We start from the raw sequence: 72,089 nt of genomic DNA, 5'->3' as shown, positions 1-72,089 counted from the left end.
TGTCGGGTCACACCATGAGATAAGTCACCAAGCCTGCACACTGGATTCTACAGCTCACCCCACTAACCTCCATCTTCTGCTTCTCCTCAGGAAGAAAGGCCCACAGGAACCACAGAGGACCTGCTCCCCGTCCTATAGATCTGTGAGACACATAGGGAGGACGATGGTGACAATGAAAAAGCGCTGCTCAGATCTCCTGCTGCAGGAAGCATAACTGATTGATCTCCTCAGCCGCTGCCCTTGTGGATCTGCTGTTGCATTTGCACTAATACGACACTATCCACAAGCTGCTTCTACCAAAGAATGAGCACACCTAAGGTTCCGATGCAAGCCCAGTCCTGTGCTATTCAGGACTTCTTTAAAGTGTGTCTTTTGCTCAAGAACTCCCCTCCTTTGGCCTGGCCACAGCTTTCTTAGAACTGTGCAGCCATCTGAGACTGCTTCCCTGGCCATGTTTCCTTCCCTTTCCCCATCACAGGGTTCAGACGACCTCACTGTCTGAAGAAGCCCCTACCTTGTGTGGCTCCCTCACTTTTGCTCACAAGTGTTTTCCCAACAAATCTCTTGCATGTCTATTCCTGCCCTGGCATCTGCCTCTCAGAGGGCCCAAACTAAAAGCCCTTCAAATTCAATGAAAAAAGAACAATCTCGGAATAATAAAGAGATATCAACATTAAAACAATCTGTGAAAAAAATTCAAGTTGATTTTTTAATCTTAGAAAGAATATTAGTGCTGAAAAATATGAATCTAATTATAGGAAAGGAAATATAATAGACATAGATTGATCCAGAAAGACCAATATCAGATAAATAAAATCTAGAAAGTGAACAGAGCAGAGAAAAAAATTAAAGAGAATTTCTAAGCACTGATAAGAAACCCAAAATCTACACTGAAAACTGTCCTACTGGATTAATGAAAAATGACCCACTTATAGTCAGGCATTTTGAAGTTTGAATATAAAGACAAGAGTTAAAGCTTTCACGTGACAGAACATGTCTACCATGTAAACGTAAATCACAAGGGCAACGAACTTCTCACAGCCGTCGCAGATCCTAAAAGACTAGAAAGGAATGAATTCAAAATCCTTTTTTTTTTTAAAGATTGGCACCTGGGCTAACAACTGTTGCCAATCTTTTTTTTTTTTTTTCTGCTTTATCTCCCCAAACCCCTCCCCGTACACAGTTGTATATCTTAGTTGCACATCCTTCTAGTTGTGGGATGTGGGACGCCGCCTCAACGTGGCCTGATGAGCGGTGCCATGTCCGCGCCCAGGATCCGAACCCTGGGCCGCCGCAGCGGAGCGCGCGAACTTAACCACTTGGCCACGGAGCCAGCCCCTGAATTCACAATTCTGACAGACAATAATGTCCCACCTGAAATTGTAAGCCTAGCCAACTTACTAATCAAGTGTGAAGATGCTAATAATTTGTTAAGTGGCAGGAACTATATGAATGATTCATTTAGTCTTTAACAATCCTATGAATAGATGCTATTAATATACCCATTTTGCAGATGAAGAAACTGAAGCAAAGAGAGGTTTATTAACTTGCTCAAAGGCACAGAACTAGAAAGTAGCACAGTTAGAATCCAAACCCAATAAAATTGAAGCTGAAGTCAATACTTTGAACTATGTTGCATCTCAATACACACAGTGTAGGTTGTAGACATTTGCAATCACACAGTCAGAAAATTTGTGGTCTATGCACATTTGCTTAAAAAGTTTTTCAAGATGTTCAGAAAAAGAATGGAAGGAAACATAAAACAAAACGTAACTGTGATAGACAGAGCAATCTTCCCCCACCCCTGCAAAGATATCCATGCCTTTATTCCAGGAACTTCTAAATGCGTTATTTTCTATGGCCTGGCCAGAGGGTTTTTGCAGGCAGGATTAAGTTAAGGGTCTTGTGATGGGGAGATTGTCCAGGTGGGCTCAGTGTAATCACAAGCTTGCAGGAAGGAGGCAAGAGAGAAGAAGAGTTTCGAAGATGCTATGCTGCTGGATTTGAAGATGAAAGAAGAGGCCACTGCAAGCTGGAAAAGGCAAGGAAATAGACTCCCATAGAACCTCCAGAAGGAATGCAGTCCTGATGACCCACTTCGGAATTCTAACTTCCCAAACTATAAGATAACAAATTGTGGTAAGTCCCTTATTGTGTGGTGATTTGTCACAGTAGCAACAGGAAACTAATAATAAAATGAAGAGTGGCAGAGTATGGGGTCCAAGAAGGAAGACAACTTAGCTCAGAAGGTGGTTGAAGCCCAAGATGACAGCTTTGAAGAAAGCCTGGAAGCAACGATCTTAGGTTGGAGGAGTTGGACACAGGGCTTTGTAAAGGAGTGATTCTGGAAAAAAAAGATAGTATGGTCCTATCAGAAAAAAAATAACAGAATTAATATAAGAAAGACTTAGCATGAAGAAACAAAAAGTGATTAGAAACTTCTGAAAAGCATATCAAGTAAAGGAAATGTACTCATATATATAAAACTCGTCTTGGCATAAAACTACACCCACATCATCGTAATGTAAATATTCTTTATTGATTTTACTAAAAATAGCAATATAATTGCATTGGAAAGATGAGGCAATGGAAGGTAAGGTTTATTCAAATATAAATCTTTATTTGTCATTAGATAGTTAATGGATAATATCTAAAATTAGTAAATCAATAAAGAAGAGCAAACGTATTTGGAGACATAGAAGTTATCACTTGAGAAAAAAGAGCTAAAAGGAGCTGCTATTGGGCCGGTGAGATGAGGAGGAAATGGAGGAGAGGATATGATGTTGTTGTTGCTATGTCGGTATTATTTTATTTTTAACAACATGAAAATTAATTTAATATAACTTTAATTTATAAAAAGAAAGATGAATAAAAATGTAAAATTAACTAATACAGTTAAATGAATGATTCATGATTTGTGATAAATAAAGGATTAAACGAACATTTAACTGAGATTTTACACACAAAAACAGACATCACAAAAATGAGATTAGTATTGTGATTCTCTAAAATTTTTGCGTTTTTTCAAAAGACAAAAAAAATATAAAATTAAAAACAAATGGCAGTGGGAAAAATATATTTGCAAAAAATATGACAAAGAATGTATAAAGAATGTTTTGCAAATAATAAGAAAAGTTCAAACATTCCTATGAAAACACTGGCAAAGTACATGGATAAGTCAGAAAAACTATGAATGATCAATAAACATAAAAATAAGTTTAACCTCTGTAATAGCAAAATTTATGCATATTAAAACAAAAAGTAGGTACTTGCTTTTTACTTATAAAAATTATAATGATAAAACTGATGAATGGTAGTTTAGTGATGTGAAAACTCTTATAAAAGACATGAGAAGGAAAAATTAATGCTGCTTTTCTGAAAGCAATTTAGCAATATATATAGTCTTGAAAGGGTTCTACCCTTTGAACTAGTAATTCCCCTTCTGGAAATCTCTTCTGAGAGAGTAATAGGCAATGGAGACAGAAATTTATGTGCTTGAACACAGTGTTGCTTATAACAGTGAAAATTGTAAATAATTTAAATGTGCAACATTAAGAGACCGTTTTAAGAGATTACAGCATACATATTGTGCAGCCATTAAATTTCTTGTTTATGAGATTATTTGACACTGAAAAAACTTATAAGATACGCTGTTCAGTTAAAAAAAATCTAGAACAGACACACGCACATGCTATACATTCCCAGTGTATTCATATACATGAAAGACTGAAAATATTCCAAGTATTACATTTTGTTACATGTGATGTTAGCATTTTTAATTTTAACTGCATGCTTTTTCTCATTTTTCTACATATACTTATATAAAATAATGAAAAACCAACGAATGAACAGAATTACAATACAAAGAGTGTTTTATTTCCTGGGGCTTATGATTTTTGCTTTAGAATTCTTCGAGGACAGTAATTTCTCTACCAAAATAATTGGTGACCTAAAGCAAAGAAATTGCCTCTTACTCGAGCACAAACTTCAGAAGAGTGTACTTCTTTACTACTTGATTTTCCGGTGATGTCATTATCTACCAGCCCCTGCCTTCACTTCCCTCCCCATCTAAACTTGTCCCCAAGGTCACTAACCTCAAATTCCTTACTAATATGTTCACTTCGCTCTTTCTCTTTCAACCACACCCATCAAGGCACTTGCTAAGCCCAGATAAACAAAACTATTTACTCCACCTCTTTTCTGCTCTTGGGATACTGAAAATATTCAAAGAAACACATGAAAAATGATTGATTACTTTTCAAATTTACATTTATGCTCATCCTTCTCCTTGACCTCCTCTCTTTCTCTTTCTCTCCCAAACCCTCATTCCTCCTTTCCCAAATCTTCTCTCTTTCCAGTAGCAAATCATTCCTTTCCAGCTAGAAGGAGGACAAGTCTTGCCCAGGTTGCATCCTATAAGATCTCAACTGTGAAGCATGCAGAATATGGTGAGAGGCAAAGGTTCACCAGGAATGGCAAGGCTGGGCTTGGGCCTGCTAAGGGGCTGTGAATTGCTTCTTGGGGGAAAATCTAGCAATGTGCAAACAGGTTTGGATGGCTAATATTCCACCAACCTGGATGCAGTGTACCAGCATGAACTAAGTCAAGAGGAAGACTCTCTAGGTTTGAATCAAGGTTCTACCACTTCTTAGCTCTGTGACTTTGTAACAGTTATGTACTTCTAGGGCCTCCGTTTCCTCCTGTGTGAATTGGGGTTTCACATGACTCATATTACTGTTACCACAGAAAGTTTGTATAACGATTCAGAGTAAAATCTAAATAGTGTAATGCCTCCACAGTAAATACTCAATATTAGTTGTTATTATTAACTCTATCATTATCTGACTGATCTGATAGAGTTTCTATAACCGGATTCATATAGTCAGACAAAAAGTAATTGTGTCATCCTTGTTTTCTCTGTGATTTAAAGCCAGAATTCAGTGACTCAGCCAGGGTACACTAGAGGAAAGACACAGCTCCTGGAGCCTGAGTACAGCACTAGCTTGACTAAGATGAGCTCTGGGTGAGCCTGCTGATTGAGGTGAGCTTGTGAGAGTTGTAATGAGGCAACCAGCACAGCCTACACAATCACAGAAAGCTTCCCTGAAGAGGAAACATTTAAGATTTGAGAGGAAGCTGGCAGATAAAAATGGAGCAAGGAAAGAAAAAGCAGTTGCGAAGGCACTGTGTAGAAAGGAATCAGCACAAACAGAAATAAAAGTCCAATGGAGTTAGTATATGGTGAGCAAGAGAGTAAATGGGTCCTGATGAGGCTGAAAAGACTGACAAAACCCAAATCATTCAGCCTCCGTAAGCCATACTAAGGTGGTCAAAACAAGACCTGGGGAGTGTGGACGGAAAGGGAAAAAGATTCTTCTAGGATGACTTCTGTATTCCCTTTACCTCAAATTCCTATTGATTTTTAAAGATAGTCATTCCCCGTGACCAAGCCAATCCTAACCAGTAGTGGAAATGGAGCTGAAATACACACACACACACGTACACACAAGAATAAATCATCTGAAGAGATTAGGAATAGGCAAATTAGAAGAGACGAACAGGTTCCTGGACATCCTTTGTTGAAAGTCATTCCCCTGTGGTCCTCAGTGGCACAGAGGGTAACTAAACTCGTGTTTATAATACCAGGGGAGCTGAGGAATGTGACTGAGGCCCAAAGGAGCCGCCAGTCTAATGGGATATAAAAATGTTAAAGAGATCGGGAAAGGTGGAGTTGTTCGGATGCCTCTCATGGCTCCAGGAAACACCATGAGTAAATAAGACAAACTTGCCTCCCCAGTTGCTAGAGTACAGACAAAAACAAGATAAAACATAGCCATGGTTACCAGATGGCCTTTTCATAGGAATCATACATACCCTGAGAGTCCTGAGGAATTGGCTACTGATTGCCAGAAGCATGAATTTGCCAGTTGCATTGGGAACAAATGAGAAGACTCGGTGGCGTCTAAAAGGTTTAGGGACACCTCACAACCAAACCCCTGAATCACTTCTCGTTGTCCTACGTTTCCCCCTGGCTTGTTGACCAGGCCTAATATGAAGGTATATACACAAGGAGAATCTTCATTTGATTCAGATTGATTGTGACTGAAGCAAAGTGACTAATAGAAACAGACTGAAAGGAACCCGGAGCAGCAGACTCAGAATTCCTTTGGCAATGATCATATGTATGCATTTAATTCATATTTATTGAGTAACCACTATGTGTCAGACTTATTCTAAAGCATTAGGTAAAAGGACAGTGAACAAAACAAAAATCGGTTTTTTTTTTTTTTTGAGGAAGATTAGCCCTGAGCTAACTGCTGCCAGTCCTCCTCTTTTTGCTGAGGAAGACTGTCCCTGAGCTAACATCCGTGCCCATCTTCCTCTACTTTATACATGGGATGCCTACCACAGCATGGCTTGCTCAGCGGGGCCATGTCCACACCTGTGATCCCACTGGCGAACCCTGGGCCTCCAAGAAGCAGAACGTGTGAACTTGACCACTGCACCACCTGGCCGCCCCCAAATCTTTATCCACATTTATCTTTTAATCTAGTTGGAAATGGTAATGCAGATTTATGGTGTAGCTTTCATGTTGGATTGTGGCTTTTATCATAAGCAGCCAAGTACATTTTTGCTTAGTAATCTGTTTGGTCTGAGGGCCCTCAAGGTTCTATTTCGTCTTGTGTCATCTGCATGCCATTGTGTCACATGCAGTGAGATGAACCCTGCTCTGATGAATGCATTAAATGGGCCTGATCAATCAGCAGGCACTTTGGTCTACGCTGTTTTTCTCACCCTCCAGAATAAACCTCATCATGTGACTATACCAGTGGAGAGAAAATTCTCCACATTTTCCGAGTTTATCATACATGGGCTCTTCTTTAAAATAGCAAGTTGTGAAAGTAAAATGATAACTGAATTTTGGCTTGGTTTGTGTTTGCCTTAAAATAAGTATAATGAAATCTCCAAATTTCCCTAATTATTTTGCCATCTATTGAATATATAATTGGAATAGATAGACTTGACAGCTCAAAGAATTACTACAGAATCCTGGAGATTGTTGCCTATTCCATTTGGACAGAACAAGCGGAAGTTATCGGAACCCCCTTGCCTAGTAATTTTTTTAAAAGAAGGGTTGTTGTTATATCTCAGGATGAGTTTCTCTGTTCATTAAGCATTTGTTAGAAATCACTGAGGTTTTGTTAAATTATACAGTTTCACAAATTCAAAAGACGGATGAGTCATAGGCAATGACTGTTAATTAATAAATAGTTAATAAATCATTGAATGGCCTTCCTATTTATACTATTTATTCAGCAAATCTTTATTGACAGTCTACTGCATTCTAGGCTCTTGACCTCAGAGAATTTATAACCCAGACTAGAGTCAAAAAATAATCACCTAAATACGTATATAATTACAAATTATATTAAATGTTACGAATAAAAGTTCAGAATACTTTGAAAATATGTAAAAGGAATAAAAAGTGCCATTTATAGGGATGGATAAGTCTAGAAAAGTGGCAGATTTGGGGAGGTCATGAGTTCTGTTTTAGACAAGTTAAGGGCAAGATGCCTATGAAATTTCCAATACAGATGTTGCATCAAAAATTCTACAGCCACTTTTTTTTTCCGCAAAGAAAAGATTGATATATTACAGTAACTAGAAAGCAATTATTTATCTAATAAAAGAATTTTTAAATAATTGGTAAAACAGTTATTGGATATGTGCTAGTTTGGGGCTGGAAGCAGTGAATTATAAACAATAGGTGGTCATAACTCTGCTCTATGCATTTCAATTTGGCAAAATGCAGTACAAAGATACTGTTTCTTCAAAGTTGTTTTGATTGTACAGATCAACATAATGTGCTTGGCACACAAAATGTATTTACTCCTTGTCAGGGAAAAAACACAAAGACAAATACCAAAGGATCTTTATTTGACACTGCTTGATGACCACAAGTCTGCTGTCCTATAAATAAAGTATTACCCCCAAGGTCACAGATTTCTCTCAGGGAAATTATCCAGATGTCTTGGCACAAACAGATCAACTTTTGAATGGTGAGAGAACAGCATGTCATTCTGGGGAAGTCAACACTGAGCATTCTGATCTCAGTTAAGTTGCCTGAACTAAGACTGGAGGCTAAGCAGTAAGAAGTAAAACACATTGGCTGAAAAGGCAGAAATCAGAGTGTTTTCTGAATTTCCACCAAATTGGTGGAAAGCCAACTTCTAAAATAGGAGCTCTTCAGTAGGCAGGTTCTGTACCAGCTCTGTAATAGGAAGCTTAAAAGATCATCTACTAATCTGAATTTCTATGAGGAAAAGCACAGCTACACTTGCAGGCAAGTGCTTCCTAGACTGTGAAAGATCTTAAAGGTAACTGCTCACACTTTCAACTGTGATGAGGTGGTGAAAACTGACGTCAAACCCTCAGCACGGGTGCTGTAAAGATGTTTGACAGCCCTGGAGTTCAAAGACTGATGTGCTTTCTTCCACTGGCTATACATATTGAAACTAAATAAAAATCTTGAAAGAGAAATATTCTGAGAACAGGATCATTCAATTTATAAGCTTATTTTGACTTCTTGAAAAAGAAAAGAGGTAAAAAGAAAAAAGAAAAGAAAAAGAGATTCAACCATTACTTTTTCTGCTGATCTTGAGGGCAATTATATTACTTTTGAGTATAATTTAATTTGTTTAAAAATAAGAAAGGGAAGAAGGAAAAAGAATGGAAGAAAGAAGGGAGGGAGTGAAGGAGAGTGGGAGGAAAGAAAGAAGGGGGAAAGAGGGGACAGACGAAGGGAAGGATGAAGCAAGGGAGGGAGAGACGGAAAAAGAAAACATTGAAATCTTAAAAGTGTAAGGAACCTTAGAAGCGTTCCATCTCAATTTGGTCTCAAATTTGGTAATCCTTTCTTCCCCGCTAACTACCGTTCACCCATCTTCTTGATCAATCACAGTGAAAGAGAATCCGATCCATTCCCTTGTTAGACATGTCTAATTTATTATTGAGTTTTTCTTTAGGTTGAATTTTAGTTTGACTTCTAATAACTTTACTCATTGCTCCTAGTTCTACCCTCTAGACTTACCAAGCTATGTCCACTTTCTTTTTCTCATGAAGGCCGTTCAGGACATGAAGCCCTGTAGTCTCAGACACTCAGGACCCTGATCCATGAGGATGCCCAGTCTTAGCAGAAGCACAGCAGGCAGAAGCAGAGCATCTCACAAAGGGAATGCAGCTTTGGGAGCAGGCTACGACATCATTCCGACTAGAGAAAATATTATAGCTGGACCCCTGTGTTGTCGAGCATTTGTTAAACATTAAACAGTGAGGCCCATCTCCACAGGGAAACTAGAAACAACTGCAAATGGGGTCAGACTTGCTCAAGGGAGCCTGAGGCAGAAGCATTCTGACAGGAACAGAAAGGATTGATGTTTCTGATGCAGTTAGCAAGGCAGCTCTTACATTTGCAGTTTGGTTCGGTAACACTGGAATGGTTTGATTCTACTGAAGCTGAAGCAGAAAGTCTGTTCACAAGGGCATTGTTTTGTGCCATGCAGGGAGACAAGGAACTAAAGAATTCATGAAGGAGACGAGAAGATGGTGAACGCAGGGGAGCCTCCAGCTCCGGGCAGAGTAACAGGAAGTTCCACAGCAGCTCATGTGCAGGCCCTCAAGATGATGGATGAGCCCTGGGTAGGGACTGCAAACCCGGGAAGCTTAGTGAACTCAAAGCTCAGTCACGGGAAGGAAACCAAGATTGAAGATAGCATGTTTCTTACAGAAAAAGGATCATTTTTTCCTCCAGAATTTCAATAACAGATTTTCTACTGCCACAGTTGAAATTTTGACACAGGAAACAGGACACTGAGAGCAAAGGTTTCAAATGTAACAACTAAAAATTTCAGAATAATTTCTTTGCTTCTATGATTAGAAAAGTTCTCTACATCCAAACCCACTGGATAAAGCAGAGGGAACAAAATGCCTGAGAAATCAACTCCAGATAAAAAGCAAATATAACCAGAGAACCAGTCAAATAGGACTAAATGCACATGGATTATGATGATGTCAAGAGGCAAGTTACATCTAATGGAAATAAGCCACCAGCTTGCAGGCTCTCTGACAATTAAGACAGATTCTGATGGACATGTTCACAACCCTAGTGAGAGGAATGGATAGGAAATGCTTGGGTCCACACATCAGATCTGAGACAGCCTCACTAATGTTAGTCCAGCGCTAAGAGGAGGAAAAGCTAATGCCATTTTCTACAGTTCTATGATTACAAATGAAATGTTATTAGAATCAGGATAGAGAATTTTGCAAGTGAAGCCAAACGAGAAAAAAATATTATTTGCATTCACAATACTAGTCTTGGTGAAAAAGGTGGTAGGTGGTTTTTATGTTACTAAATTAGGTAACATTATTTTTAGAAATTACATCTTTTGGGTGGGTTCCTCAACTCACAATGAACTCTCAATGATTCCTTTACCTTCTGAAGCAAGCCCCTGATAACCTTGTTTGTATTTGTCCCCAATTTAGAACAATCATATTTCCCATAGAAATTGAGTTCAACCTGGACTGTGTTTTGAGTGGGGTGATATAAAGTTGGGCATCTGCCACGTGGTCTGAGAAGTGAGGAAAAGCCTGCAGAGGGAGAAGTCTGCAACAGAAATGCAAAGAGAAGCAAATATGAGATGCACAGAATCCTTTCTAGTTTATGGTTCCAATTTACTTTGTAGTTCCAAATTTCTTCCAGACTAAAGGACAACAGATACCTTCCAATATTTTTAATGAGCTATCTCTATATTCTTTTAATAAACATCTGTCTTTTGCTTTAACTAATTTTGGTATTTTTTATTGTTGTTATTGATACTTAGAGTCCTACGTACTTTAGATAGAGCAGTACTCCTGGTTTTGAGCAAGATTTTCCACCTAACTGCAGGTGTGAAATCGTGTTTTTTTTTTTTTTTTTTTAAAGATTTTATTATTTCTTTTTTCTCCCCAAAGCCCCCGGTACATAGCTGTACATTCTTCGCTGTGGGTTCCTCTAGTTGTGGCATGTGGGACGCCGCCCCAGCGCGGTCCGATGAGCAGTGCCATGTCCGCGCCCAGGATTCGAACCAACGAAACACTGGGCTGCCTGCAGCGGAGAGCGCGAACCCAACCACTCGGCCACGGGGCCAGCCCCCTGAAATCGTGTTTTTTACCAATGCTTCCTGCAGTCAATGTGAACAGCCTAGCATAACCCTGGGCAGGGCAAGCCCCTCAGAGAAGGCCCCTGGCAGAATCAAGCCTGTTGATTCAATATACCCAAATTGAATATACCCATAGATGAAGAACTGTTTATGTGTTTGGACACTAATCTGGGCGCCAGGGTTTTGTTGGTGGACAAGACACAGTCCTAATTCGCAAGGAGACTGTGAAGTCTATGGAGAAAACCAAAGAGGAAATTTCAGTGCAGTGTGGTGAGTCTTAGAATTAAACCTGGAGGATATGAGACCACAGAGAAGGGACATCTATGCCAGCCTTTAGAGATTCAGAAAGGTTTCCAGGGGAAATGAGGCATAAAGCAATATCCAAAAGATAAGAAGGAGTTAAGCCAGATTAAAACCTAGGGTAAGCGGAGCAGATTCCTAGGCCAAAAGCATGTTCCAAGATTTATAGGCAAGAGTTAGCATGAGTAACTTTCCCTGTGGCTGACACCTAAAATTCGACCGGTGGAGGAATAAAGGAACTGGTGAGAAATAAAGCTAAAAAGAGCAAAGTCCAGATCCAATGTGAGGACGTTGAATTTGATGCTAAAGGCAATGGAAAATCTTTGATGGATTTCAAGCAGATGAGTTACACAATCAAAAGTGTGTTTTGGGAAGATCATCCTCTCCTAAACGGGTGAGGGAATGGCAAGGCTGCTTTCAAAAAGATCTGGAGAAATAAGCTAGTTCACTAACCCATACCAAACATGATGATACCCAGGAAGAATAGAGTAAGCCTGAGGATTGAGAAAATGAAAAAACACAGTGAGCTAATGCTTAAAGCATTCTGCTCAAGAGATTGTACCAAAAAATCTGAGATAAAGGGTCAGGTCACTTCTTGCCATGATCCAAAAACAAAAGGCTTTGATGCCAAATATAACCATATCAGAATATCTCAAGAGTTGCTTTCTGTTCCAGAAGAAAACCGACAGTCTTGGTAATTTTTAGTTATCTGAGCCTGAAAAGGCTCCAAGACTGGATTGAAAACTTTACTTAACCACTTTACTGCCACATAAGTTATGAAGCCTGGGGCCGGCCATAAAGATGTTAATTTAATGAATATTCATAATCAATAAATATTCATTAAACAACATTTCCGTTCCAGGCATGCTGTTGCTCCTGGCAGGTCCCGCCTGCATGGCAGAGTGCACTTGTTAAATGAGTGTTGCTCATCGCAGAAACACCTTATGGGATTTCATGAAAGAAGCTGCATTCATCTACAATACATACAGATGTGTAGAGACAAGTTTGAACAAATTCTGTTCAAAAGAAAAAAAAAGCTTTCCTCTTTAATACAATGCTTGTGTTTCACACGTCAAATGTGTGGCCAAATATGTGAAACTCTGTGGGGGAAATCAAGTAGACTTCAAAGGGTTTTATTTCTATCTCTATATGCTGGGTAAGTAAAACACAGTGGTCGCTACCCAGCTCCATGGCTGCCTGGTAGAAGCCAGTTTTTAAATGCAAATGGAGAGTTGTGAGCATAAATGCTCGAAAAATATTTTTGTCATTGTACGATGGCTTTTGAGAAAGTCATCCTTTTACTGTTAGATGAAGTAGCTATGATGCTGTATGCAGTTCACTTGGAGTATGTGTGTTCTATAAGGTAAATTATTTTTCTAAAAAATGAAAACCAGTACTCACAAGTGTTTCTCATCGAGAACCCAGAAGAATTCTACATGACCACCACCCAAAGAATCTTGATATGTTCTTACATACTGATAATAATTTACAAAACCTGCTGGATATTGTCAGTAAACAAAGAAATACTATGATACAATGTTATCTGCTTCAGAATTTCCTGCTTAAATAATACTGTGTAAAGAAACAAATATTCAACACTTTTCTACATTTTTAAGATGCTGCAAGACCCTTGCTTTCAGTTGATTCCATAGGTGGCTTCAGGGAAACAATTCTGCTCTGTTGTGTTCTCCAAGCATGATGAGCTTCCAGTTAGTACATAGTAATATCATCCTTCTTTCAGATACCCAGCTTCTTCCCCTAACCTGGATATCCACAGGCGTCCCTCTAATTGGTGGGCAGTTAAGCAGATAGGAAAACTCCAGTTGTTCTGCCACTATGCTACCAGTTCAGTGAAAACAGAAGGATCCCTGACAAAGAGCATCTTTAGCCCTGGGCTTCAGGCTTTATAAAGGAGTGAGCCAAGAAGCTTTGGAAGACTCATAGAAACTTAATGGGAAATTCAGTGAGTTTTGTTTGTTGTTGTTATTGCCATTGTTGTTCTTGTTGATTTTCATTATTGTGCAGGTTCTTTCATAAAACCTCCCTCCACATACTCTCAGCAGCCTTCATTCCGAGAAAAATGAGAGTTTGCCTGTCCATAGCGCAGGTTTCTCCAGTTCTCATGATTTGACCCCTTATTGTTTTTCTTCAAATCCTGGAACTTTGATTAATACTTGAGTATTTGGGGTAAAATGCTAAGGTTCTTAATTCAATAGAGATGACATTTACTGCCATGCACCTTGACAGTCTTTGAAAAGAAAATGTGAGAGGTGACTAGTTGGTGGAAAGGGCTTATTGCCTCAAGCGTGCAGACGGAATAACAGCCTGAGCTAGGGCACGCTCTCAAAGGAAGAATGATACCCCTATACTTTTCCACTTTGCTTTCTGAGTGAACCTTCTCTAAATAGTCCTTATATCACATTATTTTTCTTTTAAGAAGAAACATATAGAAACCACAGAACTCTCATGACCAAGGTAACTGCCAGTCAAGTCTAGGTCACTAATTAGCCAAATTAAATTTTTCATATACTCAACAACCAGTCTCACTATTGGGGACACGCTATTCCTTGAAAGGAGGTTCTAATGTCCATCCTATTACCTAGCAATTTTAATTGCATCATGTGGCATAACATTAGTTCTATAAGTGAGTTGCTTAAGCTTTCTCATGAATAATAATTGTAAAATATAATAAAGTTTTAAATACAAATTATAAGAAAAGAAAAGTGAATTCAAACACTTTTCTTGGAGACATTTCAATCCAGCTTTGTCTATAAATTTCATTTTCTTCTGTCAGAGAATGGAAAACTACAGTGGGAAACTTCCATCTAAATTGGCTCCATGTGACACTGTATTTTACACAAGTGTCTTTTAGGGAAGTGTAATGAAATGATTTGAAAACTATGTGTTGCTAATAGTGTCTTTGTTACTACGATGAGTTTGTCTCATTACAAAGTTCCTTTGATCCTAGATCTTGACCATCTGTGTAACTTAGCAATACACAGGTTATTTCTTGCTCCTAATCCATAGGAAGATAACATTTCCAAGGATATTTCAAGATAAAAAAATGAGTTAAAAAACCAAAAGTATGAATATCAGTTCTGTCTTGTAGGACAACTCCCTAGTCACTATAAGTATTGCATTCTATGTAACAAAGCCCATTCTTCTGGAATGCCACATAAAAACTGTCTTCTGGAGCAATGCAACAAGGTGGTAAAGATGAAGGGATTGTGTTTTCAGACTCAAATCCTGAGCCGCTTACCGGAAATTTTACCCAATTCGAAATGGTAGTAGAGAATTAAATATTGTAATATTTTCATTGGGGTAGACAGTCTTTCCGTTGATAAAACATTCTAAGAAACTCTTTTTCAAATATGCTTCATAAACTCCTTTAACTAAAAACTCCTATCCAACATAACTGCTCTTCTCCAGTTTTTTTTTCTCAAGTAAGACACAGATATTCTTGCCACCTTGACTTTGCTGCAGATGTGTCTCTCCCCACTACTTGCTCTCCATTTTTCTAAGCCAGGAGTTGCAAACCCAACACTGTGAAATAGCAGCTTGTAAGCAACTAAGGTGTCACTGAAGCTGGAGAAACGGAGTCAGATTTTTTGAGCATTTGCGCTCACAACTCAAAACAAAACCCAGCAAAACAGCGACAGCAGCAAACCTTCTTACCAACAACAGGTTGTCTTTTAGCTTGTTTTAACCCATGAGAAGCCAGTCAGTTACCCTTGGTCTAAATCCTGCTGTTCAAAGCTGTTAACTCTTGAGATGCTGCAGTAGGTGGAGCCAAAGAGCTGGAGCAGGGCTCAAAAGGAAGAGGATGTCTTCCACTCTCATGATTCTGCTATATATGGCTTGGAGAACCAAAGATGTGAAAAAGAGTGATGTCAGAGCTTGTATCCTGAGGGACGTTGTCTCTAATTCTCTCAAGATCTTTGAACAAATCATATCCTGTCATCTCAGGATCTTTGCTGGGCTTGTTTGGAAACATCTCCTTCAAAACCAAATAACTTTTAATTGCTCTCATTACCAGGTTACTGATACAACATAAAACAGCTATCAGCCAATCATGTCTATCACATATTTAATGGGAAGGCTTATCAGCCGCAGAGGAGCCTTAATTAATTAGGTATTCTCCATTGTAAAGTAATACACAAACATTCAGATCACACTTACATGAGATAAGCAGCATGAGTCATACTACAATAATAGACTGGGTATGTGACGGGAGAAACTGAGACTAAGTTAAAAATGATTCATTCAAAGACACAGGAATGATCAAGGACACAACTCAGAAGGAAACTTGAATTTTCCAGCCTCCCGTTTTGGTTTTCAGAAAGATCTTCCGTTACCACCAGGGGCAGCAATAGCAACCAAAGGCCCTTTGGAAATTAAGAGTTTTGCGTACAGATTTTAAGTTCACAGAAATGAAATTTAAAAAGCAGCTGCAGAACATAATAGAGATAGCTGAGTCTGCAAACTGGAAAGTGAAAATCTAGTTGGTTTTGTGATCTCCATTCCCCTAACTAAAGGGAGAGTGGCATCCATAGCACCCTCAAGCCAGCTATATTTTGGAAAGATGAAGCGTGTATGTCAGTCTGCAAAACAGCACGGCTCTGTTAGCCTCTGCTCGCTTTATCCTGAGCCAAAAAATGTAGATCTGATAGCATCTGTTTCCACTACCCATGCTATCCCAATCATCAAGAAAGCATAAGGGTTGGGAAGGAAGTTCTGAAATCTTTCACATGCCTGTTCCTTACCAGGAAAGCCACTTTCTTCCATGCATTCATTCTGTTTCCCTTACTTGTGTCTGACTCACATGTTCAAGTGGCAGATAACTTAGGAGGAAGTGACGGGAAAAAGGGTAAGGGTTAAGGATTGTATTTGGTTCTGTAATTATAAAAAAAAAGATGTCAAACATTTTCAAATGGAAACTAAACAGAATGGTCTTTAAAAAGAGACAGAGAGAAAGAAAAAGGAATATCATCATCAGATTCTGTGAAAATTGTATTAGAATATATTAGACCAGGCATAAGAAATTTAACTTTGTTGGAAACTTTCAGGAGTCAGATGAAAATGTCTTAAAATAGAGAGTAATGAAAAAGAGAAGGAAAAAAATACATTTACTACATTAGTTTCCTTGTGGAAAATGGAAATGGAGAACTGAGGATTTCTGAAAGCAAATGCATACAGTGTCATTCTCTTTCTTGCTGTTAGTTTTTATTTTATTTTTCTTTAAGCAAAGGCAAGAATAATTCTCCAATAAAGGCTGGGAAGATGTGAATTAATTGAGAGAAAATAAAAATTTGTATAACATAGTCAAACCAATGTGCTCATTCTTTCATCTCAAATAACTCAATATATGTGGCAAGAAGATGGGCAGAGGATCAAAGAGGGGCATTTAAAGGGGAAAAAATGCTTTTTTTGTTTTGTTGTGCGTGACCTTGAAGAATCGGTTGACATTCTTAACCAGTTAGAACATTAAAGGATATATAGGGATATTTTGAGCATTAGGTTGTTATGGAAAGCTCTTTGCAAAGCTTATTAATAGGAAAATCCCAGTGATATAAAGACATTTTTATGACATATTTTACTTACATTTTGGAAATAAGTATACAGAAGTGAATATACATCGATATAATTTCAGCAACTATTTATTTCATTTACAAATCTTAATAAATTCATATAAAATAAAAACTACTTTAAACCTAAAAAGGTGTTCATATCACTAGGATTATTTTATTATCAATAAGCTTGGAAAACACTTTCCACCATAATTCAATGCTCAAAATATTCTCCTATATCATTTAACATGGGCAGTGGGTTAAGGCCAGCGGCTTTCTCAAGGTTATGCACAACAGGCACTGTGTCTCACTCCCTTTATACACTGAGATTAGGTTTATTCATACATATTCAGATCTCATTCCCCTACCCTTACAAATCTTTCACTTGAAACTTTCAGTGCCACATTTTTAATATTGGAGAATAGCCTGATCTAATATACATGATTTTGCTTTATATTTATTATTCACAGCTCTTTCTCTTTCCATCTGAAACTTAGTAATAAAAATCTAGTTATATGAGCCAATAACTTTGTGACATTAAACCATCTGTCTAGCCTTATATGTTTTGCCTCAGTAACAGGCGATCAATGACTTCCCAGAACAATTAACAAAGGTTTTTACAAGGGATGGAAGGAAACTTTTGCTTAATTATAGTCTTTGGAGAAGTTAACACACATTAACCTCCCAAATGATATACATTCTTATTATTAAAATCTCACAAACTGTACATACATCTATCATTAGCCTCTGTTTACATGGTCATAATTCCTAAGCATTTACCCAAATATTTTAGTGCAGTATCAAACTAAAGAGTAACTTAGGTAGAAAGTTTTCTTAGGTCAACTATCTAAAGTATATATGCATGCAGGGCATTGAGCACATTATGTTGCAGTTTTTAGCATATTTGCTAAGATTTAGTAAAATAGATGTTTCCTAGATGTGCCAGTTTGCTAAGTCACTGTTTACTTCAACTGCTCACTCAGATAAAAATAAATTCAAGCATACAGAAGGCCACACATAAATGGAACATTGTATTTGGATATATCGCTAAGTACCAGCCCCACAAACACTTTCCAAAGATGTACTAATGCCATTGGAAGAAAAAAGACCCGTCTTACCCAGGTGCTCAAAGAAATCATACTGGTTCTGACCATGCATATGCACTTATGTGCTCCAAACACAGATCACTTAAACGCATCATAGTCTAAATACGCAAGCTGAACTATGCTTCTTTAAGAAGTTTCATAGTTAGTTTTTAAAGTAAAATTTTGGTTGTCTATGCTTGCAGAGGAATGTGGAAGCAATCATTTAAATAATTTATAACAAAAGAAAATATTCTTCTGGAAAAGATGGCTGCTAAAAAATAAATTTATTTTATTTTTTACTAAAATTATTAGAATAATTATTCCAGTTCATTCCAGAAGTATAGAAGAGATGGAAAAGTTGCCTCAGGATGTGACCAAGACAAAATTTATATACATCTGTAAGTCACTTAATGATTCCTGAAAGATCAACGTTTTGGAAATAAATAGATTCATTTATAATTATTTAACTGATTTTTAAAAGTATTTGGAAGTTGCATATTCCATGATATTCCATGAATATCTGCATACAGATATACATGATGTAAGACTTTTATTGTTTTTTCAAAGCATAAAATTTTAAAAAGAAAGAAGCAAACAAATAAAAAACCAAACAAACGTGGCCAGAATGGTATCATTTTTAAAAATAGTCCCTGCCAAAAGAGAAGGAACATTGGAATTTCTAGTGCTTGATTTTGGTTCCAACTAGGTTGTCTTACTTAGCTATGTTGTGACCAAATCTTACTTAGTTGGGTACAAATGTACTAACCTCTCTGGGCCTGTCTTAGTGAGTAAGATTATTATGAGAAATAGGAATAATTTATGTGACAGGTATAGTAGAGTATTCCACACCTAGGAGAAACTCAAAAAATGGTAATTACTTAAAAATTATTTTTCATTGTTTAGGTAATTTAAGTAATATTTAACTTAGGCTGGTCTGTCAACAAAGGTTTCAAATAAGAAATTAAAATAATTTAATTAGTGGATTTTTAAGGTCGCAGATGTACATGAACAAAAAAGAATTTAAAGTCCATGGAGTGCTATCTTCACGTTGCACATCATTTTCAGCTCCTAAGTTTCACTGGTCTACCTGGGTGACAGGGTGCTTACACCCTGTGGATGTGACCTAGTGAATCTCAACCTTCTCATGTCCTAATTTCCTTAGATCTGAATGTGTAATCAAGTGACATTAGCAGAGTTTACAATAGCAATTTATAGAAGATAACATATGATAGCAGATGTTCCACTGTGAGAGATTATGAGTTCCAGTTTTACTGTGTTTCAAACCAAAATGTCATCTCACACTTGCAGTCCTCTGAGCTCTGATGAGCTAATAAAGGGGATCCTGAGGTCTTCTTATGTTAACTTGGCTGATCTCATTTCTCCCTCATGTCAGAAATTTTACTGTTTGTGGGGCTGGCTCCGTGGCTCAGTGGTTAAGTTCGTGCGCTCCGCTGCAGCGGCCCAGGGTTCGGATCCTGGGCGCGGACATGGCACTGCCTGTCAGGCCGCATTGAGGCAGCGTCCCACATCCCACAGCTAGAAGGACCTGCAACTAAGATATACAGTTGTGTACGGGGGGGGGGGTTGGGGAGATAAAGCAGAAAAAAAAAAAAAAAGATTGGCAACAGTTGTTAGCCCAGGTGCCAATCTTTAAAAAGAAAAAAAAAAAGAAATTTTACCGTTTGAGTGATAGTAGGAAAATCCAAGACCACCTGACAACTATACTAAGATTTCGCATGATTCTATTATCGTGATAATTTTGTTAATTTTGTAGAGAATTAAAGAATATTAGAATGATAAGGGAGTATATGGACTCGAATCAGGCATGTTATCTGATTGGAGTACAGTTTATATAATAAGTACTTAATTTTGTCATTTCGTTCTTGTGATTTTGGAGGATTTTTCTCTCAAAAATGTCCGAATTTTTAAAACAAATCAACAAGTTATTATTAAAATGTTAGACAAATAAGATCTCCTTTTTTTTTTTCAAAAAGTTTTACCAGCCTGTCTAGTGAGGAACTCAATACAGCTCTTTACAGAAGTAAAGAGCTTTGCTTTGGGGCGAGCGGTGTCAATAGGAGACAGACCTGCCACTTGCTAGGTATCAAATATTGGGGAAATTATTCAACCTTGTGAACCTCAGTTTCACCATCCAGAACATACCATAATAGTACTATCAACTTCATTAAAGCAGTTGAAGATTAAAGTAAGTAATGAATAAAATACTAGCTCAGTGCTTGGCATACATAAGACACTCAATAAATATCAGCTATTTTTATTAATAGAATTTTCCACTATTAGCTGTAAATATGGTTCATTTGACCAAAATAGAATTTTATAGGCAACACATTTCTACTATATTTTTTCAGATAAAGATATATCTTATCAGTGGGACTTGATGACAATTGTTCCAAAATTAGGATGAAGCAGAAGGCGTGACGTGCATGTCTAAATTCTGTATTGAAGAATGAAAACACACATGTTCAACAGCACATCGTGGCTCAGTGAGATGTCACTGCTGTGACAGGATATGAATTTCTCATTGTAAAAACAAATAGATGTTATAAAGCCATCACTGCCAGGTCATCATTCTTTTTCTATCAAAATGCTTATTCTTTGCTTCTCCCTCTAACATGAAGTGAAATATGAATCGCCAACATTCCCTTTATCAGTTAAAAATTAAGGAGAAAATAAAGCCCTTGCAAAATCAAGTGGTTCTAAAGCAAAACAATAAAAGAGGGCTAACTAAAACATACCCTCATTATTTTTCTTTAAACTTTACTAAAATGACAGACTTTGAAACGACTTAAGGATGTGCGTGCCTTTCTGTGTGTCTGGTACAAGGATGTAGTAGTCTCAAAGACAGCATGCAATGTAGTAGTTGCTATGGAAACAAGATGTTTTTCATTGAAGAGCAGTAAAAAAATGGTGCATATAAATAGCATATGTACAGTATATTGTCTTTGAGTGAATGACCTTTGCCCCTGGACCATAAGAACATGTTTTCTTCTTTTCTGAGATTCTTGTCTATTTTTGATGTGCATATGTATCTAATAGAATGGTGATCAAACTGCCCTCTTTGAAGCTACCCAGGGTACAGATCCTCGGTGAGGAAATAAAAGGCGTCTCAATATTGCATGTGCGGTTAAAAGGAGTTGATGGGTTGGAATTAAAGCACTTGAATTAGGTGCTGTGCTGAAAACATTTCACACCTTACAAGCCAACTCTGCAATTAAAACTTGTAGTAGAGTTATATTTTCTTATAATTTGATAGGAGAACTACTATATATAGCAATTAATTGTTTACACAAAAAAATTAAAAGTATAGCTGCGCAGAGAAGTTAGAAATCTCTTATATTCAGAGAGTCAGCATGGTAAAGAGAGAAGAGCCTGCATCTAAAGTACCAGGACTGGGGGCTGGCCCCGTGGCTGAGCGGTTAAGTTCACGTGCTCCGCTGCAGGTGGCCCAGTGTTTCCTTGGTTCGAATCCTGGGTGCGGACAGGGCACTGCGCATCAAACCACGCTGAGGCAGCGTCCCACATGCCACAACTAGAAGGACCCACAACGAAGAATATACAACTATGTACCGGGGGGCTTTGAGGGGAAAAAGGAAAAAAAAAAGTCTTAAAGTACCAGGACTGCCCACCTAGGGTTATCCCTCTCCTGTTCTCTGGCCTGGGGCAAGTCATGGAGTCTTATCTGGAAGATGGAGACAGGACTAAACTAACTGTCACAAAGAATAGGCAAGAGTATCAGAGTAGCAAATGCAGAGGACACTGCTGGGTAGATGCAAATCACTGTTTTTATCAAGTATTGTGAAAAGAAATATTGGTAAGTTCAAGTGTGGAAATAGTTTGTCTTGCTTGGCTTTAAAATGATGGACAAGTGCTAATGGCAGCTCAAGTATTTTCTTTTTTGGTGGTCAACTAGTCAACGTTAGCTAGTAACTATTGAACTTTTAAATTGCAATATATGAATGTACTAGTTTTATAAATGTAAACTGACATGTATTCATTAGTACGGCAGATATGAATGCTTCTGACTGAAATAATCAGAACTGGAGATTTAAATTATATTTATTTTTGTTTACGTACATATATACGTGTGTGTAGAAAATCTATTTACTATATGTATAATGGAGAATATATATGAATTGCATACACTGCATATGTGTATGCGTAATGTATTGTATTCACATGCATAGAAAGAGAGAGAGTGAGATGGTACGTATATTATGCATCTAGATATTTTACATGGAGGATATAGGTATCTAAGAGATATCCCAGGGCTGGCCCGGTGGCACAGCAGTTAAGTGCACGCGTTCGGCTTTGGCGGCCTGGAGTTTGCTGGTTCGGATGCCGGGTGTGGACATGGCACCGTTTGGCAAGCCACGCTGTGGTAGGCATCCCACATATAAAGTAGAGGAAGATGGGCAAGGATGTTAACTCAGGGCCAGCCTTCCTCAGCAAAAAGAGGAAGATTGGCAGCAGTTAATCACAGGGCTGATCTTCCTCAAAAAAAAAAGGCATATCTCTATAAGTTATATAGAGATATATATATGTATGCACACACATAAATACACAACATGCTTCTATTTTATTACTGAGTTGGCACACAAATAAAGGTTCAAAAAAGCCAAGGACAACGTAAAAGCAGGACATTTAAGAGGGCACTTATTTGGCCTTTGAATTTCTGCCAAACTCTGGAAACCTATGATTCTGTGTGGATACTTCCATGGAGAACAGGCAAAAACAGGAAGTAGACTGTAGGGTGCAAAGTCTAATAAGAAATCTCACTACAAAGGTGAGGTCTGTGAAGACCTACAGGCGTAGTGTGTAAGGGAATGAGAAAGAAAACAAAGTCAAGCTTGAAAGTGCGAGTAAGCAACACGAGACTGTAAAGAATGACAGAGCAGATTTGAAAACGAGCTGAGGAATTGTAGAAATAAAAAAATCAATAGAATAGTGTAATTTTTATTCATTCCTTAATTGGATGTCCTAGAAAGCACACTAAGATATTAAGAAAGAAAAAATATATATATACATATTATAAAGGAAGAAACAGCAACGTTCATAGATAGTATGATAGTCAAATACAAAATCCAGAAGAGGCTATATATCAATTATGAGAATTAATAGAATTTAGCAAAGTTGTTCAATACAAAATCAATACACAAATATAATAAATTATACTTAGTAGCAATATTAGGCAATATATTTCAAATAAAACATTCCATTTAAATTACATCAAAGTGTTAAAGTGACTAAGTATAAACCTAATAAAAAAAAGTGCGAGTCTCTGATGCAGATAGGTATAAGATCTTATTGAAATACATTTTTAAAATCTAAGTTGAAATATATGCAATGTTTGTGATTGAAAGACTCGATGTCATAAAAATATGAACTTTCCCTAAGTTTAATGCAATTACAACCAAAACTCCAACAAAAATTTTTATGTAATTTAACGAGCTGCATGAGAGAAGGAATGACCAAGAATAGTTTAGATAATTCTGAGAAAGAAGAACAAGGTATATAGAATGAAGATAGAAAGAAGAAATACAGATATCGATTTGTTATAAAGCTAAGATATTAAGACAGTGTAGTGAGAAAGTGCTAAACAAATATTCAGATGGAAAAGAACAGAGAGCTCAGAACAGATCTGTGCATATATGGGAACTTGATTTATGACAATGTAGATATTATAGATCACAGTGGAAAGAGTACGTTTTTTAAATTTATTTTTAATAAATTATCCGGAGATAATTTGTTACCCATAAAAAATGAAATTGGATCCATAACTTCTATATGCACAAAAATCAATTCTAGGTAGATTAAAAACTTAAATGTGAATAGGAAACTATAAAAATGTTAAAAGACAAGCTGAGAAAACTTATTACACATATAGTGTACAGAGAATTAATATCTAAAGGTCATTAAGAAAAAGATAAACAACCCAGTAGAAAACTGGGCAAAAGAATGAACAGGCATTCCACAGGAAGGAAAAGGCAACAGTTTCTTCATCAGATGAAAGTACATTTCACCTGGTTAGTAATCAGAGAAATTCAAATTAAAACCATCTCACTATCTTTTCACATGTACAAGATTGGGGGAAAATATCGGAAGTTGAACAATGCAGATAATGGCTAGAAAGTGGATTAACAGGTATTCTCACCTATCCAGGGGATGTGTATAATTGTACACCCATTTGGAAACAGTTTGACAGCACCTAATAAAGTTGGGCATTTGTACATTCTCTTCATCAGCATGTACTCTGTTGTGTGCCGTAGAGAAACTCTTGTTTGAAACCACGGCAGTCTTTTTTTCTAAGTTCATAATAGCATTGTTTAATATAACAAAAATCTTAGAACCAGTCAAAATGTCCAGTAAGAGTAAAGTAGATGTATACACTTGAATAGACATAAAATGGAATATTATATACTAGTACAAAATTAAATTTCAGGTACATACATCAACATAGATTGAAGAAAAAGATTCTGAACCAAATAAGTCACAGAAGAATATACACAATATGGTTCCATTTATATACATTTCAACCCAGACAAAAATAAACCTTATATTATTTACAGTTTAATACATATGTAATGAAAGTAAAAGAGAAAACAAAGAAGATGATTAAAAAATATTCAGAAAAGAGAATAAACTTACTGGACAAAGGGGACTTAGATTGAGAGGTCCTAAATGACGTTATATTCTGTTTCTTCAGCTATGTAGTGGCTAAAATGGAAATTCATTTTATTATTCTTTTAACTGTAATATATATATGTTTTATATACTGTCATATGCATATTTCATAGTAAAGAATAACTAGATGTCATTCATTCATTATTTTACTCCTACACTAATTAACAGTCATTGAATGCCTTTAATCTGCCATTGTATCCATGTTAAACTGAATAGACCAGTTCTATCCTATCAAAAAACTAAATATCTAATACGAGTTGTAGACAGGCACATCAGAAATAACCATCCAGTATTATCTCATGTCCCCCATGATAGCTCTATGCACAGAGAAAAGATGGTTAAACTTGTCTGGGGTTGGGGAGTTTGTGTGTTCAGAGAAGACTTCTTACAGATGTGAGAGCTAAGCTGAGCATTGAAATATGCTAGAGAAATTGTTAGCTAAGAGAACAGTCCCCAGCAACGCATTCCAAGAGGAGCCAAAAGTATATGAGGAGGCAGACATTCTGGAGAAAGCAGGCTTTTGAAAGAAGCAGATGAAGCTGGTAACATTCTGACATTGCCATCTGATTGTCTAAGTCCTTTGGAAGAAAAGAACTGTTAGATTCTTAAGGGGCAAAAAAAGAGACTTAAAGAGCTGTCAAAATCGAGCCCTCTTCAGGCATGGTGGCATGGTGAATTCCTGTTGACCCAACACTTAAACAGGAAGCTACCAGAAGGAATCAAAAGTTCTGTAAGTCACTTTTTAGCTTGATGTTATGCGAACGGAGTGGTTCTGGTACCCGGAAAGTTGATTAGGCAGGAAACTTACATTTTAAATTAAAACTGGCTAAATGTCTTGAAAAGATAAAAGGACTTAAATAGCTCTCTTCTACTATTATCTTATTGGAGAAGAAGAGGAGCTACTCAGTAAACTAGAGGAGATTATATGAAAGGAAAATAGGAGTTGGAAGGTTTAGAGAGGGTCAATATGGATCGGAAGTAGGTTCACGAGGAAGGCAAGAAGTCAGGAAAAGTACTCGTCTTTCAGGCATCATATTTAAGAGAGACCAACAAATTCTAACACAGCTAATTCAAAGGGTGGTGATTATGATATTGAATATCCTAAAAGGAGAGAGGGGAGCTTACAAAAATTAAAGTCGAAAGAACTGAGAAATGTTTATCCCAGAGAAGAAGGGATTCAAGAAGAAATTGGTAATCACTCCATTGGTCTTGGATGGTTGAAGTGAGATAAATTTTGGAGCGATATAAGGAAGAACTTTCTAAGCATCACAACAGCCTAAACATCAAATGAATTTTCTTGGCAGTGGTGAGGTCTTTATTACCAGGGCTGTCTTAGTAGGAACTAGACAGCTAATAGGCAGAAGTGATATAGAGGCAATATCAGACCCAGGGAATGTTACAATCTCTTCCAAACCAGAGATTTTTTTTCTAGTACTGTTTTTCATGGGTTCTTTTTTTCTTATTTTTACGGTGTTCATTTGTAACAGAGTATTGCGTAATAGAAAGTTTTAAATGATGCAATTATTGAAATGAATAAATTATTATTTATAAAATTTTATATAAATAGAAATTAAACACGAACACAGATTATCTTTTAACTCACATGAAATTTATAATTTAAATTGTAAAATATGACAAGACATGAAAGGCCTTTTGAGATATGCTTAATAAGAAGTTGTTTCAGAACTAAATTGCTATAAAGTCTGTGGACTAATTTTAGTCCTCCCTACTAGAACCGGAAAGATGGTTCGGGGCATCGCTGCCCTGCTTCCCTAGAGCTAGCACTAACTTTCCCACATTGTAAGAATGCTGTATGCGGACATGCAAACCCTGTAGTTACAGCAAAAAATATCCTAAAAATATAAACTCTTCATGCAATTTATTTGTGATTATTACAAAAACGCTAGGTTCACATGCGTCAGTTGACAGGACCATTCAAATGATGGTGTGATGTAAAGGCCTCAACAGCAACAAATTGCCTTCAACAAACCACAATTCTTCTGAGTCTCTAGGTGACTTCAGATAGGTCAAAAAGTCGGCATCTGAAAGAGTGTGCAAATTCAACGCATCACAGTAAAAAGATCATGACCTAAAAACCCAGCTGCCCTGAAGCCAAATATGTTTTGTTTTTGTTTTTTTTTTTTTATTTTTTTTTTTAAAGATTTTATTTTTTCCTTTTTCTCCCCAAAGCCCCCCGGTACACAGCTGTATATTCTTCGTTGTGGGTCCTTCTAGTTGTGGCATGTGGGACGCTGCCTCAGCGTGGTTTGATGAGCAGTCCCATGTCCGCGCCCAGGATTCGAACCAACGAAACACTGGGCCGCCTGCAGCGGAGCGCGCGAACTTAACCGCTCGGCCACGGGGCCAGCCCAAGCCAAATATGTTTTTACTTTCCTTTACAGGAACCAAGAATCATTCAACTCATACATGTCCTGCATGAATTCAAGCTATAAAATGAAAAAGATTATCAATGATTTCCAAGCCCAGATGGTGTATTTCCTACTTCCTTCGTCTTCAAATTAAGCAGTGTTGATTTGTGTTTTATCTAAAATTTTATGTAAATTTGTTTGATTAAAGGGTCTTCTCCTACAATTTGTCTTTGAGAACTGTTGGATAAGATGATGTTTATGATCCTTCACAGCTCTAAATTCTCTGAGAACATAAACTATGTCTGTCTTCCTCACACCTTATTCTGAATTCTCATCAGTGCCTAACAGTACTTAAGAAATATTGCTGTACAGATGAATGAATAAATAAAAGGTGAATGAATACAATTCATAGTGCTATAGTCCAACAAGACACCTGAGGAGCATTACCAATGAGTATCTTTTAAATGTTTCTTTACAAACATTTGTTCATTCATTTACCAAAAGTGTATTGAGCACCTATGATGTGCAGATACTATTCTGCACAGTTGGAATAGATCAGAGAACAAAATAGAAAAAGACAGACAATAAATAACGGAAATAAATAAATGTATAGCTTGGTAGAAGGTGATTGCTGCTATAGAAATTAAAGGATAAAATGTGGAACAGTGTAAAAGGGGTTCAGGAGGACCTAGGCTGCAGAGGTGGCAGGTTGTAGTAATAAACAGGGTGGTCTTGGGACACCTCATTGAAAAAGTGACATACGACCAAAGATTTGAAGATGGTGATCAAATTGGCCATGCAGAATACCTGGTGGAAAAGAATTCTAAGCAAAGGAAATAGCTGGCACAATGTCCCTAAGACAGAAGCACACGTGGTATGCTCAAGGAACAGAAGGAAGGACAATGTCGCTAGATTGGAGTGAGCAAGTAGGAGATAGTAGAATAGACTGGCTTAGTGGGCCTGGGCTGCCATGACAAAATACCATAGACTGGGTGGCTTAAGCAACATAAATGTATTTTCTTACAGTTGTCGAAGATAGAAGTCACAGATCAAAGTCCACCAGAGGTGGTTTCTGGTGAGAGCTCTTCTTGACATAGATGTCTGACTTCTTACGGTGTGCTCACATGACCTTTCCTTGGTGCGTGCATGCATAGAGAGAAAGAGATCTCTCTCACTTTCTCTTCTTATAAGGGCACCCATCATAGGACCCTACCCCTATGACTTCATTTTATCTTAATTACCTTCTACAGTCATATTTCCAAGTACAATCACATGGGAGATTAGGGTTTCAATATATGAGTTGGGGGATGGGGGGCCATAATTCAGCCCACAGCAGAGATCAATGAGGTAAAGTTTAGGGTCAGATCATATAGGGCCTTGTAGACTATTATAAACACTTGGGCTGATTATCTCCGGAATTCTCTACACAAGAGAGTTTTATGATTCTGTATTTTATGAGGCCATAGAATTGTTTATTTCCATTAAGTTTGGTTTTATATTTAGGGTTGAAATGGCAAGAGACAAAAGCTAAGAAGATACTCAACTTGAGTCTCGAATGTCAGTCTTGAATACCGATTTTGAATATAATTGGAATAATTCCCCAGAACTTATTAATTGAATTCTATATCACAAATCTTGGAATCAAGGTCCCTTTAATTTAACATGCAAATCTATGCAGAAACATGCAAAACAGTATTCATAAAGTAACTGAAAAGTATCTTTAGGCTTTACTATAGGGGTCAAAGAATGGAAATAAGAGTCAGGGAAAACAAATTCTTTAAGGAGAGCTTTTGTGTGCTCTAGTATACCAAAATATGTATTGGATGTATACTGGTAAACTGACTGGTTAAGCCAAGAACAGGGTGAGACATTGCTCAATTTAATTACACAAATTCCTACTGCTTGCTTATGAAGTATACTAATGGTCTAACAGATAATGTACAAAGTTGTCTAATTGCCACTAGGATCAACTATTCAGCACATATGTACCAGGAATTTTTGGCAGAGCATCCTTCCATTTAACCAAAAAGTAGCCTACTCAGTAAAAGAACCTGACTCAATCTTTGTTAAATGTCGTTAAGAAAAAAATAAATGCAGGGGCCATCCCTGTGGCCAAGTGCCACACACTCTGCTTCAGTGACCCACGATTTCATAGGTTCAGATCCTGGGCGCGGACATGGCACCACTCGTAAAGCCAGGCTGAGGCAGTGTCCCACATAGCACAACCAGAAGGACCTACAACTAGAATATACAACTGTGTGCTGGGGGTCTTGGGGAGAAGAAGAAGGAGAAAAAAGATTGGCAGCAGATGTTACCTCAGGTGCCAATATTTTAAAAAAAAGAAAAAAGAAATGCAGGTATAGGAATTAATTACTATTACACATTAGAATTATCATCAAAGCTGAGTTAATTGTAAAATTTTATAAGCATGTATTATTTTCAATCTTAATAACAGTAATAATAATAACTACCATCATCTTCATCATCATTAACAGCGACTCACATTGTTTTATTCCCAAACCAGTTTTCTTCGTGTGGTAAAGTATAGAACATTCCACCCAATGCAAATCTATGAGAAGAGAAAAGGAAGAAATTGCACTCGTTCGTATATGAGTCCAAGCAGGACCTAAGAGATCAGCTGTGTAATCTTCTCATTTTACAGACGAGGAAAGAACCTAGGAAGGTTAAATAGTGAAATCTGAAATTGGGGTGATTTGCTCTCATCCAGATTTAATGGCTTCATCCATAGCTACCTATTCAGCTTCAAATCTAGTCAAACAAATAAATGAATAATAACTTTCTTAAATGATTTCTGCACCAAAGGACTGACTAAAATATACTCTTTGCTGTAAGCTTTACCAATCATGGTCAGATTTCAACCCTAGATAAGAGGAATAACATTTTCTCAAGATGATCAGACTACAAAATTTCCATCATTTGTGTGTGTTAGTTAGGTCTGCAAGCTATTTTATTGATTTTTTTTTAAGCTCACCCAGGAAAAACTGTAGAGCCTTTCATCCTGTTTCTGACACATCCCCCAAACCAGTTTTCAAACCCTGAAGAGAGAAAGACATCCAAATAAAAGAATTTCTAACCGTGCATAGATTTCTTTAAGAAATTTCTCAAAGAATTTCACATAAGGTGGATCTGTGCTCTTTATCTACACTAGATCATATTACCAAAAGAATATCTCAAGAACAAAAGAAGAAGGGCACAAAACCTTTTTTATGACCTCATGCACCCAAGGGTCATTGCTCTATTGCAATCAGTGCTTATCGTCACAGTTATAAGGTCGTGACTTCTATAACATTGTCATGAGTTATAACTCTGAAAGCAATATGAAGCAAAGAAACCAGCAAAGCTGACCCGACAAGACAGATATAAAATTAGCAGTGGGCTAGAGATAACTTTTATGCCAGTTGCTAAGGGCAACATACAACTGATGGATAATGTAATAACGCACATTAAGCCACACTTCTACAAAATAAGTTCACAACATCATTAATATCCGTAGCAGCAGGGGCACCAAGCTGACTGAGGTAAGCAAAGGTGTTGATGATGACTATACCTTAGGGAAAGGCCCAACCACTTAATGACTTGATAGGATGCTTAACGGGGGTGGGGCGGGGGGAGAACACTGTGATTTTGCTTCATTTGTCCTTGCTTTGAACTTAAATAGCCCCTGTAACTCTGTTCCTCTCCACTGAAGCCACATTTTACATGTTCCTCTTACTGAAAGTAAGGGATATATCTTTATTTTTGTAATTTTACGCACATAGATTTTCACATCAGCAAGTCTCTTATTTCTAGTGTGTCCTGACTGCTCTTCCCTACACATGGACTACTTCTTTGGTATACCTATTCTTTTTTTTTTCTTATCATTTTATCTCCATCTCAGAAAATTTGAAAACTAACTTCTATTAACCTCCCCCCTGCCTGTCTTTTGCTCTGCATTGGAACTGGGTAGGTGGAGAAAGGAAAGTAGAATATGTGAGGAGGTTGTGCATATATGAAGGCCACCTCTAGACAAAATCATGAAGGCAAAAATGGAGTCTGCCAACTACCACTCCTTCTTTGAGTTTATCATTCCCTCTTCCGAGGTTACAATGATGTAGCTAACTAGGCCATTTACCAGGGCTTGCCAAATCTGGATCTCTCTTTGTCCCTCTTCCCCTTGAATGCACTCATCATCATTCTCTTAGGAGCTAGTTCATTCAACAACCTGATGGCTGCTGCTAATTAATTTAAGTCCTGATAGAACATGCCTTGTCTAGAAGGAGTGAATCAACTAGACCAATTTTAGATTTCATGACAGATTCTGGAGTATGGAGCAGAAATCATTTGAGCACGGACTGTTGTAGCTTCCTTAAATAATACTCTCTAGCAGTCAGCAGCTGTGTGTCCTATAGAGTTGACTTGACCTGTATGAAATCACAGGGCCAGAGAATGTTAAAATTCCCAAGGACCTTAGAGATTATCCAGTCAACCACTCTTGCTCCACAGTGGAGAATTTAAGTAGCTTGTCGAAAGGCAGACAAAAGTGGTTATAACTACAGTGGTCCCACAGTATTCTCAACAAACAATAACCTCAGCAATAAATAGGTGCTTTGAGAACTGTCGATGAAAAACACGGGCTCTGGATTCAGGTTGCCTACGTTGAATCCTGGCTCCAGTGGTTGCTAAGACTCTGACTTTGGGCAAATTAGTTAACTTCTCTGTACCTCTTTCCTCATCTGCAAAATTGAATGAATGAAAGTATCTACTTCATCTGGCCAACAGAACGGCTATGAGGATTTATATGAGGGGTTTTATGAGGGAACAAATGTAAAGCACTTACAGTAGCCTGGAACACAACATGTGCTGAATAAATTTTATCCTATTATTAGAAGAGTGGAAGAAAAGTCACCAGAAGTGGTTTTTGCTGAGATAGTGCCATCTTCCCATCTTGTTCATTTATCTTTCCTCTACATCTATTTTTTTTTCCAAGTAATTTTATTGGGATTATAATGGTTTGTAAAATTGTGTAATTTGGGGTGTACATTAGTGTTTATCAATTCCTGAATACACTTCATTGTGCTCACTCCCAATAGTCTAATTTTTATCCCTTCTCCCTCCCCCCCAAACACTTTCCCCTCTGGTAACCAGTAATCTCTTCTCTCTATCCATGTATTTGTTATCTTCCACGTATGAGTGAAATCATGCAGTATTTGTCTTTCTCTGTCTGGCTTATTTCACTTAACATCATACCCTCAAAGTCCATCCATCTTGTTGCAAATGGGACAGTTTTGTCTTTTTTATGTCTGAGTAGTATTCCATTGTCTATATATATACCACATCTTCTTTATCCAATCATCTAGAGATGGGCACTTGTGTTGCTTCCACATCTTGGCTACTGTGAAAAATACTGCAATAAACATAGGGGTGCATAAATTTCTTTGGATCAATGATTTCAAGTTCTTTGGATAAATACTAAGTAGTAGGATAGCTGGATCATATGGTATTTCCGTTTTTAGTTTTTTGAGGACTCTCCATACTGTTTTCCATAGTGGCTGCACAAGTTTGCATTCCCACTGGCAGTGTATGAGCGTTAGAACAAAGAATCCAAAAATTTATATGGAACAAGAAAAAGCCCCCTAATAGCCAAAGCAATCCTGAAAAAAAAGAATAAAGCAGGAAGCATCACAATCCCTGTCTTCAAAGCATACTGCAAAGCTATAGTAATCAAAATAACATGGTACTGGCACAAAAACAGAAAAACAGACCAATAGATGAGAATTGAAAGCCCAGAAATAAACCCACACATCTACGGACAGTTAATCTTTGACAGTGGGGCCAAGAGCATACAGTGGAGAAAGGAAAATTTCTTCAATAAATGGTGTTGGGAAAACTGGACAGCCACATGCAAAAGAATGAAAGTAGACCATTATCTTACACCATACACACAAACTACCTCTAAATGGATTAAAGATTTGAATGTAAGACCTGAAACCATAAAATTACTAGAAGAAAATATAGGCAGTATACTCTTCGACATTGGTCTTAGTCACATCTATTCAGTACCATGTCTACTTGGGCAAGGGTAACAAAAGAAAAAGTTAACAAATGAGACTACATAGACTAAACATCTTCTGTGAAGCAAAAGAAACCATGAACAAAATGGAAAGAGAACCCACCAACTGGGAGAAAATATTTACAAATCATTTATCAGACAAGGGATTGATCTCTAGAATATGTAAAGAACTCATAAATCTCAACAACAAGAAAACAACAAACAACTCAATCAAAATATGGGCAGAGGGTATGAACAGACATTTTTCCAAGAAAGAGATACAGGTGGCCAACAAACACATGAAATGATGCTTAACATCACTAATTATTAGGGAAATGCAAATCAAAACCACAGTGAGATATCACCTTTCACAAGTCAGAATGGCTATAATTACCAAGACAAAAAACAACAAATGTTGGAGAGGATGTGGAGAAGAGAACTCTCTTTCATCTAAATGTTCCCCACTTCCTTTCTCTCCAAATTCATTGTTCTCTTCCAAGAACTCTTCCTTAGGACCAAGACATAGTTTTGTTCACTGCTGTAAATCCAACTTCTCAAAAATGCCGGAAATGTACTAGGTACTCGATAAGTTCTTGTAGAGTAAATGCATGCTAGATCTGAAATCTGTACTGTGTCTAATAAGAGAGACTTCCATGGTTTTCGAAATTTTTCAGAAAAGGCAATGTATATCTCTTTCTCTTTTTTTCTTCAGTTTTAACAATTTATTCCTAATATAATTTTAAAATTCTGCCTTTCCATCTATGATCCCCAATGGCTGTGGCTAGCTCACCTTTACACTTGGCAAGAAACTGAGCCCCAAACTGCTCTGTGCTTATAGCATGTAGGAATGAGTGGCGATGTTCCATCATGATAGCACAAAGCATAGTTCTTTGTTATCTGCAGAAACTAATATTTTTGTTGAAATGAGTTAAAATCTTTGAAAGTTTAAAGATCAAAGTTGGAGCCTCGAGTTTACTATTAACCACCTATGTGACCTTGGACGATTTACAGTCTCTTCAGTCCTCAATTTCCATCTCAATAAAAATAAAAAGATAAGATGAGATGATTATTGCTAAGGTCTTTTTTAGTTCTAAAGATCCTACGCTCTATAACTAGGAAATACATTTGCTCTGTAGTTCAATAAATATGTGTTTGATATATTGGAATTCCACCTTAACAGCATTTACTCTGAAATCTATGAGACCTCATAATCATAATCTTTTTCTATTCTAATTTTGGAGGGACCACATTTTTGTATCCTAAGAGACTATTGCTTCCAATTTGCTCCTACCTTAGACTTCCAATTAAACTAACTGGAAGTCCTAGGAATGGACAGCACACAAACAAGGCTTAAGATGTGAGGAGAAGCATTACAAATAAGATATGTCTGACATGATTTCATTTCCAAGAACTCTGTAGCTTTGTGGTTCCTATCCATCTGAGACATCTTACTGAACGTTAAGGACACTGGATTGCTTATTGGGAATGCTATTCATGAAGTAAGGGCCTATCTGGCCAATTTCTTCATTCTTCTTTATTAAATTTCCCTGTTTCACCCTGGCCCAAGTAAATTTAATGAGATCTACAGAAAACTCACTTTTTAGTCTCCCTGTATCTTAGTTTCCTCAACTATAAAATCAAAAACAATAACAATATCCATTTTACTGATTTGTTGTCAATGTCAAGAGAAAATATAACTTCAAATGTACTGTGTGAAAATTAATCTATTCAATTTTAAGTATTTTATGAGTTTTAAGTACTCCGTTATTCTCTCAATTTTTTCTTTTGTGTCAATCTTGCCTCTCCAACCTAATCTTAGGATCTTTAAAAATAGGGATCACGGCGCCAGCCCCATGGCCAAGTGGTTGAGTTTGCGTGCTCCACTTGGGCGGCCCAGGGTTTCCCCAGTTTGGATCCTGGGCGTGGACATGGCACTGCTCATCGGGCCATGCTGAGGCAGCATCCAACATGCCACAAGTGGAAGGACCCACAAGTAGAAATACACAGCTATATACCGGGGGGGTTTGGGGAGAAAAAGGAAAAATAAAATCTTTAAAAAAAAATAGGGATCACATTATTTAACATAGTGAACAAGCACTGAAAGAAGTAGCAGAAAACCTAGTATCAATCTGAACTAATAGTCACTCTAATGTGTGGCCCATAAGTTTAAATAAGTCGTTTAGACTTTCTGAGCCTTTTTTAAAATCTGTAAAATGAAGATGCAATTCTGTCTAGTATGATGATCACAGGTGATAAGTGAAATATTTTTAACTATAAATTTCTTTTCAAATAAACTTTTTATTATTAGTCTGTAGACCTTATTGTCTAGTTGTAAGTATATATTAAGCAGTAAATAAGAATTTAACAATATAGACTAGTAGAGTGGTAAAGGACCATGGGATTAACTAATCTAATCCCCACATTTTTTCAAGTGAAGAGACTTATTGGTAGATTAATTTAAGGTTTCAAACTTAAGGAGTCAAACTAAAACATATCTGTTAATACATTGATTGACAGTGTACTTTGTTCTTCCAGAGATGTTCAGGATTCTGGACCCACTCATGATGATACAGGAATGGATGTAGTGATCACTTGTGTTCTCTAAGCCACAAGAAGAAAAACATGATAATGTGTTGACCTACAATAATTTCTGTATATGGAATAAGAAATCTCTTTTTAAAATACAAAAGACATGGGGCCCGCAATGATGTAGTGGCTAAGTTCCCATGCTCCACTTCCAGGGTCTGGGATTCACAGATTCGGATCCCCAGAGTGGACCACCCACTGTAGCTCAAGCCGTACTGTGGTGGCATCACACATAAAATAGAGGAAGATTGGCACAGTTGTTAGCTCATGCCAATCTTCCTCACACACATACACACACGCACAAAGAATGAAAGACATGATGGCACTAGTACAATTCATGGAAGGAGAATAAATGGGCACCATGGAAATTTTGTCACATAATAGAAATCTCTTTGATCTATAGTAGATCATAATAAGACCATCCCTCAAATCAGTTTGGCCATTGATTCTTTGATTGCTAATATGAGCTCCACTGTAAATTAATTTAACACTCATTTTATAAGTTTAAGTCTTAGTACTGTTCAAAGTACTGAACCGAACTTTGCCTAAAAGAACTGCCCCTTCCAGGACCAATAACGTCTCTAATCAATCTGTTAATGGAGGCGCCTCAGACTTTCAGTTTCAGCCAATTACTTATAGGGAAGTTGGTGAACTGCCTTGCGTAAGACAGCATAATTGTTCCGGGTGAATAATTTAAATCTAAAGCCTCTTAAGCTAACTGTTTCATTAAGACATAAGCCAGTAACTGATATCTTTAATTTAACACTCTTTTCTAGAGATCTCCTATCAGTTGGAAACTGTGCCAGAGAAATACCCTCATAAAGGAAGAAGTAAAAGAGACTTGAAACAGTGTACTGGAGAAATAAAATAAATTGATCTAGGGTTATTTTTCACAATCCAAATGATTCACTTGGTAGTCACCCAATACTAAACCTAAATTCAAATGCTTTGAAAGAGGAATGATTAAGAGATTGTAAAAGGTGGTGAGAGGGCTATGGAAATTCAAGTCATCAGCGAAGTGTGGGGGAATGGCCAAAAATAGGACACTCTCTGAAGATGAGAAAAACAGTGAGAAATCAGCAGATATTTCTGTATCTGAGTTTATTATCTGTTTTTCAGATGACTCTCATATGAAAATTATATTGAGTCCACATTGTGCTATGAATCCAGCATGGAGCTGGACACCATAGCTGATCCAGATGGAGATAAGACAGAGGAAGAAGAAAAAATTAGTTAATACAAGATGGGCTACATTAATGTGCTTGGACAGATGTAAACAGAATAAGTACAATCACATTTCAGGGAAGAAAGAGCATAGTGTGGTAGGTCTTCAAAAATGTTTGCTTACATATTGGCTAAAAGACTTTTCATCATGTTTAATTGGTTGCAAAGAAGACAATTTCTGTTATATTGTAACAATTAGCATTTATTAAATGAAACAGCTAGACCACTTTGTAAAAAGTATCCAAAAGTACCTAAATATCATAGCAAACAAATCTATTTTTAAAGTTACATAAGCAGGCTTTCCTCTAAGTCAGAAATTTTATTTTATTTCTTTCACATCTTAGATTCATGTTTCCATTTCAGTTACCACGCAAAATCATATCTTAATGTAACATTTCTTTTTTTAAAGATTTTACTTTTTTCCTTTTTCTCCCCAAAGCCCTCCAGTACATAGTTGTATATTCTTCATTGTGGGCCTTCCAGTTGTGGTATGCGGGACACTGCCTCAGCGTGGTTTGATGAGCAGTGTCATGTCCGCGCCCAGGATTCGAAACACTGGGCCGCCTGCAGCGGAGCGCACGAACTTAACCACTCGGCCACGGGGCCAGCCCCAATTAATGTAACATTTTTTATGCTTGTTTTCCCTGTCACAAAAATATGAATATAAATTGAAATTTTTATTTCTATTAAATTTCCTTTGACTCTAACTTTGACTTAATATTACATAATCTCTTTGACTTAAGATTGTACAGTTGATAAAACAATATTTTGATAACTATTTTTCAAGCACAAAAAAACTTTATTAGAAATAATTTATTAATGAAATTGGTACATTGTCATTTTTAATAAGTTCATGTATCATAAAAAATACAACTTATTGGTAAAATGTTAGTGAAGTCATTAACAATTTTATTCCTATTATCTGTTTGCTTTAAAAATGTATCTGCTGAGAAAATTTGTTCCTATAAACAAAGAGATGTGAATAGAAGAAGTTTTGTCATGGCAACACTATTCAATTCTTCAAATATTTTCTGAGGTCCATATAAAAAAATCACATTGTGATCTATCATCAGTTTTAATAATCTATCAGCTGACAATTCAATTAGGTCTTCAATTTTGTTGAATGCAACAAATGAGTCAATAAATGCATGCCATTCTGTCATTAGAATCTTTTACTTTCTCTGTTGCAGGAAAGACTTTACCAAGACTTGTTAAAAAACTGTTAATTAGACCTGTGTTTCTTCCACTTAGAGGCAACTTGCTTGAACTGATAAATACAAAGTTAGAAAAAACTTTTAAAATACTTTTATGTTGTCACCTGCTTTAAATACAATTTCATCAAAAAGCTGGGAGCTCTCAATTTAGTTCATTCAGCTTATGGAAAATGCCCACCATATGACCTCATTGGCATGAATTAGAGCCAGTATTCATTTTCAAACCAATCAGTCAAGCCAGATTTAATTTCCAGCACAACAATTTGACTTTATTTTTCAATACAAATAAATATGTTAATATTCATGCCCATGACAAGCAGCTAACTTCTGACTTCTCCAAGTAAGTAGGTAAATAGATGATAGATGATGGTACATGGGTAAGTCATAGAACGTTGTCAGAAGTTTGCTTCTGGACAAAATAAGCCATTTCAGTATTTCTTTCTAATGCTTTCTTTTGTTTGCTTTTATAAGTCTCTCCCTGAGGATTGATACATTCTTTAACAAAAGTCAGGAGATGAAATAGGAAAGGTAGCTAAAAGGAAATTGCCACCATTCCCTCTGCTCCACACTGAAATAAATTTGAAGTGACATCCAAACACATTCCGAAATACTCCCATTCTAATTCTGCATTTTTCCATTAATAGAGATACATATATATAAAACAGAAACAAAACATAATATTCCATCCCTCTACATATAATTTCATGGATATATTCATAACATAGATAATTGATTACCCATGCCCATGAAGGGAGATAATAATGGGAGAGTACCAAAATGGCAGATTTACTAAATATATCACCTTTGGAACATACGACAATCATTAAGATGACTATAGTACTAATACTCTACATTTACAGAACACTCATAATCTTTAACATATTTTTTCATCAGTATCAGTCCAGGTCCAGCCAGGAAACAAAAACTAATCTTGGTCTTTTACAGTGGAGGAATTTAATACAGTGAATTGGGTACATAGCTAATAGGAGAAATGAGGAGCCAGGTAAGAGATGGTGAGGCAACTAAGAGATGGGCAAAAACTGGGAGCTGCTACCCCTGGGGCTAGAGGGACAACAGCATAATGTGGTAAGACCAGAGCCAAGAAGAGGGACCATCTAGCAAGAATGCAAAACCAACGGGAAGTGTCTTGCCAGAGTTGAGACCGTGGAGGAAATGGCTGGCTGATGCAGGTTGGAACCACGGAGGAGTCCCAGCCAGACGTGTTACTTAAAAAAGAGAGAACAGAGGAGCAATACTCAGGCCCTTCAGTAACTCACATCACTGAAGTCTGTAAAACTGCTTCCCCTTGGATGAAACTATGCAGAAGTCAGAAAGCATGAGAGCATGGAATTTGCAGTTTCCTGCAAAACAGGAGTAAGTAAAGAGCAGAGACAGAATCAGAAAGCAAACAGGTAACTAGCAGGCACGGCATCTATCGTTTGATTCCTTCAACCACTTTATGAGATAGAAAACACACTACAAGGATTCTTTTATTTTAATTCATTTTTTTTTTTAAAGATAAGGCCACTGGAGTTTAGAAAGTTCAAGCTGCCAAGAAGATTTGGATCTGCTCCTCAAACTCGAGCCTTTTATTCTAGGGATCTTTAAAGAACAACACTGAACATGATATACCATTTTAATTTTTCAGATTTAGGCTTACGGGGGAAAATATGCCTTGTGGACATTTTGGTTTAAAATAAGGAAAGATAACTGAATGAAATGAGCCCAGTTGTTGTCAGTTTACTGTATTGAGATTATTCATGTTGCTTATGAGTCAACAACCGACTATAGAATTAGTAGTTAAGTGTGTGATAAACATTTATGGTGTTAAAGAACCTCTGGCCAGTACTACTGTTTGTCTTCTCAGCAGAGAAAGAAAAAATCAGATTCACTAGTAATGACTTAATGCTGACCCAGCCTTGTAACTAGGCTACAGCCACAAAAGTGTATTCTCAGGGGTGTTCTCAGAAATAATATAAAGGTGGTTTACTATGGAAATAGATTGGGGATAGTTTTCTCTTACAGCCTCTGCTGTAGCTCTTCTCTTGGCAGAATAATATGACAGTCTAGAAGAGAAGAAATAATATCAATTATAAGAATTCTTCAGCAGGAGTCTATGTGTCCTCAAAACTGAGTGTGTGTGTGTATGTGCTGTGGCTGTGTTTTCATTGTTGATCTACAACAACTATTGCATTATTAGGATACACAGCAAAGATCCTACGCTGGATAGCTCTTGCTTTTATCACACATTTTATTCTGACCCCAACTTGGAAATTCTGAATCCTCTGACAGAGAAGAAAAAAGAAAATGGCAGACACTTGTTAGCCATTCCCTCCAAATACTGGCTCACGATTCGACAGACTCCAGTGAATTTTACGCTATGTAAAATGATTCTCAGCTCTGGATTCCCAAGAGTTGTCAAAGGCAGATATCCACATGATTTAATGTCTTGCCAAGCAGAACTCTCCAAACCAGGGGAAGCAGGAAGAAATATCACTGATGTTCAGAATTTTTGTCTGAGACTCATTCAATGCTGTCTGCTGTTGACACTCAGAAGGTGACACACAGGGAATGGTGAGTTCATGGAGAGGGTAACGCAAGCATTGCCGCAATTAATTATAATCCTTTGTCCAAGGCTTTGAGAATAGAATCTACTGTCAAGAAGGGCCTAAGCTCCCACAGAAGTTTATCATCTCTTATGAGTCTGAAACCTGTGAGCAGTGAAGAGAATTCTAAGATATGCCTAGCCAATTTCTTGCAACACAAGAATGATTGGCAGTGTCATTGTCAATGATAACAGCATCTATCTGAAGAAGAGAAGGAGACAAAATTACAAAACTCTTGTTTTCCTTTTAGCTAACAATATTACTTGGGGCTCCAAAACTTTTTTCATTTGCCGTGAATGATACCAAATTTTGTGGGCTGTTGTAAACCTGCAGCCAGATTTCATTAAATGAGAAGAGTGAGTGTTCTCAGTTAAATTTATTCTGCCTGGATCAAACCATATTCCTATTGGTATTAGTTTTCTATTGCTGCTAACAAATTGCCATAAACTTCCATGGCTCAAAACAACATAAATTTACTATTTCATATTTTCTGTGGGTCAGGAGTCCAGGCATGAGTTAGTTGGGTCTTTTGCTGAGGGTCTCACAGTTTTAATTCAAGGTGTGAACAAGGCTGTGACCTCATCTGAGGCTCGGGGTCCTCTTCCAAATTCACAGGTCGTTGGTGGAATTCATTTCCCTCTGGCTGTATAACTGAGGCTCCATTTCCTTGCTAGCTGTCTGCTGAGGACCACTCTCAGTTCCCAGAGGCCATCCTTAGCTGCTCGCCTCATGGCCCCTTCCTTCACAACACAGCTGTTTGCTTTCTTCTGGGTCAGCAGGAAAGAATCTTGGACACTTCACTTTATGTTAAAGGGCTCATCTGGTTAGGTCAAGACCACTCAAGATAGTTTTCTTGATTGACTCCAGATCAACTGATAAATAACCTAATCCTGAGAGTGGTATCTCATTATATTCGCTGGTCCTGTTCACACTCAAGGGGAGGAAATTATAGAGGGTGTGCACACCAAGGAGCTTCTATCTTGGAGATTATCTCAGAATTCTACCTACCACAATTTTCAAGAATTCATTTTGCATATTGCATATCTTAGCATTTGTAAGAATAATTGTAAATATCTCAGAAGATCAGATATTTTAAGGAAATTTTTTTGCTAGATAATGTATCAGTTACTATAAATTATGATTTTACATAGATAACGTTTGAGATAATTAAAAAGTCACAGCAACATCTGAATCTCTTTGTAAAGAAATATAATTGACCAACATATAATGCATATTCTGGATTAAACCAAACATATGCCAGGTCAAATGTAAGGTGGTAGCTATATGTTTCCATTTTTCTGTGACCTGAGAAATCCTCTATTACTCAATATCACTTGTAACATATAAAATTTTAAACACAAATATCAGCTCTATTACTATGCATTATAAGCAGTCACTCAGTATTATTTAGTTCTAAGCAGGTTTACCTAGGACAAATGGTAAATGTGTACATAGTTTTAAGTTCAAAGAGTAAGGACCAAACTAGAAGTTTGACTCAGAGGGTCAAGTCCTTAATCAAAACGTGGTGTACTCTGCATTAATACAGATTTGGATTTAGTTTGGATGCATAAGCTTTTATGTTCTCATTTGCAAATGCTTGCAAGTGACAAAAGAGATAAAATGATAATTTTTAGATCATACCGGGATTTAAAAGAAATGTTTTGCATTTATGTGTCTTTTATGGTACCATTCAAATAGCACTTGTCAAAATGAACCATAGTTTTAACGAATAAGAAATAAAGTGGAACAATGCTCTTCCTACAACTTAGAGACGATGTTGCTCTAGCTCATTGAGGTGGATTCTGACAGCAACGTATGAAGTATAAGTCTTACTCTTTCATAAGCATCTTCTTAGGAAAAGTAAGAAGGAAGAAGTGATTATTAACTATCTGTTCCTCAACAAAAAGAAAAAGCAGTCAGTTTGCTGTTTTCAAATGGGTAAAGGAAATCAATTAACATTTTTTTAAATAAGCAAGTGGTCTTGGAAGAGAATTCAGGTTTGTGAAAATAGTGCTGAACTGTCAAGTAATTTCTTTTAGTAGTATGGAAAGGTGGGTGTTTCTGGATCATACTTTATGGAATGATTTAAACTCTACTCTGGTTTAACGTGCTATGCCTACTCAAGGAGACGGCTGAAAGAAGTTTTACGTAAAAGTTTGCAACTCTGGTTATTGCAAAAATGCTACATGGTTGCTCTAAATGAATGATATTGAAACATTTCCCTCAGTAACTTTATTTCGCAATTGAAAGGAAGATACAGTTTAGGAGCGTACTTTCTTTATTCCTTTAAACCAAATGCTCCTTATGATACAAAAGAGCACTTAGTGATCCATGCAGGCTTCCATTTATAATATTAATAGAAGACATGTTCCATGCTAATCCATCTCATTAATATTAAAGAAAGGACTCCAACACTGGTGAGCACTTAATCATCTGCAATTAGCACCTAACTGTTAATTCTATAGAGGGCTCTTAGGGAGAGAAGCAGAAGAAGGAGCTCCCATTTGCTAAATGTTAGTTGATTTAGCTTAGAGTATTTAATTCTGGCAAAACTCAGTAATTAGAACAATTCATGTAGCTAGACAAGTTTAATTGATCAGTTAAAAATAAAAGAGTCTCCAACTGAGACCAACCACAAGATATACATTTTGGAAATGTCCATGACATAGCCATTTTGCTAATTTATTTTATTAGATTCTATGTACTTCTGGACCAATGGATTTGGCATCTGAGCAGAGATGAATAAACTTCCAGCTCAAGCTACCTCAACACAGATCCCCAAATCCAATGAGCAGAATGGGCAGGCTGTCTGGTTTGGCTCCAAGTAGAGCAGCTTGCTTTCTCGATGTCAACTCAACCTGAAAAAAGACTGACTGTGAGATTCCTACTTTAAAACTAAAAGGAGCATCAAGACCCCAAATTGAGCTCTATGCCAACGACTTAGAGCGAAACCGAGCTTCCCACTATGGTGAGGCCTCTCCGTTCTCCTCCTGCATTTATCCTGCCATTCAATGGGCTTTCTCTTGCAGCTCTGAAATCTGCCTCCTTTCTAGGGGCAGATCCTATTATCAATCATTTGCTGAAACTTCTTGGAAGATTCAAAGGCTGTGGGAGAATCTATTACAGAGCACCAAGGGGGACTTGACCACAGGGTAGCCATGCTTTCAGAAAAGGAATCTGTTTGCACCATCTTAATGACTCAATTCTTCTTAAAGCTACTTCCAGCACCATTTTTTCTTTTTTTCAGTTGAAGAAAAGCTGAGGTTGGCAGGATCCCTTAAAAGGCAATGGTATTCCATGAAATGAGTGGAGACAGGCTTGTCCATCTCTTTTGTTAATGTCATTTACTCAATCAGTAATGATGGAGCGCCCCCAGGACACATCACACCAAATGTCATCTGTGGCAACCTTTAACACCAGTTCTTCTGCCAAGTCTCGCAAATTAACCAGATTTAACTAAGCACGATTCCAATAGTTTCTAATTACTGTGACAATCAAGGCATTTTTGAATCTCTCTCTTTAGCATTTTCAAAGACGCTCATCCTGCTATCTCACCATCTTCCCCATACACTTTTCTCCTTTTGTAATGTGTTGTTATCTATCAGTTGCTCTTTTTCCTTTCTGCGTATTTTGTTATTGTTATGGCTGTCCCCTTCCTAGTCTTAAACTTGACTCTGCCTCTATTCACATTTGATAACAAGGCCATCGGGTACCTTTGCCAAATGTTAGACTCTTATTTTACAGCAGCTCTCCAGATGTGTGCGGGCACCACAGCTGCATAGCCATTACAGATGGCTTGGAGAAATCTGTTTTCAGCTTTCTGCCTTACAATATACCCTAATCTTCACCAGCTGTATTGAAGTGCCTTACCCTTTAAGGATTTGGATGAAAGAACATGAGTAAAGCAACAAAAGTCATCACCATCAGACGCACTCCAGCCATAAGGCTCCTTATGGCATAGGTAAACCAGAAGCAGCACTCCAAATGAGTTCTACTGAAGAACCACATGCATACACAGGAGATGTGTATGTAGATGGTATCTAAAACCAGAATCAAGATATAGTAAATACCAGGCACCATGTTTAGGGTTCCAGACTCGTCTGGGGACACCCTGAGAAAGCCTCTTCATTCCAGTGGCAGATTTGGAGGACCCTTGTGAGATTCCACGATTAACAACAATATCTACTGGGAGGTAAGAGGCACAGAGTCTAACAGATCATGGATTTGATTTTGTCTGGGCTACCTCCTTGCAAGTTTGCCTGTGCAAGGTGCTGAAGATATTTGAGGCCATTTCCTCTCCTGTAAGCTTAGCGTAGTAATGCTGTTTACATCACAGGATTCTCTGAGGATGGTCCAACACGCTGAACTTAGCCCTGGGCCTGACACATGATAAATGCTCCTAAGTGACAGTTATCAAAATTACTATTATTTTAAGTAAACATTTAGATATGCGGTTTCTGGCATTCCTTTCCTTGATGTACAACAAGTCCAGAAATGGCTCAAATATTCTTTGAAAAATGACGACAGAGAATGTTTGGGTTTCAAAGCTCCCACTGCTGGCTGAATGCAACTTAAAGGGAAAAAGACGTCAAACAAATAGATAGAGGTGTCATTAAGCTGAAAACTAAGACTTGTCTTAGATTAGCCACTATCGTGGACTCCAGAACTAAACCTCAACATGTGTGTAATTGCACAGTGTTTGACGTTTGTGTGTCTACTGTCTCTCAAAATGTTCACTAGTCATGGTGTATGCATAGCAAAATGAATAAAATTAGGATGCCTCTTTTTTCTAACACTTTATATTTAACAAAGTTAGACAATGAGAAAAGGATATGGACGCTGGCATTTAAATTTCAGTTCTTTGCTGTGGTATATTAAGCAAATTAAGAAACTTCTATAAGCCTTCATTTCTACAGCTGTAAAATGGGGGAAATAATGCCTATCTTGCAATAGTTATTGAAAGGATAAATAATTCTGTTAAAATGCCTAGCTAGTTTTCTGTAACATAATAGCATTCGCTAAAGGGTAACTACCATTACTGCAATCAATCTTTGCAATAACTCTGTTAGATTTCTATTGCTGTATAACCAATTCCCACAAATTTAGCAGCTTAAAACAATACTATTTATTAGCTCACAGGTTTGTAGGTCAAAAGTCTGGACATGGAGTGGCTGGGTTGTCTATTCAGAGTCTTACGAAAGAAAAGCAAAGGTGTCAAATGGCCTGTGTCCTCATCTGAAGTTCAACGTTCTCTTTCCACCTCATGTGATTGTGGCAGAATTTATTCCTATAGGACTATGGTCTCCATTTCTTTGCTGGCTGTCTGCCTAGAGCCACTCTTAACTTCTAGAGGCCATCACATTCTTGACACATGGTCCCCTTTATCTTCAAAGCCAGTGGTGGAGAATGTCCTTTGCATTGAATCCCTCTCACACTTTGAATGAATCTCTTTTGCCAGGAAGAGCCCCATTCCATTTATGTGCTCACCTAACTAGATCAGGTGCAAGGAGCACAATTTCCTTTTCTTAGTCAACTGATTTGGGACCTCAGTTACATCTGAAAAGTTCCATTGCAGCAGCACATAGCTTAGTGTTTGATTGAATATCAGGGAGAAGGTGTGTATACACCCCGGGGTGGGAATCTTGAAGGACATCTTAAAATTCTGCCTACCACAGTTGTTTACAGAGAAAAGTTTTACCCATATAATTAGTTTTGAGGAAACTGAGATTCCAAAGGTTTAGTTGACTTGCCCAAGGACATCAAACTGAGAAATATTTCCTAATAAAATATCATAGGGGATATTTGGCAATGTTTGGAGACATTTTTGGTTGCTACAATTGGGGAAAAGCTGGAAATCTTTTAGCTGGCCCAGGTTGAAGTTCTATTAATATACAAGAAGAGAACAGACACTGGAGACCACTGGCAGTCTCTGCCAAAGATTATGCACATTTATGCCAGGCAATTCCCTCAGAATGCAGCTGGAGTGTAGTGGAAACAGTCCTCAGCCAGCTTCTGTGTCCTGCAAATATATGTCAACAAGAAGCTTTCGGTTTGACGCAAGATTTCTCAAATTTAGCAATACTGACATGTTAGGCCGGATAATTCATCATATGGGGGCGTGTCTTGTCCGTAGTAGGTGTTTAGCAGCATCTCTGACATCTGTCTACTAGATGTCAATAGTGCTGCTACCACCTCCCTCCCCCACCACCAAGTTGTGACAAAAAAACTTCTCGGGGAGGAGCAAAATTGCCCTCAGTTGGGAACCACTGCTCTAAAGGGCAAAAGCAATCCCTCCCTCGACTCTCCTTTCTTTTCCATTGGCTTGAAGGCAGACATGATGTCTGTAGCCAGAGCAGCCACCATGGACCACACTTTGGAAGCCAAATGCTGTGGATGCTACAGCTAAAACTGAGTGAGCCTGGTTCCTGACACCATAGTCTGGACTGCTTACACCTAAATTGTAACAAGAGATGGAAATAAACCTCTGTCTTGTTTAAGCCACCATATTCTTGGTTTCTACGTTACTGGCCTGGAGTTTTTTTATCCTAACTAATACATACTTCCTGGGAAAGCCACTTTTGCAGAGCCGGTAAGTGTTGCACATATTGCCCTGTTGCCTTAAAGTCTTGTAGTTCTGTTTCTTTTTTGTTATCCAGCACATTATCCTTATGATATAGCCTGTCCCCAAAGAGGCAATCCTTACAATGAGAAGCTGTACTTGATTCTTCAGTAAATACATACTTTGTTTGAGCACGTGGTAACAACCCAAACAGAGGTTTCCGTTGTAAACATTTGTTTCACAAGCAAACAAATCCAAATTGAAATGTTTCTTTTCATTGTTGCAGTGGAATATCCATTTGCTTTCTGGTCATTAGGGACTGCTGAATGCTTTTGTAAATGTTTCCACAGGCTGTTGGCCACTCCAGGCCCATCTCTCTCCCACTGCTCAAGAATTTCCTAATGGTCAGGAACTCCTCAGAGACTCACCCAGGACTTCAGTGGTTGCCTGATGGACGTGATCACCAAAATGATCTTGCATCTGGGAAAGGAGAGACTGCTTTTTTTTTTTTTTTTTAATCAGAGCAACTTGCTGTTTCATTGAATACGTTACTGTCTTTGGATTTATTAAGCATATATAAGAAACAGTATTAACGCTTTCAAGCCATTCATCAATAGTTTACCAAGTGATTTTCGGTGACCTAAGAAAGTGCCTCTGTATCACATGTTGGAGATACTTTTTCTGCTATAACAATTAAATATTTTTAGTAGTGTTTGTTTTTTAAGATGAAAATATGAGAGCTGAAAATGAGTTTGGATATATTTGTATCTATTGACACTAGATGTTGCCTGTGAGCACACACCCCTGGCACTTATCCCAATGCCTTTGCCTCCCATATCCATCTACTGAAATGCTGCCTGTATTCCAAGGCTTGATCTCAATTCCTTCTTAAATAACTACAAGCCTCAAAGCTCCTGCCAGTTGCACAGCTCCCTTATGAAGCAAGTGGCCTTGTGTGTGTATGTGTGTGCTTTTTAAAAAAATGTATATTTATTGTGGTTTTTTTTCCTTATGATGTATTAAACCTGTTCTATTGCCCTAAGAATATTTGATTGGACAAACGATTGTGGCTATAGTCAGAAGCAACCATTTATATCTATACATGCTAAACAACTATCACCAAAGCATCTTAGCTGAATGCTCTGCCCACTAGTGGCAAACTAGCCAAAAAGAAGGCTCTTTTTGCAAATAAACACAATGAGGTAAATCATTCAAGCTCAGGTTGTTATGCTGGGAATAAACCTGGTGGGCATCCTCTTCTTGACAGCATTGGGGCTTCTCCAAGTGAAGACACCACTGAAGGAAATGCATCCCCTGTTACTCCATGTCGCAGTACACCTTGAAATAAATTAACATGAAACTCCAATTATCAAGGAAGCATCTTGGGGCCGGCCGGTGGTGCAGTGGTTAAGCGCATACGTTCTGCTTCAGCAGCCTGGGTTTCGCCAGTTCGGATGCCGGGTATGGACATGGCACCGCTTGGCAAGCCATGCTGTGGTAGGCGTCCCACATATAAAGTAGAGGAGGATGGGCACGGATGTTAGCTCAGGGCCAGCCTTCCTCAGCATAAAGAGGAGGATTGGCAGCAGTTAATCACAGGGCTAACCTTCCTCAAAAAAAAAAAAAAAAAATGAAGCATCTTTCTTTTCTGAAAGCATATGCTGATTAACTTATGGATCTGCATTATAACTTTTATCTTAATCTCCCTTCCATCAAAGTTAGATAAAAATAAGAAATTTAGAAAATTCAGAAATAATAGGTAGCATTTGTTCAGCATTTACCATATGTCAAGTCCCACCCTTATTATATCATTTAATGCTTACAGCTCAGCGAGAGACAGGATTATTATGATCATTTAACTGCTGAAGAAACTGAGATCTACGAAGGGTACATGTGAGTGTGTGTGTGCGTATGTGTGTGTGCATGTGTGTATGTGATTTTTCCCAAGATCACATCGCTGGTAGATGACAGACTGGGTTTCAAACCCAAGCCATCTTAGAAAAAATAAGCACCAACACAAATTTTAAAATACGCTGTGTAATAAAATAATGCTAAAAGGGGATAAAAGATTTATGAAATCCAACGGATAAAAAGGGAGGAAAAAAAAGTAAACAAATGAGCAGTAGACATTGTCCTTCTGACGCAAGTGGCTCTGTGGTCTCTGGGACCATGGTCTTGAGGTGTCTAACGAGAATCTCAAAGGTTGAGCATGAAGAGCAAAGCACATGGCAGGACCTCATTTTTGGGCAAATTCAGGACACTCAGGCATGTGGCTCTGCACTTTACTCAAAGCCAGCATGACCATGGTTGAATGGGCCTTGACATTCTAGATCTTGGCGCCTCCCTTGCTAGTATAGTGAAAGTGGACCTCACTTACTCTGGTACCTTATTCTCTTCTCAGTGAGCTCCACAGGCCTGCACAGCATTATCAACAGGCATGCATGTGTTTGGACTTTGGATCTTGGTTTTGCAACTTCCTAGTTGTAGAAACAATGACAGGTTTTCCAAATTTCATGCATCTCAGATTAAACAGTCATAGTGCTCTTGTGAAATTAAATAAAATAAAACTTCAGGCAGCAGTCACATGATGGAGCCCATAATGGTTAGGCATATGTTATCAGTCCTCAAGGTACCAATCAAGTCATATTCATATTGGCACCACCAGGGACAACTTCTATAGCCCAGTGAGCACTTGGTTAATGTTTAATTAAACTCTATTGGCTACAGAGTTTAAGAAATTTTCCACGCTCTTCATTTACTGTCATTAATCTGAAGTTCTGAAATGCTGGCCCTGTTTATGATGTTTCCTCTCTCTGGTTAGATAGAAGTTTTGTGATAATGATACTCATTGTGGTAGGGTTTGACCTGCGTGTTTCTTCTTTTATGTGAATACAATGCAGGAGAAGGAAAGAATTAGACACACGGTAAACCCTGTGATTTGAATTTCTTGGTTGTTCTCTTGCTATGATTTCCCAACTTCATATTGCTGAAATGCTTATTTCATGATAGGTTTGAACTGATTTCTTTTTACTCTTTAGCAGAATGGGTGTGATTTCCATCCACATTTCTGCAAAGAAGAAAAAAATAATACACTCCTACCTGAGAAAGATGTTCAATGATTTTGATTGTGTTTCCTGAATGAACATGTTACTTCTTAATGGGCCTGACATTCCAAACAGTTCAAAAAAAAAAAAACACAAATGCAGACAGCAAACGTGCAAGCAGCTCTACCACGTCTGGGGACACTGAGTGCAAGGTGGTAAAGTTTAAAATATTATTATTGTTTAGCTCAGCTTTGAAAATTTGAGAAAAACGTGGAAACCTTCTGTTCTGACAGTCACTGGGGCAATCACTCCAGGTGTTTTTTGTACCAGAAGGCGAAGTGTGGCAGGCCTAGGCCAAGGTTGCAGGTCTCCTCTACAAAGGCCTATGATGTAAGTCTACTATGCTTTAAAAAAAAGGCAGAGAGGGTGGGCGGAGTGAAATACAGACTTGGCCAATTAAAGGCTATTTCCTTTCCGAGCACCCCTCCCCATCCCCAGATGAGCGTCATATCAATCTTACACGGTCTAGATGTAAGAACACACTTTGCCACAGTGTTAAGAATGGATGCTTTGGAAGGAAAATCTGTGGATTTGGATCCCAGACTGACACTTAATAGCTATTTGGCCTTTGGAAAGTTACTTAATATTCTTTATGCCTAAATTTTCTCACCTGTGAAATAGTGACACGAATGTGACCCACTCATAGAGTTCTTAGAAGGATTGAATAAATTAATACACACACAGCAGTTAGAACAGTACCTGGCATGTCATAAGCATATTAGGACACATACATAAGCTAATAAATATTAGCTATTGTCTGTCTGAATTTGATGTTGTTACACATATATTTCCACTGTTTTTGCCAGTTTGGAATGCCTGCCTCTTTTCAAATCCAAGTTGTTGGTTGTTTGACACATTGAAAGGAACATATGTAACTGCCAGTTTTGAGGCTGAGAGGATACGGGAGGGGGAGGCGGTGTAAATATACCCATAGACACAAACCTAGGCAGCTAAGTACTCTGTTTATATGCAGGTATTATCATGGATGATGGCCTCTTGCTTTTTCCAAAAGCAAAATAATTAGGAATATATTTCCGCTTCTTTTGTATCAGCTCTAATAGCCCCATAATTGGCAAAAATTTTCAACCTGGTGACCCATTCAGGCCTATCGACAAACTTTGCATCTGATGGCTGTCCTTTTTGCCCCCTAAAAGACCTCTAGGCTTCGTTTAAACTGTTGTTGCTAGAAGTGCTATTAGGATGAACCAATGAAACACAGGAGTGAAAGGAGCAGACAGTAACTCACACAAATACTGAAACAAAAGTAATTAACGCAAACTGCTGCTTCTCTGAACTCGAGCTTGTCACTGGACCACTATGAATTTTCATTCAAAATGTAAACTTCTTTACTTCTATTAAATTTCATTAGGTGCTTTATGGAGGAATTTAAATAAAGTAGAATTTCCTTCTCGAAGTACCCACAACCTGGGAACATAGAAATATGTACCTGTTTATTCACACACGCACAACCAAAATAGTACAATAGTGCTGCTGTTTTCATTGTGTTCCTAGCATGTCTGATTGATGAATCACTCATAGAATTTTTCTCATTAAAAACACATAAAGCTTTCTTACTTTGAGAAAGGCCCTATAACCAAGTTTCAAGACTCTGCCTTTTCCTCACCTTCTTTATTTCACAGGTTACACAAATTTTACTGCTCCCTTGACGTGATCATCACTTACCTTCTGATCCTCCATGTTACCCAGTCTATCTGCTGCTCTTAGTTTTCAGCACTCAGTAAACGGAATAGCTTGTCTCATGACAATCTGAATGTTTCCTTCTGCTTTTCCTGTATTCGGTAACATCTAAAATGGTGATAAAGTTTAATGAGAATGACTTGCTCAATATCCTTGTAAAACATTATTTCCCTAATTTACGTCTTTCCTTTTCGTTCTGCCAGGTACATTTTAAAAGCGGGGATGGAGTCTTAGTCTTATTTGTAGATTCAGTGCCAAGAGGCCTGGTATACAGTAGGTCCTCACAATATTTTTGCTAGACTGTTGAATTGAAATGACTAGTTACCTTAGTTTTTACACATACATTTATTCTACCTCAAATACGCTTGTGTTCTGAGCTAGGTAACCAGTTTACTTAAAAACTCTTGTCTACCATCGGTTTGCATGAAGTATGTTGTGGATAAGGAGCAGATGATTTTGCAAGATAAATGTTTCCTTCTAAAGCTTTTTGAAAATTTAATTTCTTCATGAAAGTAAGGAGATTCTGGTTCAACAATTCCCTTGTGATCATGTCCATAATCAAAGTCAAATTTTATACGATTACCTAGTGATGTGGGAAATGTTCATGCTATATGTGTCAGAAGAATAAAACTAGCTTGGCATCCTGTCCTCCCCCAAGACGGAGACTGCAACAAGCGCATTTTCTAAGAAGTTATCGCTTATAGCCAGAATCTAAAAACTTTAGCTGAGCCTTCTGTAGCTTAAGTATTCTTAACAGGTACATGGCTTAACAGTGTCATGTTTCTTATTCCCAGAAGGCTGCCTGGCCACACTTTGAAAGGTGATGTGTGTATAAATGAAAGTATCTAATATAGCTCTGCCTAGTGATGTGAAATGATTTCTCCCGTGTTAGAGAGGTGACTTTGCGCACTATAGGAAACTAGGATTTTTAAAGATTTTATTTATTTATTTATTTATTTATGCTGAGGCAGAATAGACCTGAGCTAACATCTGTTCCAATCTTCCTCCACTTTATATGTAGGTCTCCACCACAGCATGGCTGATGAGTGGTGTAGGTCCATACCTAGAATCCAAACCCACAAACCTGGGCCACCTAAGTGGAGCATGCCAAACTTCACCACTATGCCACAGGGCTGGCCCCTGTACAGTATAGGAAACTAGGATTAAATTCTACCTTTACAACAGTAGCAATATTAATAACACTAATATAACACCTCCTATATGCAAGGCACTAAGTGTATTATGCATATTAATTCATTTAATCCTCATAACATTCCATGAGAAAAGTACTGACATTATCCCCATTTTGCTATTTGCATTTTCACAGAGAGTTGCAGGCTGGAGTTTAGGAGAACAAGGTCAGAAACTGGAGGGTGCCCAGGAATCCAAGAATGTGGTTAACATCTTGGGTGCCTTTTCCTTAAATTATGAGAAAGTCAAATTCAGTAAAGACATTTTACAATTTTCTTCCTGTCATTGTAATTTCCTCTAGTTACCCTAACACATTAATGTCAAATACACACGCAGAGACTTGAATTGAGATATTGCAAAGAAAATGGACAAAAAGCAAAGGAAGGCATAGTCTACCTTACATATCTCTAGCCACCATGCTTTCAGGGTGGGAGCAACACTCTAGAGGGACTGTGTCCCAGAGTTCCAGAGGAAACCAGCAGAAAAGTGCAAGGCAAACCTATTACTAATCTGGGAGTAGCAGGGAGCAGAATATTGCGCCAAGGAACTGCTTGGACTAACGTAGCAAAAGGAAACATCCTTCCTCACAATACACATTAGAAATTAGAGGTGGTGATTTTTGTTGGGGGGTGGGATTAAAGGAGGTACTTGGGTTACATGCCATCAAATGATAAAAACAATTAAGAGGACAGTCTGATGCTAAAAGAAGTCTATGTGCTGTGTTAGCAGTGATTTTGGGGGAAGGAAGTATGAGTGACTTTTAATGGCTTTTTGTGCTATTGTGCATTTTATAATATCTTTATGATTTATAAGCACTACTTTTTATATCAGAAAACTGCTATTAAAAAGGGATTATGGATACATAATCATGGATAGCCAAGCATGGCACTAATACTTGAAAGACCATCTTGTTTAGAAAGTCACATGCTATCTCTTAGAGACCAACACATTGGTGCCTTTCACTTTGCTCCACCACTTACCAGCTTTCGACGCTGGGCAAGCTGCTTTGACTTTCCTTGCCTCAGCTTCTTCGGCTATAAAGCAGGACAATAGTAGTTTCTCATATACAGATTGCAAAAAGGCTTAAATGGAATAACACATGTAAACACTTAGACCAGGACCCAGCATACAGTAAATGTTAGCTAATATTTTTTAATTCTCACAATCACACTAAAGACAAAATTGAAGGAGAGAAGTTGGAATCAGTTGTCTAAGGTCAAAAGTCATGGAAATGTTGGAATCAATTTGAATACAGATATAGCTAGAACGAAATTCAATTCCCTGCCCAAGATTCTGTTATTGCTATTGGCAAAACACTCAAAGACTCACGCCTCGACTGAGTGAGTGATTCTTTGGCGATCTGATTAACCTATTAAAATAGGGCCAACATCCTTTTCTCCTTCCTTTTTTTTTTCTTTTGAGTTTTTCTTCTTTTCAGTTCTCTAGTCCAAAGTGACGGGATTATAAACACAGATGATAATATTGATGTTGTATTAGATTAAGATCTTTAATTTTAAAAATACCCAAAAGACAGTGTTAAACTGGACAGAATTCTATTTCTGTCTCCCATAATAGTCCAGGCGTAAGCAATACAGGGTACATGGGACAACACTACCATCCTCAACAGGTGGCTTCCAAAGTTGATCCTGGCATCACCATTTCCCAGCAAGCAGGAAGAGAGGGAAAGAGAAAACCTGTGGCAAGTACGTTTAAAGAGATAGGTAGAGAAGTTGCGCATATCACTTCTGTACCCATCATATTGATCAGAGAGGCCAAACCTAGGTGAAAGAGAGAATGGGAAATATAGGCTGCACATTCTATTACTAAATAATGACGGAGAGAACAGATGTAGAGAGGGCAGTTCCAGGCTCACCCATAGGAGTGTAGTGAGCAAAGGGACATGATTTCTAATGTCTCAGAGTTTCTTTTATAAATTATATTTCTGTCTAATGACTGACAGTGGAAAGCTGCATGGTCATTGTGGAAAGGACCTATCACAGATTTGTTATTGATCGTCATCACATTGCTGAAACCAGCACCTTTCTTCTATTATAACAACTGATGCTTTTGCTTCCTGTTTCAGGACTACCTATGTGAACAGTGCCCCCAGAACTGTGCAATGCAATAACGCTAGTGAAATTGTTTCATATTAAATTGCACTTTAATGTTCACAAGTTACACGGATAATTTGACAATTTTTCCTCCTGTCGAAAAACATGTGAATGATTTAACTGTTTTGTTTTGGTTGCTAGGAAACTTGGAATAATCCACAGCCTACTTTTATAAATGTATAGGGCTGATGTGTTAAATTTTTCCCTTTTGTCATCTTATTATTCTACGTTATTTTTTTCACTATGATTTATTTAATTTTTATATATTTTTATAATTCACTTGTAGGAATGATGTGTGTATACAAACAAATAACAAATCCTGGAAATTTCATTACCATAAGGCACTTTGAAATTCTACTACATTTATTTACTATATGATTCCTTTCATAATTAAACATGTCTGAAGATTGCAATTTTTACTTTAGCTTAAACCATCTTTGATTGTTAAAATGATAGGAAATTCGTTAATAAGTTTGATCATTCCTTACACAAAGACATGAATGTGAAGCTGCGAGTTGGTAAATCAAGAACTTACTTTTCGTTTGGAACAAATGTGATCAGTTTAACTTACCCTTAATCAGGAAAATGTGATGCTTACGTATGGCACTATCTCTTCAGTAGATTTGCAAACTAAAAAGGATTTTGCTTATGATAGAAAACTGAAATGCCCATAGTGACTCTAACTTTTTTTTTAATCATGAGGGTAAAAAGATGGATCACTTTAGGGGAAAGCCTGTGGCTCACGATGAAAGTTTTAACACTTTTCCCGGGATTACCTATACCTCTAGCAGAAAAATCTTTTCTGACCCTATGGGTCTTTGCCATGGTTTAAGCCAGTCGGGACTTTTCAGAATGGTGGATAATCAATTTAGCCTGATTAAATGCAGTTCCCATCTTAAATTATGCAAAATGTAAGGACCCGCGGGTCGAACCTGAGGTAGAACTGAGACCCGTAGGCATTCTAGCAGTTAAGCCATGGAGGGCTGTGGAGACTGCCATGGGAATGTGATTCTTAGCTGAATTGCTTTGAATAATTCTCCTTGCTTAGAAGCAAACGATGATGCATACTGCTGAAGTCCAAAGAAGAAAAATAGTTTAACGATTTAGATTATGAGCATCAATATGAGAAAACCTGCAATGTAAAGCCCCTTCAGTCGATAACAGGACAGTTTTGTAAACCACTTAAGGCTGTGATAAAATCCTCCTTGACTGGCCCACGAGCAGCTGTGACAAGTTGAATTTATTTCCTCTCTTACCAGGAAGCTTTGCAGGAAACTCTTAACATATGGTGCTTTTCGCTTCCATCTAGAGCCATAAATGTTATTGGAAAAGGATGTTCCCAAGAGCAGCGAGTTTCTGACGTCTCTGCCAAATGGAGTCCAAATGATCCTTCTGTGGTTCTGAATTCCCTGAGTTCTTAGGAGTTGGCAACCAAGGGTCTCTGATCTAAACACAGCTCACTAATTTAATTATTTTATTATAGATTTGTGGAAGCTCTTTTAGACCGGTGACTTAGCATCTGTATTGTATCTAGCTGTACAGGAAACACAAGTTAGAAGGGTACAAATGTTTTGTTTCTTAATTGCTTTCATTTGAAAACTTGGAAATCATTTCACACAGAAACCAGGCACCACAAACTGAACACAAAAGAATGTGAAATTGCGATAAGTCAAATTTGCCGAAAGTGTTCTCACGTTTAGAGCTTTTCATACCGTACACGGATGCACAACCTACTCCTGTGTGGTGGTGTGGTAGTAAATGCTCGCAGGGATTAGCAGTCATACAAAAATGAAGTATTGCCAAGAAAAATCATTGACTATCTTATGTATAGTTTATAAGACTCCATAAAGTGCTGAATACACACCAGAGGGCACATCCTTATTTAATAATGTCTTTTTGGAGCATTTCATTTTAATAAATTAGGAGGACAACATTGATGCTTTGACCATTAGAAGTTTGCTGCTAGCTGAAGCAGCACCATGATTGCTAAATTCAAACTAATGGCACCAGCAAATATATATCGTCAATGCAATGAGCTATGTTGAAATGTCATTCAGTTTGAGACAGAAAATGCATTAAAATAAAATATCTGAAAATCCACATGTTTAAAGTTCTGTGGTAAATTTTTTTTTAAAGATGTAACAGTTCTTTTAAAGATTTTATGTTTTTTTTTCCTTTTTCTCCCCAAAGCCCCCCGGTACACAGTTGTATATTCTTCGTTGTGGGTCCTTCTAGTTGTGGCATGTGGGACGCTGCCTCATCGTGGTTTGATGAGCAGTGCCATGTCTGCGCCCAGGATTCGAACCAACGAAACACTGGGCCGCCTGCAGCGGAGTGCGCGAACTTAACCACTAGGCCACGGGGCCAGCCCCTGTGTGGTAAATTTTTAAGTATTACATAATTCTGGACTGATTATTGTCATATAGATATATAAAACATGTACATGTATCTTTAACACTTTATAGCATTTTAATAATATTTTGGGACTTAAAATTAATTATTTTGTAGTCATGAAAATTGAGTATTATCTTGCATATTTTAAAGTTTCACAATACATGAAATGAATCAAAAACTCAACCTCAATGCATGTGTGTACATATGTGTGTGTATATGTTCTCTATATATGTTTCTCTATGTACAAGTAAATACTATCACATGCGTGTGTACTGAGTATAGAAACAATTTATGGGAAAAAGTACATATATACTAACCTACAGTTCTTATGCTATAGAAAAAACATTTAAAAAATTTAATTGTAATTATAATTTAACAGCTGTCTTTGAAAAACTTAATGATCATTGAGTCTTTGAACCCAAAGCAAGTCTTAACACTCTGAAAGGGGAAGAAAAAAATTATACTGATAGCTGTGCATTTTAAGACAATTACAAAATTAAGCAAGTTAATCAATATAAACAAATCAGCAATATAAAATCTTTTAAAATTCAGTTTTAAAATTTTTATTCTTGCTAACTTAATATTTAAGACTCAATAAACATCTTAAAATTAGCGATAATGTTGACTTAGAATACCACTTTTAAATAATGATTTTAATTTCATCTTTTCTTCAGTGTGATGCATATCATCGTGCTCATTTTATCACTACGTTGTTAAACAAATTTCTAAATTAACAGAGCACTTCTCAGAAATTTTGAGAAAGCATTGGCCTTTTCTATTGGTATTCACCCTTTTCAGGAGATTATGTCCCTAATTTTATTATTGTGAGAGTTATAATTATTTTCTGAAAGACAAGTCCCTAATAGCAATGCCGTAGAAAGAGAACACAATTCTAGATGCCATTTAGCTATCATCTCGTATATCTCTTTAAGCAGATAGCTACTTAAATTAATACTGAAATTGATTGCATATGCAGCATGATTTATTATTAATATAAACATACAACCCCAACCATGGCATAATTCATTTATTTACTTTCTCAAATTTTTACTTTGCAAAATTGTTTTCTTTAGTTTAAAACAAAAAGGAGATTTATTGGACACCTACCAAGATATATATCATGACTTCCATATAACTTTTTATCTTCCAGTTTTTGGTATTTTACTTGGTTCTAAAACTAATTACAGGTTTTCAAAATATCAAGAAGAAAAGTGGCATAAAAAAGACTCAGTTGTTTGGTATCCATCATGCCATGATTAAATAATCAGAAACAATTTGATGGTTGACTGAAATTATGATGTTGCAAAAACCTAAACCTTAACTTATAAAATTCTCTTGTTTAAAGGGAAAAAAACTATAAAGCAAGTGTGGTTGAAACCAGCTTTGAAAAGAAAAAGCTGTTTTCTAGACCCATTGACATTCTAGAACTAGAAGGAAGTTTGGATGTCATCTAATGCAAACCCCCAATTTTTCATCTGAGGCAAATCAATCCAGAAATTATAAAACACACAGATTTTGAGAGCTGCAAGGACCATTACGAGATAATGGAATAAATTTAAATCATGGCAATTCTGGTTGTTTCATCAAAACAGGTATCTAGAATGAACCAAGCAGCTATTGGACAAAGCCCTTGCATCTTGGCCCCTGAGAAGCTGCTCCATTTACATCGTCACTTGGGTTAAGTGAGGACAATTGGAATAAAAAAGTAATTGAGCTTTTATGTTGGAAGGGCAAAGATTAACAAGGCCAATGCTCTCGCCCAATAAGTGAGGCCCGGAGAAGTAACGCCAATTCCCAATTAAATTTGATGTACTTTTTAATTATATGTTCCAATTCAGCAGGGTAATTTGCCTACTCCAGATTTTGTCACTCAGGCAAACACAGTGTTCAATGGAATATAAAAGTTAATTTGAGAGAAGAAATTGGAACTTTACTAAAAAACAAATTTGTAATTCTTTACTTCCATGAATGTGAATAAATAATAATGTGTTTTTAACCATATAAGATTTCCCGAACTGATGAATAAGTGAAACTTGATTTTCCATAAAAGATATGATCAAATAATATCCAACTAGTTACCACTTTGGTTTGGTATATTACGTACCCGTCTCTTGTTTGTCTCTTTCCAATCATATGCCTCACATTAATATTTTTCTTGCTTTTCCTCTTTCCTTTGGTTTTCCATCACATTTCATTCATGGTAACCTCTCTAAGGCATTTCTCCTTATTATAATAATGTTCTAAATACTAGACGGGATCAACAATGACAGTACACCATCAAGAACTAGAAGACGTCTTTCTGAGAGTTTTACTAACAGTTATTTGACTTGTTATTGATCTGCAATATTGACACACACAAAACAAAAAGCAGACAACGTTAAAAACCGAGGTTCAGTGAAAAAATTTTTCTACTATCCGATAGAGAAAAAATAATATTAATCAACTAGGAGAATTGTGTTAGAGGAGGCAAAAAAGAAGAAAAAAAGCTAACCTTAATTCTGGTTACTAAGGATAATTTATCAGATCTCATCATGACCTGGAAAAGTCTGTTCATTCACCACCATTTTCTGCTTCTTACTCTCTGAATCTTTCTAGTCGCCCAGGCTATGATGACATTTGGAATGTTGTCTGTCTTAGGTCACTTTCTTTTGAAAAGGTCACCCATTAGTGCCATATACCATAGCTGTGGCATCTGGCAATCACTTGGTACTCGAGCTAAGATAGCAACTTTCTTTTCCTTTATAATCACTTTATAGTCACTGATATATAAACCCAATTTAGTATAGCTTAAACGCAATACCCTTTCAAAAAAGTGACTGAGGGGAGCTTTAAAACCCTCAAGATTTGAACCTCAGCACACAAACACAATATATATATCTCTCACCATCAAGGTCTGTGAGTATTTCTAACTCTACCCTCCATTTTGTAGATAGGCAGCCCAGTTAGATTGGCCAAAAGAAAGCTTATATCCCAGCACAATATAGGAGGGAATTTGTACCCTCCTCTATAACCTGCCAAAACCTTGACGGGCCAAGATATGCAGACTTTCTTCCTGCCATGCATTCTTGCCTCTGCCCCAAAATGAGAAAAAACAGAGAATCCTGTCTATATCATGTGTACTATTTTAATATCAGTCAAGTTGATAACATACATAAATACCTTCTTTTAATTATTTTCTCTGCTTTCAAGTAATTGTTAAGATAAGGTTTGTGCACTCAAATAATCATGCCTGAAAGTTGATGCTGCTTCAGTTTATCAAGGACAAAGTTGACAACTGTATTTATAAAATTTGAGAGTATAATTAAACATGTATTCGTTTTTGAACTAGGAATAAGTCAGCTGTGTAAATTAGCACATGACCACAGGTCTTGAGCATTAAAGACACTATTGAAGTGTTGCAAACCAAAGGTAGATAACACAATACTGCTTATAACCCAGGGCTCCAGACTTGAAGGAACCTTAGCTTTGGAATGAGGCGGCTTGTCTGGAGTTCCTCTTTCTGCCATTTATTCTCTTTGTGACCTCAGGTAAATTCCTAAACTGCTCTCATTATCTGTATAAGGAAAGGAACTCTGGTTTGTTGTGAGGGTTAAGAGAATTCTTGTTTATGAAAGTGGCCTTGTTTATGAAAGTGTAAACTCATCTACAAATTTGAAAGATTGTTGCAGACACTAATTGTCAGACTTATCAGACATATAGTCCTTGTGACAGTATTTGCAAAGGTTCACGTACAGTTGGCTTTAAAACAAACAACTATAACAATAACCAACATTGGTTAAAGTTGATCCCATCCCAAATCTTTAGACCCTAGTATTATTCTTATTTCTTTTCTCTTCTAATATAATTTGAATTGAAGCTACAGCAAACTCTGACCAGAAACTTCTATCATTAGAAGTCTCTCGTCTCCTCATGTCTAATGAAATCTGCTTCTCAGTCTCATTATTACCCCTCCCCTCCCCATCCCTCGATAGCTCACTATTGTCTCAGTTCATCAGCTCCTCTTCTGGCCTCATTTGCTTGCCTAACCAGCCTTGACACTAGGGTCAGCCACTTTATTAGATTTTCACACTCTTTTGCCCCAGAGCTGCCATTCCAATCCCCAAGACTGGGTAAATACCATCATTTGCCTTCTCAGCTGCCAGTCCCAGGCTGCCAAATGCTGCCTAAGAAAGTTACAAAGCCAGGTTGAGTGGTTCCACTACAGCTCTGGGCTCTCTGAAGTCAGCTGGGCCCTCACTGCTGCTTGACAGTACTTGTTCTCATCAATGATTTACGGCTCGTTGTATTCCCCACAGTGTCAATTCCAAGACTGCTTCCCACCCTCCATTTCTTATGTGATATGATCTCCTGCTTCCCAGAGAAAGTCAAGGCCAATGCTTGATTCCTCCTTTTTTTCTCTCCATCAAAATCTCAACTTTTCCTTCTGACCTCGTGGGAAAGTGTTCTCCTCTCCCATGCTAAGCCTTTCACTTAGCCACGCCCTCTTCTTTCACTGAGACTTTATTACCACTTTTGTTTATATACCCCCATAAAAGTTTTTCCTGGTTTAGGCATTCCCTGAATTAATTTGTGGGTCTTTTTCCTTGAAAAAGTCTTGAACGGAGAGGATAGTTTACACTTATTGTTTCTACTTTCTTGCCACGTGCTCATCCCTTGTGATCTGCTTTCTGCTCCAATAAGCAAATCCAATGATGGCTTTTCGTCCCTCCCCCTTTTAGTTCTTTGTAAAGTAATTGATATTATTGACACTGCACAGTCTTGAAATTGCCCACTATGTTCCCTGCAAAACCATCCTCTCCCAGTTCACATTTCATTTCAGTGGTACCCATATCTTCCCAGACACTCAGGATTCACACTCTCGAGTCGTGTTTGCCTCCTCACTCTCCTCTGCACCTTATGGTCAATAGCCGACGTGTTCTCTTGCTTCCATTTCTGCAATATTTTTCACACTTGCACTCTGTCCAAAATTACTTTTTCCAGGACTACTGAAATTGGTTAATGCAATTTCTGCCTAACCCCTTTTCTTTCAAGTCTTTTCCCTGGCAATATACTTGCATCCTGGGATTTTCAGGTTCTTCTTCAATCTGTCACAATTTTTATTCTTAGCTCTTTCCAACTTTATCCTGTCATAAGGAACTCCTTGTTCTTCTCTTTATGAAACCTGAGATTACCATGCACTTACCTCTACCCAGAAACAGGAAGTAGAGGAGGGGGCCAGGTAAGTCACGTTATGTGGCTTTTGCACCTCCAAACCCAATAATGCTGATACATACGACATCTGATTAAAAAAAGCATGAAGTGGGGCCGGCCCGGTGGCGCAGCAGTTAAGTTCACATGTTCCGCTTCTGGGGCTTGGGGTTCACCCGTTCGGATCCCGGGTGCGGACATGGCATGGCTTGTCAAGCCATGTTGTGGCAGGTGTCCCACATATAAAGTAGAGGAAGATGGGCATGATGTTAGCTCAGGGCCAGTCTTCCTCAGCAAAAAGAGGAGGATTGGCAGCAGATGTTAGCTCAGGGCTAATCTTCCTCAAAAAGAAAAAAGAACATGAAGTGCTTGGGTACACAGATCTTTTGAGATTCTAAAAATTCATCAAGCTGTATATTTATGGTGTATGCACTTTTCTTTTTGTATAACATACTGTATTTTCTATATGCATGGTATACTTTGACAAAAAATGTATGGATAATATATTTTTCTGCATGTATAATATACTTCAATATTTTTTTAAAAAACAGCATCAAGGACAGGCTTAAATGAGCAAGGGAAAGGAAAAGATGGCAACATATAGTCTGAGCAACGCTTCAGTAGGATAAAAGAAACCAAGCAAAATTTTTTTCAGGAATCACTAGTTTTTTTTTTTTTTAATACTGTCTCCCTAAGTCCTTCCAGGCATGTAGCACCCAAAGAAGCAATAGAATCTCCAGGACACCGAGATTACCCATATTCTAGGGAAAACTTTATATTTGGTCATTACTTTGACTACACTTTAGGTAAGACAGTTAGGAAAGATATTTACAATTACAAGCATATCTGAACCTATATTGCATCTTTCCAAAAATCATGAAATGACTCAAAAAAGCATGGCAAAAGGCAACTAGCTGATACATTCATTTTCTTCAACTAGAAGTGAGATATCAGTACTACTCCTGAATTTAAAAAAAAAAACCAAAAAACCTCAGGGTTATTGTCTAAACAGGATACTTCAGTACTTGAGCGCAGATTCCAGAGTCAAATCAAACAGACCTGAGTATTGATTCCAGTTTACCTATTCATTGGCTGTATGACCTGGGAGTATAGCCTGAAATCTATGAGTTTCAGTTGCTTCATTGGCAAAATGAACATAACAACCACTACATTGCAGAAATGTGGTGCGAATAAGAAAGGATATATGTAATTTGAATAACACAACGTTGGAAACAATGCACACATTTAATGAATAACTGTTGCTATCTCTTATCTGTTAATATCTATCTTATCTAGAAGCTGAACTAAATAAACTTGAGAATCTTCTCTAGTTCTTGTTCCCATTACCAAGGCCTTCTTTTACACAATACCGGCCCTTACTTAGAGATCCTGAGGAAATATTAAAAGGTGGAACAGCCAATCTCATTTGTAGAATATTAATGATGTCATAGTGTCAGTAGACACTTGGGGAGCTACAGTTTGGATGTTATTAGCCTATCTCAAAATAAGCCATTCCCCATTTTAACATCCTCAAATCATTGTGTGTAATTTCTCATTTCTCCTTTATTTTCACTATATTTTATGGTGCTCATTCCCCTCTTGTTGCTAGATTAGATATTACATTAGACAGAAAACATTCTAAGGAAATGTAGGTTTAGGTTTTCAGCGTTAACCCGCTTAATTTACAAGGTAATGCAAAATGAAAGAGAATACCGAAGGTCCATTGTAACGGATGCTGTGGTGTGTCACCTAGAACTTTCTGGATTGAGGCACTTGTTCTCCAAGATATTGTGAATGTTAGCTGCTGACCCCTCATGACTGAACCCTTTCTGGCCTCACAAAAGTTTCTAGCCCCCTCCCCAGCAGCAGCCTACTGATAGATTCAGGGTTCAGTGGCCTGGCCCTCTTTCCTTGATTCAAGGCGGCTCTAAAGGGCCATGCCAGCTCCAGAGATTCCCCTGAAACTGCCTGAGCCTTCTCTTGTAATTTTTCCCCTCCTCAATCTTGTCTCCTTCACCTAATAAGAATTGTTCCCCACAAATACAGCATATGCATGCAACTCTGTTAGAGTCTATTTCCTGGGAAACCTCTTCCACCACATCCATTATTATAAAATATTGCCAAATAATTGACAAGACATTTTCAATAAATAGCTTTAAAACCAGACAATCTCTGCCTAAGTCTGAAGTCCAAAATCAGTCTCTGAAATATTTTGAAGTCGCTTTCATCCAAATGACCAGACTTATATTAACTCCATCAACTTCTACAGAGAAGAGAAGGAATGTCGAATCCAAGGCATCTACGGAACAAGGACCCTGTCTGGTTTTCATACAGCCCCTAATATAACCCAGAAGACCTGCGAATAATTAGGGAATTTGACCCTCTCCATTTACGAAGTGGTTGACTTTGTGAAATTTGCCTGTGGTTGGAATGCAGATAGTACCGAGAACGTGATATAACCTGACAAACTCCACAATGAGATGTTGTGCTCACAGGAGTGTGACATGCCTGGGAATCCCACAGTGGCCAAAAGAAAGTGGCTGCAGCCTGGATAGCATGAGTAAGCAGAGTATGTGATGAGTGAGTTAGTGTTTATTTTCCCTTCTGGTCATTCTGTCCCTATACACAGCTGGCGAGATGACTACCTTTCTGTTTGTCAGATACCCACTCAGCCAGGGGCCAGGGTGCAAGCAGTTGTACCTGTACCAGAAAGATAAAGTGTCAGCTAAAGAATGATCCAACCAGTTTGCACAACTCCTCTTACCTGTGCATAAGTACATGGGTGGGAACCTAGTTTAAGAACGGCTTGAGAATACTAGTCCAATAATAGTCTAACAACAACTTAGAGAAGCATGAGACATACAGCAAATGTCTAAATTAGCTGTTCTCAACTATTTGATCTCAGGTACCCTTTACACTAAAAAATTATTGAGGAGTCTAAAGAGATTTTGTTATGTGAGTTATACATATCAATATTTACCATATTAGACATTAAAAGTGAGAAATTTTTTAAGTATTTATTTACTTAAAATTACAACAAACCATGAGATAACATATATAGTATTTTTATTAAAAATATTTTTCCCAAACAAAAAAACTGTTGAAAAGAGTAGCATATCTACTTTTGCATTCCATCTTTTGCAATATGCTGTTTTGAAAAATGTAAAGAAAATCTGGCCTCATGGAGATACGTAGTTGGAAAAGAAAGGGGTATTTTAGAAATAACGGTAGATATTCTTTTCTGACATTATACCTAACTCGACACATGTTAGTTTCTTAGGGTTAGTTGCAATGTGGAATCTGAAACCATATCATAAACTCTTCATACTCTACTATATTAAAATTATTTGACTAACTTGCACTTTGAATGGCTTTTTTACCCATGCTTGATTTTGTAACATCATACATTGGTGATTTGTAAAATACTGACTCATAGAGCAATGCAAATTTTCCAAATGTTGACATATTTGCTTACACGATAAAAAGAAATCACATTTACAAATACCCCCACCAATCTCATGAGAAAAATATTTAAGCATTGGGAAGCTATCCAAATGAAAAATTTCCCCAAATTCTAATTTTTGAAATTAGAATCCTAAATTTCTTTTTGACCTGAAAGCTCAGATCATATCATTGCCAACAAATATTGTATTTTTTCCTGGAAGTGACAAGTTTACCTGCTTCATTTTCAATAAAATGTCTGCCAAATACCCAAGCATAAATCACCAAATTTTTCTGCCAATCATTCTTTTAAGTAAAAATGATGTTCCATGGAAAATCAAGCTAGTTCAGCTCACAATTCAAACAATCTTGCAAGTGCTTTTCTCTGAGACAAACATCATGCTTCAGTGGGCAGCAGAATTTCTTTTTGCATACTTCCCATTTTGTCACACTAAATATTAAAAGACTTCATAACAGAGGGCAACCTTTGATGAAATTAATAATTCTTACTGCTGCATCAACCACATTTTTGAGTGAAATCAGCATTGTTTTTTACATCAAGTATTAGCTAGTGAAGAATATGATGACTACTGTTATAGTTAGTGGCATGGCTTTCATTCCTGCCAGGGCACCAGGAGTTTTATCCACCATTGCTTTTACGTCATCAATGCAAAAGTGGTTACATTACAAATGAAAAATGCTATCTTAGTATTTATATAAAAATCATTTTGACCTTGCAGACTCCTAAAACTGTCTCAGCTACACCCAGGGAGTCCGTGGATCGCATTTTGACAATCAAGGATCTAGGCTAGGCCTAACCCAAGGGCAAAACCCCCAGCATTTTGGGTGATCATTTGGCACTGTTAGAGTTTCATGTCTGTGAAACTCCTCTAGACATAGGCAAATGGGACAGTAGAGATTCAAATCCCCGGTTACCTTCCTCTGCTCCTGTTTCTATCCAATTCACAAAGACAAAACTGGGCTTGAAGGTGGAAATGAGTTTAATGAATATGAACAATTCTTTTTCCCTTGTGGCAGTAGTCTTACAAAATATACCATTACGCCTGTTTCATTTGTCCTTTCTGAAGGTAAAAGTGACCTACCTCCATGACTGGCTCAGTCTTGTCAACTCCGACTGCCTGGAACATCAAGCAAATGCCCATTGCATTGCAGTCCTCCATCTCTCGAAGAAAAGCTGCTGCACAAACCCCTTTTTAGAGTGCTTTTGTGTAAAACAACTTCTTCTATCCCCCCCAAAATTTCTTTATATCTAACACAAATCTAAGGCTGCAGTGTAAATGCCCCTCCCCCCATTCCCTTATTAGGTTCGTGTGGAACAGCTAGTCAGCTTGCTCATTATAATAGCCAGGCATATGTTTAAACAGATATTAACTCACCCTTTAGCCCTCTCGCTCCTTCAGCCTACACAATCCTAGTTATTAACCTTTCCTCTCAGGTTCTGTTTTCCTACTCTTTTATCACGTTTGTTACTCTTTGCTGGACTCTCTCCAGTTTCGCTACATTCCTCTTAAAGTGTTGAGAACCACACCAGACACCATTGTTTCTTAAAGTCTTCACCAGCGCCAATATGCCAATAAAGAGGAAATGTTCGTGCCTGGTTTTGGCCTGTCACCCTCCTGTTACTGCATCACCATGTTAGCCTTCTTAATAGCAGCACTGTTTTGCTGACTGGTATTTGCTCTTAGGTTTGCAATCGCTCCAGACTTTCTGGGGTTGCTGCTCATGTGCAGACAGCCCCTGTCTTTTATCTCTGCCTTTTGTTTTTGGCTTCTGATTGGCACATCTTGCCCTTGCCCTATTTGACTTTCCTCTAGGTTTTGCTGCCAATTCCCCTAATTTATCAAGTTCACACTGAGCTATTCCTAGCTTCCGAGATGTAAGCATACCAACCACTTAATGTCATTCACACATGCTCTTGATTCCATCATCCTAGGCATTCATTTACAAAATACTGCTTGAAATTCCAAAAGTCCTATGCACCCCAATGTTTATTGAAGCATTATTTACAATAGCCAAGAAATGGAAGCAACCTAAGTGTACATCAACAGATGATTGGATAAAGAAATTGTGGTATATATATATACAACGGAATACTACTCAGCCGTAAAACAGAACAAAATTGTCCCATTTGCAATAACATGGATGGACCTTGAGGGAATTATGTTAAGTGAAATAAGCCAGTTAGAGAAGGACAATCTCTGTATGACTCCACTCGTATGAGGAATTTAAAAATGTAGTCAAAGAGAACAGATTAGTGGCTACCAGGGGAAAGATGGGGTTGGGGGTGGGCACAAAGGGTGAAGGGGTGCACCTACAACACGACTGACAATAATGTACAACTGAAATTTCACAAGATTGTGACCTATCATTAACTCAATAAAAATTGCAAAAAAAATACTGCTTGATTTGGGGCACATTATTTTAGCTATAGAGGAGAGAATTGCAGTAGCTAAAATGGGTTCTCAAAGTCACTTCCTTCCTACTTTTTCTCTACTCAGAAAGTATAAAGGTGCCTATACACCACCAAAAATAGAAATGAGCACATCCCAGTTCTGTTATATTTTACAAATCCTACCACTGGGAGAAGTATTAAAGTAAGACTGAGCTGCATATAAAAGAGACCAAAAATACAATTGCTTATAACAGTTGAAGTTTATCCTCTGTCTCATAATAGAGCTCAGGTAAGCAGGCAGGTTAGAGGGGAGGGTCTGGACCACATGTTCATTCAGAGATGCAGATTTCTTCCATGCTGTTGCTCTACCATCCCCTAGAATATTGTCCTCATCTGCATGGTTCATGCAGAGTCATGATCAGCTTGTCAGAAGAGAAAAAGAGCATTAAAGTGTGCATACCGGTGTCCTAAGGCCCAGACCTAGAAATGGCATGTATCACTTCTACTCAAGTTTTATCTGCAAGAACCTAGTTACCTGCAAGGGAGGCTGGAAAGTGTACCAGAACTATTAGAAGAAGAGGAAAGGATGGATTTCGGTGGACAGCTGCAGTCTCTGCCAGCAAATGTCTATTACCTTAGATGGTATGGTCGATTATGCCCAGCATGGACCCAATAGGTGGTCATGAAAAATAACCCTTCTCTCCATAAGTGTTTATCAACCTTGTTCACGAGCCTGACCATAAGCTTCATTTAAAACCATTCTCCTATAAAGGACAAATCTCTGTCTACACATGCCATGAACCCATGGCCTCCCATACTACTTCTGGGCGTGGTTACCTAGAACCACTGTTCACTCTCTTCTCAAGCTGGTTGTTTCTTAACTTGTGAAAGGGACTCATTTGCTTGAAAGTCCCTGAAGGTGAGTTAGGCCTCAGAATTGGCCTCAGTGTAGTGTGTCTGCCATTATAGAGAAATCCTCAAGAATCTGGGCTGTGTTTTAGGCTCCATTGTTCTTTGCCTGAAGGGAACAATTTGATTTTTGTTATTTGAGTGTCATTACTTACAAAATAAGAACCACTTCACTTTTCCTAATGCCTTTTGAGATGACTAGATGTACACAAAGGGTTAAAACTCATGGCAATGTGTTAATATTACTCTAAAATGACCCAGTCCAATCAGGTAAAAATAAGAAAACAACTTTAGACCACTTATCCTACCCCCATTCTGTTTGTAATGCCCAGAGCCCCTCTCTGGAATTAACAAGAGGAATGAAGAGGTTTTGGATGGAATGCCAATAAAGTAATGGCTGGTTTTGACTACACAAAATAAAGACATTATTAACAGCTGCCAGAAACAGAAGGACCACATATTCACACGAGAAACATCAACCCCACAAGGGCCAAGGCTGCTGACCACCTGGAGGAGCATTGTGGACCACACTCTGTGAACTGCTCTAGAATTACTAAAAATGGATTTTTTAAAAATCTTTTAGAAATGCGTCTGGCCTATTGCTTGAGTGCTTTCCAAGAAAAATGACTGGGCATGATTACTATTTACATGCTAATTAAGCTGTTTTATTTTTCTTCTCTGCCTTGGCCTTGCTTCTTAAAAATGTTGCTCACAATGCCCTGGGTCATAGTGACCCAGTTACATTGGAACATGGCAGTATGGCATTCGCTGGTTCTTTCTATCTTCTTCTTCCCATCTGACTAGCTCACCTAATTACACAGTAAGTCACTGATTCTATGACACAGGGAGAAAAATCTTCCCGAGCTAGTCATTGATGCTTCTATTTCACTCAGGGAAAACTTATCAAAGGAGACAAGGAACCCTAAATGCAGCAGATATTTGATGCTAGTGGTAAGCTTATATTGTTGCCGTAGCAACCTTGTCATTAAGGATGTTTCAGCATTTCCTATTAACCTCTATTTTCAGAGGTTTATAACTTCTTGGTAAAAATTCCCTCCAGGCTAAAATTTGGTGTACATGAACTCAGACGTGCCAGGTGTCAGTGAATATATACATATATAGTATCCATTTTCTCAAAGAAAGCCTGGTGAATTTCCAAATGAATTATCTCGTTTTTCATAGGGTACAAATTCATTAAATCTAGTGTTAACTTGATTATTTTTAAAGTATTCTTATGGCAACACAACGAAGCATTCTTAAGATTTAGCATTTTGCTCTTGTTTTCTTTCCTTTTACCTCAATCCTTGGCACAGTCACAGTGATTTAACTCAAATGTCACTAAGAGAGATTTGACTGGCTCAAGATCGGTTTAAATTCACTTTAAACAGAGGCAGTTAGAAGTGAAGGCTATGTGAATCTGGAGTTTATATTTTATATTTATCAAAGTATAGGGAATAAAAAAGAAACCTAACTGGTTGTGCAGTGTAAGAGTCAGGGATGGAAAAGGGAGGGACTAAGATCTGAACCCACCGCCTCCCTCTTACTTCTCCCTTCCTCTGTCATGGGCCACATTATCCCTGATCCCAAGGAAGAATCTTCCAGTTTCCCAAAGATTAGAAACCAATTCTCCCTCCAACCACAGATTTTAGAATTGAGTAACACGGTAGTCCAGGTTTTGTTCTGTTTAGATAATTTCTTAATAAATTTTCCAATTTACTTTTTAACTTTTTAATTTGAAGAATTTTAAACCCATAGAAAAGTTACAAGTATAGAATAGAATAGAGGTAAAAGGAAAGAAAAGAAGATCTATCTCTTATATTAACCAATTGTTAACATTCAGCTAAACCATTTGAGGGTTGTTAACATTATTATACTTCAGGTCTAAGTATTTCAGTGTTTATCTTCTAAGAATAAGGACAGCTTCCCATGCTCCCACAAAACAATGATCATATCCGTTTAACATTAATGCAATTATCTACAATAATTCTTATGCAATGTCCTCAATTGTCCCACTTTTATTCTGTTTAGCTTTGTTTTTCAACTAGGATCCAATCAAGGATCATGTATTACATACAGTCGTCCCTGAATATTGACTATTTCTCTAATCGATCTTGCTTTTCATGACATTGACTTTTTTAAAGAGGTCAGGTCTCTTGTATTAGAATACAGAATATTCCTCAAT

General features: G+C 37.6%; 1 long non-coding RNA gene across 1 annotated transcript; it reads right to left on the bottom strand.

Annotated features, from left to right (window-relative positions):
• Positions 1–44,145: 44,145 nt before the first annotated feature.
• LOC139040377 (uncharacterized) lies at positions 44,146–68,319 on the bottom strand. The gene is made up of 4 exons (XR_011494826.1): positions 67,983–68,319; positions 67,689–67,780; positions 52,247–52,369; positions 44,146–48,797 (listed from the first exon to the last, which is right to left on the bottom strand). It is a non-coding gene; the product is annotated as an uncharacterized lncRNA (long non-coding RNA).
• Between the last annotated feature and the right edge of the window lie 3,770 nt (positions 68,320–72,089).

Source organism: Equus asinus, chromosome 16, assembly GCF_041296235.1.
Source record: "Equus asinus isolate D_3611 breed Donkey chromosome 16, EquAss-T2T_v2, whole genome shotgun sequence".
NCBI lineage: Eukaryota > Metazoa > Chordata > Mammalia > Perissodactyla > Equidae > Equus > Equus asinus.
This window is presented reverse-complemented; position numbering and strand designations above follow the sequence as displayed.